General features: G+C 36.9%; 2 protein-coding genes across 2 annotated transcripts; both read left to right on the plus strand.

Moving 5' to 3' along the window:
• Positions 1-27,862: 27,862 nt before the first annotated feature.
• On the plus strand, positions 27,863-30,309 carry LOC113760053. The gene is made up of 3 exons (XM_027302627.1): positions 27,863-27,930; positions 27,978-29,094; positions 29,668-30,309. Exons 1-3 carry the CDS (start codon positions 27,863-27,865, stop codon positions 30,307-30,309), a joined length of 1,827 nt encoding a protein of 608 aa, XP_027158428.1.
• Positions 30,310-47,761: 17,452 nt separating this feature from the next.
• On the plus strand, positions 47,762-48,520 carry LOC113760054. The gene has a single exon (XM_027302628.1). The coding sequence runs from the start codon at positions 47,762-47,764 to the stop codon at positions 48,518-48,520; it is 759 nt and encodes a 252-aa protein (XP_027158429.1).
• The last annotated feature ends 23,569 nt before the right edge of the window (positions 48,521-72,089 follow it).

Consider the following 72,089-nt stretch of genomic DNA (forward strand, 5'->3'; position numbering starts at 1 on the left):
GTTTTTCTTTACCCCTCTCAATTATGTTGATTGAATTTTTCAATTTTTAATGTCAATTCTTTTCTGCCTAAGTTGTTGTGGTTTAATTTTGATTTTAATTAATTTATTTAATTGCAAAATTATTGAAAATCTAGTAATCAGTCAAAAGAATCCGCAATATTAGAAGAACGAAAGGAAAAGATGAGAAATTGTAAAAAAAAAATCTATTTAAGTTTTGCATTATATTCTGTTCAAGCTAATTGTAAGTTTTTTTTTTCTTTTGGCAATCATGATATGCTAAAATATTTCGCTTTTTCGCCTATTGATGGGCAAGCTGAATTTAAGGTTTCCAGAAGCTCGAAAAGTTTCTTTTGCCTTTGCCGTTGTTGTCTTGTTCATTAAATTTTAAATTTTTCGAGTAGTAGATTAAATCAACTTAAACTCTATCTAAAACCGTCGTGACCTGAGCACAAAATTATAAGTGAAGATGCCGAAAGAGAATGAAAATGAGAACTTAAGCTGCATTGCTATCATTTTCAGGATGGTGATGCTGTGCTAGGTTTTCAAAGCCAAATAAGTATTGGGTTGAAAGCTCGCAGAAAAGTAACCATGCAACGGATTTGCAAAGGTCTTTTTGTAGTGTGTACAAGATAAAATACACCGTGTACCAGAATAATAACATGATATCAATACAAAATAACCATTGGAACATGATATGTATAAATGTGTACAACATATATATCAGTTTGTACACATAAAACAACAACATGTAAATGCTATTAAATCAAGAGATTGCTGTAATGTGTATCAACTAAAATATACCGTGTACCAGAATAATAACACGATGTCAAAACTAAACAATGGGTGATAAATAATTGTAATTTGTATGATTTAAAAAATGAATATGAGCAAATAAATCAATAATCTGTAAAAAAATTTTATCCGAAAATGTAATCATGTGTCCAAATGCAATAACGATGTTTCAAAGCAAAGTAACCAGTGGTACATGGTATGTATAAATGCGTACAACATATATATCAGTTTGTACACATAAAACAACAACATGTAAATGCTATTAAATTAAGAGACTGTCGTAATGTGTACCAACTAAAATACACCGTGTACCAGAATAATAACACGATGTCAAAACTAAACAACGGATGATAAATAATTGTAACTTGTATGATTTAAAAAATGAATGTGAACAAATAAATTAATAATTTGTAAAAAATTTTATCCAAAGGTGTAATCATGTGTTCAAATGCAATAACGATATTTCAAAACAAAGTAACCAGTGGTACATGGTATGTATAAATGTGTACAACATATATATTAGTTTGTACACATAAAACAACAACATGTAAATGCTATTAAATCAAGAGATCGCCGTAATGTGTACCAACTAAAATATACCGTGTACCAGAATAATAACACGATGTCAAAACTAAACAATGGGTGATAAATAATTGTAACTTGTACGATTTAAAAAATAAATGTGAGCAAATAAATCAATAATCTGTAAAAAAATGTACAAAATGTGATATTACTATGTCAAAAATAAATAACATGTGATGAACATTCTATCACTAATATGTACACCTTAATAACCAATGTGTACAAGTAAAACATTAATTTGTAACAACTAAATAACGAATAGTGAACTATAATGCACCAGTTCTTCAAAGTATCGTAGCATTGTACCAGTTTCACCATACTTTAATCCCCTCTCTCTTTTTGTTCGTAGATAGCGATCTAAGTCATCACGAGTGTAGCCAATATTGCCTAATCCACCTGCCTCTTTTTCATGGAATTGTTTCAAGAATATTCCTGCATCATTTGCAATCTCAGCTTGGGCTCCTTGAGAAATACTTACTTTTCTTTGCGAACGCATCATATGAACACATTCTGAAATGCGTAGTGTGTGATTATGCTCGATTACTAGATCTCGAACCTGATACTTCATTATTTCTCTGTTCAAAATTATCCCAATTTTAGCTTCACACATCCGGTTTTTGTTTCAGCTCGAGTTCTCTTTGGTTTTACATCTCCTTCTTACCGTCGTTTGAAACCTTCTTTGCAACATGTGTACCTTCTCAATGTAACTACACCGTCTTTATCCTTGTTCAAGTAGTCTTTCCGAACATTAAACCTAACAACTAATCCGTACCTATTGTAGAAGTTGTATGCCTCATCTTCTGATTGAAACTCCATGCCGATCTTAGGACACAATGCTTCCTCCACTGTGCTGTATTCGACAAAAGCATTTTTTGTTATTGTTTTTCAGGACAAACTATTATATTTATTTTTTATTTCCTTATTCACATCATAAGCACTTAATTAATTGTATTCACATATGTACATACTTTATAACAAGGTGTACACGCTTTACAACATTTTGTAAAATAATTTATATGGATATGTATCTTCTCTGTAATAGGTAATCACATAACTCTAATAATTTGCAAAGCATATTTCACTATATAATATATACATTTCAAACAAATAATATAATCAATTTGTGTATAATATCAGTATTTACATACTTTACAATCATATGTACACCCTTTATATCAACTTGTAACATAACAAATTCATGTATGTAAAATACACTTTTACATAGCGTAAGATTTGACAGAATTTTCAAAATCTATACATTGTCATTTATACCGTTTGTGTATTTATTCAAGTTGGTCACATTGTTAAGTTATTTTTACGCTTATGTTATTTTATTTGTACACATCCTCATTTATATTTTGAAATTCTGTACGACATCTTTATTGTACAAGTTAACCAGTTAGATTCAGGGATGCTACACTTTCTAGTTATTGGGAGAACCCAAGTATTCTCTCTAGAAGGATAATGGCATACTTCTTATAATTTTTAAATCATGCTTCACTAAATAACACATTTATTACAATCAAATTACATATAATATTAGCATTTACCTTGGACAGAGTTCACCAAGCAGTGAATTTCAGATGGGCCGCTCACAAGTTTAGGCTATGCATTTGTTACTTGATGAATATCTATCTCAGTCATCCACAAGTTAAATCGACGTGTATTGTTGCTGCAGCGGATTTTCACAATTATCTTGTGCAGACCTCAGACAAGATGTCCGTTTTGATAAGGTTTATTTAAGAGTTGGAAGAGTAGAAGACAAAAATTTATGTCTATGTTATGCGAAATAATTTGTTGAGAGGAGAAGAACAGAAGGAGCTTGTTGAGAGGAGAAGAACAAAATGAGCTACAGCGACAATGTATTGTATTTAGACAAAAGCCACTACCGCCATTTTCTTCCCACATCTTTTAAGTTGAAAGAGTTTTAAAGCCCGCCGATCGTACCAAAAGTTGATTTTCAAATTTTGATTTTGAATTTTTCATACCCTTAACGACCAAACCAAACGGAGTTAAAAGTCAAGTTTGTATTAAAGCAACAATCCTCTATACTCATCTCCATTTTGTTCGGTTTCGTTTTGGCCGTTGATGATGGGCCCACCACATCTTGACCATGAAAAGTTTGGGAGCGGTTGTCAGACAACCGCTCCTGACAACCGCTCCAGCCCCTTGTCCCACTAGACCTAGACAACCTCAATTTTGTAAGAAACACCTGTGAAGCATTGCATCGAGTGTCAGCCTGTTCCAACTTGTCCTTGATAGGGAATTTCCCCCCTCTGGAGGCTTCTGTGTTATTTTATATCATTAGTGTAAACACACATGCTACACACAATACTGACATTATTGAAAGAAATTAAAAGAAAAGGAGAATTAATAAAAGAAAAAAAATTGTACCAATATAATTAAAATCTAAGATTTGTCTAACAATAGTTCAAAGTATGATAAAATGTGTACATCATTCAATAATTGCGGTTTCGTGACAAATAGATCTTGAAATAATAATAGAAATTTATATTAGAAAATGAATGATATGTGAATAGAAATGAATGTAATCATATATATTATTTGATTTCAAAATGAAATACTTACAAACATTATGCATTCAATTTGATAATCTTGTACGAAGGTGCAAACATTTTTCATACTAATCAACCTTCAGTATGAAAACCAATATTACTGATTTAATTGACTCTGTTGAATTTTGTGAAGTTTGTATTACAAAAGAATGTTCAATCAGATTTCTTTTTCTTGAAAGTGAACTTGCTAAATCTTTTGAAGTATTTCAGTAGGATCACTGTGGTGCAAGTTTCATTTTGTGATTAGTTGTTTTCTTCCTTGCAATCTTGCAAATTTGGAATTCAGGCACCATTGAAAATTTGAAATGCTTGTAGGTGAGATTTATCCATGGCGAGAGTATGATATGTAGTCTTTTTTTCCTTACTGTATTTGATTTGTGTGGATTACAACTGAAAATGGATTAGTGATTGTCAGTTTTGTGAATGATTATGAGAATAAAATACATTATAATAATAAAATACATAGACTTGTGGGAATTGTAATTCAAACGAGCTCCTAAATTTTGAATATATGATTTTCATAGTGGTGAGTTTCTTAAATTATCAATTAGTTATTGCTATTAGTCATGTAGTAAGTGTCAGTGGCAAATGTCAGATGTGATATAAAATTTGCAGATGTGATTTTGCAGGGGTAATTATTATCTGTTAGTTAAAATTTTGGAGTTTTAATTTTGTGGGTTAGTGGGTCAAATAAATTGAAAACTGGGAAGGGATAAGGAGAAGCAATAAAGATTATTGAATTAAAATAAATCTAAAATTGTAATAAAAAAGGATTCAGATTTCTAACGCTTCTGGAGACTCCTCATTAAATTCGTCCATGGTGAGAGTATGATACGTAGTCTTTTTTTTTCTCACTACATTTGGTTTGTGTAGATGACAAATGAAAATGGGTTAGTGATCGTCAGTTTTGTGAATAATTATGAGAGTAAAATACGTTATGACAGTAAGCTACATAGAATTATAGGAATTATAATTCAAACAAGCTCCTAAATTTTGGATATGTAATTTTCATAGTAGTGAGTTTCTTCAATTATCAATTAGTTATTACGATCAGACATGATAAATATCCATTATTTTTTAAATTTGTAGAAGCGATTTTGCAAGGATGGTTTTTATCCATTAGTTAAACTTTTGGAGTTTTGATTTTGTAGGTTGGCGAGTCAAGTAAATTGAAAAGTGGGAAAGGATAAGGAGAGGCGATAAAGATTATTGAATTAAAATAAATCCAAAATTATAGTAAAAAGGGATTCAGATTTCTAATGTTTGTGGAAACTCCTCATAAAAAAATGCCATTTAATGCATATAAATATAAATTATATGGAAATTAAGGGATCTATTCGGGTGGCTTGTGAATAGATTCATAATTGACTCAATTACTAAACATACTCCAATTGGATTTGTTTATTATACCATTACGTCTTTTTCGAATTCAAAAAAAGTTTGATCACCAATTTATTTGCAAAGGACACAAATCAAAAGCACCACCTAACGATCGCAACCTCAACTATATGCCATATTTTGTTAAGTGATGGTGACCTCAACTGGTATATGCCATATTTGTTGGGTGGCTATGCTTAGTGCAGATCCCATCATTTATGTGGTAGTTATTCTGCTTATTTAAATTTTGGGTTATTATCATTTTACCTCCTTAAACTATATCACTATTATCAGTTTACCCCCTAACGTTATCTTTCAATCACTTTACCCCCATAATTAGTTCAACTCAACATGTTAAGAAATTTTGGACAAAAATTTCCTTTTATTTTATGGCATTACTACATTATTATTATCACTTTATTCGTTTAGATTATAGTGATACAGTCACTTTAGTTCCTAACATTATTTTCTATACATTTTACTTCATCGTTAATCTAACTAGTATGGTCAAAAAAATTTAAATATATTTACCCTTTTTATATATAATTAAAAATAAAAAAGTTGGAATGGTTATTCCTTCTTGTTTTCACTTTAAGAAATCGAAAAACATAAAAATAAAAGAGTTTTCTCAAATTTTTTTCACACTTATTAATATTAGAAAAAGAAAAAAAGATAGAAAAGAAGAAGAAAGAAAATCAGATTTTGCAAAGAAAAAAAAATAAAGAAAAGTCTAACATTATCGTATTACATTAAAATTGTCGGGATTAGGATTGGAATTTGGTAGTAAACAGGTTAGTGAAATAATTTTAAAATAATAAAATATTTAATTCTTTCTTATTTGTAATTTTAAAAAAAGAATTGAGCTCTCTCCCTCTCCCCCTCCCCCTCTCCATCTTTCTATTCTTTTTTGATATTAATAAGATTGTCAAGAAGAAAGAAATTAATACTTTGACATTTTTCCTTGATACTAAAAAGTAGAAGAGTCACTCTAAATTTTTTATTATTTTTATTATGCAAAGAGGAGGGTATTTTCTTCTAAAGTTTTTTAACTTGCTAAGTTGGTTTAATGGTAGGATAAATTGGCTAAAAAATAACTCTATGGGGTAAATTGATAATGAGACTATAATTTATGGGGGTAAAGTGATAATAATTTTAAGAGTTAAACATGTCTTTTCACTTTAATTAACAAACTCCGTTAAGTTTGACTGTTAGTTTTGGGGGTAAAGTGACTAAAAGATAACATTAAGGGGGAAAATGATAGTGACACCAAATATTAAGGGGGTAAAGTAATAATAACCCTTTAAATTTCCTTGTATGCTTGCCCAAACATTAAGAAAAGTGAAAAGGTCTCCATTATACTACTGTCGGCTTCACATATGAATAGGTGTTTTTGGAAGTATATTTTAAAAATTTTATTACAGCGACGTATATAAAAAAAATTACTGTAAATGTTTAGATATTTTTTAGAGTGTTTTTAAGGATGTATTTTGAGGTATTTTTAAAATTTTAAATTTTAATGGGGCATCTTTTAAAATTTAAAAAAATCTTTCACCACCCACCACCTCCCATCCCTTCCTTCCTTCCTCTCCACTATCATCGCCTCTCCTTTCCCCCTTCCTTCTCCTCTCTTCTCCTATTTCTTCCCCTTGGAGCAGGTGGTGATTCTTCAATTTCCATTTCACTTACTTCTTCTGAATCATTTTCATAAAAATCATCCAAAAACACATTTGCAAAAGTCTGTTCCTCAAAGGACTCAGTTTCAAAGCCTTCCCCCTCTTCCAAATTTTCCTGCTCAAGGTCTCTTGAAAACGTCTAACTCTATTCATGGTCCTCAAGAAAGCTAGAAACCAACATCTCACTTTGCAGATCAATCAGACTCACGAATTTCACTGTACCAATATTATCTACTCCACCAATATTATTAATCAGCAGGGACAGATAGGAAATTGAGTCAAGAGTAAAACACAATGACAAGACTTGGGTCTCGGCCATGGCGGCTTGTATGCCGCTCAAGCCTTTGATGGACGGTGCAACACTGATGCCAACAAAAAGCTTTGCAGCAATTCTGTCTTTGAGCAGCGCTATTAGGGATTTCGATTCAAGTATTGTATCGACTCACAGTGGAGAACCAGCACTTCGGATGTCCAAGCAAGACATCATGCAATTAGCGCAACCGTTTCATAATGTCTTGATTGGTAGATTCTCATTTAGTAGACCCTCTATGGACGTTATTAGGAAATTTTTCCTTTCACTAGGGCATAAGGGGTGGTGCAAGGTAGGACTACTAGATGCAAACCATGTTTTGATTTGTCCATCGGCTGAAGAAGATTCCACTCGTTTATTCGTGCGTAGAACCTGGTATATACAGAGCTCGCCCATGTTAATTTCAAAATGGTCATTGGATTTTCAAGCTTCCAAGAAAGTGTTGATTGCACTTGTTTGGGTGAGTTCCCCTGAATTACTAGTACCATTTTTTTGGGAAGAAGCAACTTACCAAATTGGCTTCAATGCTGGGGAGGCTGTTGAAAAGTGATGCAGCGACTGGAGATCTTCGGTGCCCTTCGATTACAAGGGTGCTCATTGAAATTGATGTGTCTGTACGCGATAAAATTTCAAGTCTGCAAAATGACAAGAAAAATACACGACAAATATGCAATATATAAATTTAAGAAAATATGTGAGTACAATCTCTGGGGTTTTCTTGAACTTGTAGAGAGTTTCCCTCGATTCTCCTCCTCAAACGCCAATCCAAGGGCTTCGCAGCTTATTCTTGGATCCACCACTGATTCCTTCAAATCTTGAGATGGAAGATTTGAAGAACTTGGAAGATATTTGAAGACTCAAGTCTTGATATATGGGAGACTTGGAGAGTTTGAAGATCCAGACCTTTGTAACTTAGAGCTTCAATATTTGAATGTATGAGACGCCTCTTCGTGTGTGTCTCTGTGTGTCCTCCGACTTGGTAAAGAGACCTCTATTTATAGCTGTAGTATGAGGTAGAGATTGAAAACATGTATGCCACTCTACTTGTCTTGCAAGACGTGCAGTCATATTAGGACTGTGGCAATTTAAATATTATATCTTTATTTTGTATTTACTAATAATACTAGTAAATAATTCCTTAATTAGCGAAACTTGTAGGGACACGTGATGTGGCGCCATTTGGTTAGACAAGCTGTTGCAGTATATAAGAAATATATATGGACTAAACGACTCTAAATATTATCTCTTTAATAAGAAATAAATATTTAGATATCTATCCAAAAATTTCCAAGTCATGTAGATATGATTTGGTTGGTGGAGACATCCCCGCAATCACCTCAACTTGACACTTGGCAAAATATAATTGGCCATTTAATAACCAATTTTTCGAGTGTACATAACACATGGCAATATCCAATTGGATAAAATAAGCCGTAAAAATAATTTATAGACCAATGGTAATTTTGAGAATTAATTAGAATTCCATTGTCTACAAATGCCCCCTCGAAACTTGTTCATGAATGCTAAAAATTGAAGCGGGATTTGAGTAAACAAGTTTCGACACTTTTTTTTTTGAGAGCACGGTCGGAATTAATTTTTAAATAAGTCCATAAATAGACTAAACTTGGAGCTTTAGTGGCTTAGTGATCTTCAAATAAAGTCCAATGACTTAGTGGCCCCAAACTCCACGTGACATACCACCAATACATCCCTTAATAACCTCAATTTCCAAGATCACTAGTGCTTTCAATTTCCCGAGAGCCGATTAATCCATACCAAAGCCTTGTGTCTACTGTTGGAATAAAGTCCACGGATGGATTTACTTAAAGCTTTGCATGCCGTGGCTTTTGAATCAATATAAGATGGTCATGCAAGGCATTTTAATTTCCACGGCCACGGTATTAAATGCATGCATCATCTGGTGGTGTCAATTTCCAAGGCCAAATGATATTTTTATATTAACCTGCCAGGTTCTCCTTTGCTCCTTAGGATACACGCGTGACATCTCAAGGCTTGACCGGGATTCTTATCTCCGATAAGGTGCAAACTTTCAATTATAAAAGGAATTTGTATTCCTTCATCCCTCAAAGATATAAGCTATATCAGTACTCGATTCTCTATGCAAGTGAGGAGGACTCCGTGTTGGACTTGAATTCTATTTATTGGAGTTCTAATAAGCCTGTGTAATTCCCGCAGCCAAATCTTCCTGTGCGAACTAAAAGAATTATTTGACCTGCCCGCGACAAACTCTTATCAATAGAGGATTCGGGATTGAAGAAAACCCATGAACAGACCATAACTCTACTTGTGTTTGGACTTGAATTCCTGTCAGCCTTCAGTGAGACCCCCTGCTATAAAAGACTCAAGACTAAGGCCGCGATTTCACAAACACCCAAAATTGTGAAGCTCTAGTTACTGCTTGTCGCCGGTACTTTGTAGTCTATTCAACAAAGGTTTCTGCAGCTTTCTTTGTTCACTGCCGCTTTCTTTGTTCGCTACAGCCACTACTCGTTATCTGCCAGTTCGGCCGCTTTGCTGTCTTTTGATTAATAGAGACAATTTGAAGCTGGTTATCACCTTTGCCGAGCCGCAAGCATCGATCATCATGTATTGGTTGCACTCCAATAATTTTCTTTTCGCTTACCAGGTACTTGAAGCCCCCTTTTTTTTCTCGCAATATTTAATTGTTACAAGGAGCTTCGGTCAATTGAGAAGCTTAGAGCCTCACAACCTTACCAAATAAATTCTCAAAATATTATTTGAGAATGAAGCTTGGGTCTTGGCTGGAAGATTGAAATTGACCGAATGACGATTGGCTCAAAATATAATTTGAGATACCCTTTAAATATTATTCGAAATCATGTATGCCCTTTCAATATTATTTGAGAACAAAGATTGGCTCAAAATATTATTTCTGAGCTATTCCTTATGGTTGGAAATTTGATATCAATTATTGCACCAGTCGTTTTGCGTCCCAAATATTACTATCATGCATGATTTCGATCTCAACTTTATTAACTTGCTTCTTCATAGAAAACCAAAACCGTGTTTAAAGAGGAGCTTGAAACAATTTCAGGGATTTGAGAAAAGTGCAAGCAAATAGGTAATTTAATTATCACAATTTTGCAAGAAGTTCCCTTTATCATCTAATATTTTCTTTTACAAAATTTCAGCAATCATGCAAATTAAGGACTACGTCATGCCATTGCTACATATTTTATTGACGGACGAACGGGGTGGACATCAATTAAAGAGCTTGTCACTACATGTTCATAAACCAGCAATTGGAGCGCTCGCTAAATCTTTTATACCTCTTGAAGGATGCTTTCATCTTGAAGATTGGACTAGCAAGTGGACCAAAGAAGTCGTGGCACCGTCGACTTTCTCCACTACGTCGAGAGAAGAAGAAGTGGTCGCGTTAAACTCGTCACTTCATAATGAAAATCCAGAAATAGCCAAATTCACGCTTCCGTTCGTGGGATTCAATATTGACAAAACTACATGGAAGATCCCTCCGTCCTTCTTTAGCGAGGCGTGCTTCACTTCTCGTTATTGGGAATGGGTCGAAGACATCCTCGGAAGGTATAAAGAGGTGCTCACACGTGCTGGCGTATTTGAAGCCGTTTACTCGTCGAGATGCTCCTAAGACCGCCGTGAAAATATCTTACGAGCCTTCTTCAAATATTGGTGTTCCTCGATAAATACACTCCATACGCCCGTTAGGGAGTTGTCCATCACACTTTGGGACCTTTATCGACTTGGCAGCTTTTCGATCGATGGATCATTTGATGAAGTTGTTCCTTCGGCGCAGGAGCTTCTCACTCGTGACAAAGAAGGGAAGCCACTTCTCCCTGAGAGTTGCAGACATCTCTTTTCCGCTTACTATCACCTTTGGATGAATGACCAAGGGGTATGGATGAAAAACTGGATTCGCTTCTGATTCAAAGGAGAGGCTAGGTATAGAGCTCCTCCGAATAGGGCGAATAGAAGAACGATCACATCTAAACCGAAAATGACTTACAACCCTTCTGGAAGCGTAGAGCCTCACGACCTTGCTGATCGAAGGATTTCAACGTCCCTTTCAACACACTGGATATTCCAGGGTCTTTAAGAAAGGAAACCTATATTGCGGCATTCATAGCGTGTTGGATTTGCAAGTTCCTTTTGCCAAGCAAAAAGATCAATCGTATTCGCCCAAGTGTCTTCAAGGTTGCATGCTTAATGGCTACAGAAAAAAGATCTTGCCTTGCAATTCCCGTTCTTGCGAGCATATTCACAAGTTGAGGGAGATCGTCCACGCCCCTAACCTTGGAGAATGTGGGGTAACTTTTCCAATCCATTATGTCTATGCTTGGATTGGTCAATACTTCGATATATATTATGAAAACAATCAAGTGAGTAGCCACCACGCGCGCATGACAAGATTTAGTGGTGAGAAAATGGCAATATTTTATGACAAATCAGAAGTTGAGGAAATCTTCAAAGAATTGAATCCTTTAATGCTTCCCAAATTGTGTTGGACTGAGAATGAAGAAAAGGTATTGATCGACGATAGATCCTTATCATCAAGGTTTACGAGCAACTTTATCAGTCAACGCTCTTGCCACTTAACTCTACGCAAGGATAATACCATTATTATCGAAAAATATAATCCTTGTAGGTTTAACAGACAATTCGGCTTCTGTCTGAATATTCCAAATAACTTGAAAGAGATCACTCACACTCATACTTTTGGTGAGACTATTCAATTATAGGATTCTTTAGTTCGCACACAGACGCAATCTCGGATGACTATACCTACGCATAGAAAGCATCCATTGATCACAAAAGACTATGATGCTTGGTGGTCGACGCGATCAAATAGCGTCTCTTCAACTTCCTTTAAATTCACGGTTAAGATCCCCCAGCAGTCATCGAAAAAGGGCAAGGTTACTTTTACCAATGAGCTGATACATCACAATGGCGCCATAGAGACTGGAACAGGTTTTACTGTATCTACCTTGCAGGAAGGCAAAATGACAGGCACTCATCTGAAAAGTGTTGTCACAAAAAATAAACTTTCAAAGAATTCTCAACAGCTCCTACAGAGATGAATCTAGCGACTCCAATAAAGAAAGTGCCATCCACCATTCCAAAATCTTTAACCATGACTTCCATGGGAGAAGACGTTAAAATTGAAATGTTGGACGATTACGATTCTATTAAGCCCATTGAAAAAGATGGAGCTCAAACCCAAGGCACCAGATCTACCGAAGGAGAAACCCATTTATTGGCGAGCGGCAGTAGCAGTCAAGATCGTCATTGGAACCGATTAAAGAAGAGGACATTTTCTGATTTAGAGGAGATTTTCTTTACACCACCATCGGTTGGAGTGTCGCCACTTAAGGTAATCATCTCTCCATTTTTTTTCTTTTTCTTTTTTTTTGGTAACCCTTTTTTTTTAACTCTCGTAATATTTTTCCTTTTTCTTTTTTTTTTCGACCCCCATTTCTTGAATTCCACCAAGAAGATGTTGGAACCAATTCACCAATTGAACTTGAAACTGATGCTACAATTTCAAACAAGAAAAGTGACGAAATTATTATCAGCATTCCAAAACAACTTGCCTCCAATAGAGGTACCTCATCAATACATAAGAAAGAGCTGACTAATTCGCACGAAATCCGAAAAAAACCTAAGGTAGCATTGGTCTCAGAATTTCATGGCCAAAAATTGATCTAGGCGCATCGAAGAAAGTACTTACAGAGTTTGTGGATGGATTTTCGCGGACAGATTCTTGACACTCCTGTTGAGCAAATCTCTTCTTTAAAAAAGTGTGCAGAGGAAATTATTGCAAAAATCACAAGGACGGATCCCACCAATGGTCTTCCTTTAAAAAATCACTTGATAGAATTGTTTGTCAAAGCAGAGACGTATGATATTTTGCCATTTTCATCATGGAAAAAGATGAGTAGAGAAACACATGCAAAACTCCGTTCCAAAGTGACTGCCCAACATGGAAAAGCCAAGGCAAAGGAAGAAGAACTAACTTGTCATCTGCAAAATCTGGAAGAAAAGTTACAATTTATTGAAGATAGGAAGAAAGTTCTTCAACAGGAACTTATTGAGTTGGAGAGACAAAACGTGGAAATCAGCTCAACTATCGATCAAAACCATAAAACTTTCAAGGAAATCCAGACTGAGATAAGCCAAGCACATGATGAGCTCTTTTCTCTTGAAAATACTAGCATCTTGACTGATGACGCAGTGAAGGAACTTGAAAACATGAAATCCGCACTTGAATCATGTAAAATAGCTATGGTGGACTACAAATTTGACATTTAGACTTTCCACCATGTCCCTTTTTTTTAATTCCTTTTTCATTTTTTTTATGTAATGAAATTGTTTTATATGAATAATAAAATGTTTTTCGTCCCTTATCTCTTGTTATTATTTTTTTTAAGAGAAAAGAACTTCTAAATTTAGCATTTTATCTTCAAAGAAAAAGAATAGACTTTTTTGCAAGGAAAAAAAAGGTTTGATTTAGGAGGTGTAACTGAACTTAGAAGTTGCTCTCCAAACTGCCTACGTATCCCAACAAGGGAATCAAGTCACACGTAGTTCCTGCTGTTCACATTTTTACCTCTGCGGGGCAGGAGTATCTATTTGTTTACCACCTTAGACTTGATGGAGTGTTTCAGCAGTTTAACCACATACTACACTATTGGTGATTGCCATCCACAGTTTTAGCTCATGCGGGCCAGGAGCAATAAGTTGTTCCGATTATGCATAGTACCTTTTCAGGTATTTGCCGTTATGGGGCCAACCCTTAATCCATCCTCAGCAACCAATTTATATGAACCATTCGTATACACTTCTCGAACAACATATGGACCATCCCACTTAGAAGTAAACTTCTTTTGTCCATCATGAGTAAGAATGATCGATCTCCGAACAACGAGTACTAACTCTCCAATTTGAAGAGAGCGTGGCCGGACATGCTTATTGAATGCTTTTGAAAGGCGGGCTTTATAGCACTCAATACGTTATTGACTTTCCAAATCTTTTTTCGTCGAGTTCTTCTAACTCTTCAAGGCGAAAACGAACATTATCTTCTTCACTGAGCCCTTCTTGAATCGTAATTTTTAGTGAAAGTATTTGACACTCAAGTGGAAGAACAGTTTCAACACTGTAAACAAGCGCGTATGGGGTTACTTGTGTGGAAGTTCGAAAAGTAGTTCTGTATGCCCAAAACGCTTCTCTAATTTGAAGATGTCAATCCCTTTTCGATTTATCCACGATTTTCTTCAATAAATTACATAATGTCTTGTTGAATGCTTCAGCGAGTCCATTTGCAGCAGCATAGTACATGGAAGAGTTGTACTGTTTGAAATGAAACTTTCGCAAAGTTTACTCATTACTATATTGCAAAAAGGTTTACCATTATCAGTGATGATATAATGTGGGACTCCATACCGATAAATGATGTGCAATCGGATGAAATCTACTACGTTCTCCTTTTTGACTTCCCTTAGAGGAACTGCTTCAACCCACTTCGAGAAGTAATCTGTCGCCGCTAAAATGAAAATGTGTCCGCCAGAAGATTTTGGAAGCGGTTCAATTATATCCAAACCCCAAACATCGAATTGCCAAGAAGTCACAGTTGGGTGCAATGGTTCAGGAGATTGATGGATGAAATTGCCATGGAATTGACAAGCTTGACATCTCCAACAAAGTTGATGCAGTCCTTCACTATCGTTAGCCAGTAATATCCCATTCTCTTAATGCGAAAGTGTAATTTTGGACCAGATTGATGAGCACCACATATTCCGGAGTGAGTCTCTTCCATTGCTTGCATAGGCTCATCTTCTCCAAGACATCGTAAAAACACTCCATCGAATGATCTTTGGCAAAACGTCCCTTTGTAGTAAATAAAATGTGGCGCTCGATGACGTATATCGACTCTTTTCTTGGGATCTTCGGGTAAATTTTCATGATTAAGGTAGTCAATGATGAGATGAAGTCAATCCTCCTTTTCAATCTCATGGACAAAAATGTGATAAGCATTTTTTTCTCCACCATTATCTTCTTCATCGAACATCGGAGGTATGACCCAATTTTGGCATATTGAAATTTGATTTCGGTAAGAAGGTAGAGTGATCATGGACGCCACCCTTGCCAAAGAGTCAGCTTGTTGGTTGAAATTTTTAGGGATGTGTTCTATAGTGACATTGTCCAGATATCCCATGAGTTGTCTTGCATACTTATAATATGGGATCAATTCAAGTTTCTTGACACCATGAATACCAAAAAGTTGATTTATCACTAATTTTGAATCACCATAGACTCTAAAATGCAACTGCTTCATATCTACAGCCCTTTCAAAATTGAGAATTAATGCCTGATATTTGGCCACATTATTTGAACACCGACGTGTTAAAGTGAAAGAATACGGCAATATATTTGTTTCAGGAGTATAAAAGACAATTCCCGCTCCAACTCCTTCGCGGTGAGCAGCTCCATCGAAATACATCGATCACGAAGATTCGACCATAAACACTTCTTCATCGAGGAGTTCATCAGTCAACTCCCATTCGACAGGCATGGGATGATCGGCTGGAAAGTCTGCCAATATTTGTCCTTTGACAGCTTTCGCAGGTACATAAATAATTTTGAATTATTGAAACTGAAGGTACCATCTCGCAAGCCGGTCAGACAATACAAGTTTTGCCATGACATACTTAATGGGATTAAACTTGGATATGAGTCGAACAGTGTGTATTTGAAAATAATGTTTCAACTTCTAGATGGCAAATATAAGCGCCAAACACAACTTCTCGACGGGTGAATAATTCAACTCATTAGATGTCATCATCCGACTCAAATAATACAGCGCATTCTCCTTACCTTCATCATTTTCCTGAGCAAATAAGGTCCCAACCGACCGTTCTTGAGTAGAGATATAGAGGATCAATGATTTTCCTGGAATTGGCACAGTTAATACAGGGGGATTCATCAGGTACTTTTTAATGCTTGTAAAAGCACTTCTACAAGTTTCATCCCACTCGAAGGGTACCCCTTTTTTCATCAGTCAACTGAAAGATTGGCATCGCCCAGCCAAATTAGAGATAAACCTCCGAATGTAAGTCAACTTTCCTTGAAGACTCTTCAATTCATAGATATTTCGTGGTTCAGGCATGTTTACAATGGCATCAATTTTAGATCGATCGACCACTATTCCCCATTGATGAACGATGAAACCGAGAAACTTACCAGAAGTGACTCCGAATACACATTTCAGAGGATTCATCTCCAGTTGGTATCTCCGAAGGCGTTGAAAAATTTTTCGAAGGTCTTGAATATGATATTCGCTTTTCTTTGATTTCACCACAAGATCGTCAACGTAACACTCCACATTTCTATGGAGCATATCATCAAAAATTCTTTGCATTGCCCTTTGATATGTCGCTCCAACATTTTTCAAATCGAACGGCATCACTTTATAGCACTAAATTCTCTTGGGAGTGCGAAAGGCAGTGAGCTCCTCGTCTTCAACTGTCATGCGTATTTGATTGTAGCCAGACGATCCATCGAGAAACAATAATGCTTCATGTCCTGTTGTAGCATCTATTATCAATTCTGTGATGAGAAGTGAAAAATCATCTTTGGGACAAGCCTTATTTAAATTTCAAGAATCTACACAAATTCGAATTTGCCCATTCTTCTTTCTCACAGGGACAATGGTTGAAATCCATATTAGATATTTCACTTCCCGTATGAATCCAGTTTCAATCAATCTATTTATCTCATTTTCTATCAGAGGAATCAATTCGGGCCGAAAGCGTCTTTGAGTTTGCTTGACAGGTTTTGTTCCTCGCTTGACAGACAAATTATGAACAGCAATCCTTGGATCCAAACCAAACATTTCTGAATAATTCCAGGCAAAGACATCCTGGAACTCGAGCAGCAAATCAACATACTCTTTCTCTTCCTCAGGAGTCATACAAGAACTTATGTAAATTGGGCGAGGGTCATCACTTGTGTCAAGGTAAATCTCTTTTACCATATCAATTGTATTTTTTACTCCTTGTTCAAGTTCAGGAGGAGCGTCATCCGCATCTTCTTCTTCTTTTTCAGGATCACTGATCGTAATATGATGGCAAGAAGCAATACTTTCTTGACCCAGTTCTTCAAAGATGGTTTCGATTTTTACGTTAAACAAGTTTTCATAATGCATAAAGAAATTGAAAACTCGTTTCCTCGGACCATTCTTCTTCATTGGAGTAAGATTTTCTTCCTTGACGACTTGGTACTCTTGTTTTTTGCTGCCTAATCTCTCATGGACGGGCGGTTTTAAATTCTTCAATTGCGGGCCCAGTCTGTGACGCCCCCACTTCTCCCTAAGGCGAACCAGAGGGTATCCGCGGGACGCCTGCCCAACTCTCGTCAGGACTCAAGACAATATCCATTCAAACTTAACACAATACTAGTCGTTACCACGAAATAAAGTAAGCAAATGCGGAAACGTTTGAACTTAACAATAAATATATCAATCATTCAATCCTTACATCGGATTTTGAAAAGTTACATCAATAACCAAAATATACGACATTCAGATACATCAAATGTCCCAATCATACATTAGATCCCCAAAAGTACAACCAAGAAGAGGTCTGACCCAAAATACATTAGGAACCCTAAACCAAAAGTACAAAAGATGGTTTCTCCAAATTCACTTCAAAACCAATTCTGTTAAGGAAAACAAATCTACAGGGTGAGCAAAAATGCTCGTGAGACCAAGAACACACATGCAAGCACATAATCCAAGTAGCAAGCCCAAATAACAGGTCAATAGATAAAGTACACGTAATTGACAATTCTAATAAAATGTAAACAGAAACAATTCAAGGATATGGTAGCTCTCAGGAGCTAAGTTCCACTTGCTTTGCCACGGTCATTCGTATACCTTCCCGCGATGACTCTCCGTTAACCGGGTCGGTATTTCCATTCCGTAGATCTTCACTTACTTCTCATGTTCGTCCACCGTACATACCACTCCGAACCCATACGACATTTATAAAGCGATATTCAACGAGTATGCCAAGCAAGATCTCTCCAATAAATCAAGTTTATCATGTGATTCTCATGACTCACCGAGGTTCCCGACCAAGAAAATGTCGGCTCGAGTTCCAAGGTCTGCCTATGAGTTTGGGCGTCCCCCATGTACATTTGAGTGTCGAGGAGATTCACTCCAGCGACGTATGCAGCCATAGCATACTATTTCAAGTCAAGCAAGCATGTGATATATTTAAACATTCATGTCATGTCCAGCAGATCATTCATTTCATGTCAAGCAAGTTAATCATGAGTTATTGGTTTCAAATGAGAACGAGTGCGACAAAGTGCACACTCGACTCCATTTTCAAAATTTCAAGTCATGGATACCAAGTAAGCATGTATCAAATTCACAGGAGTTCAAGTAATTATGCACTTGACACTCACCAAGTCAACCAAGGAGAAATGTTATTTGAAGTTTAAGCGTCCACCGTAGGATCCTCTTGAAGGTCCTCGGGCGAGGTTGAGCAATTAATAGTGAACAATCACTTATAAACCCCAATTATCAAGAAAGATTGCACGCTTGTACAATCCTAGAAAATTTCACTAAAATGAGACTAAATTACTCGCGAATTAAGACTCAAAAGAGGGGTTTTAAAGTACAAGAGAAATCGAGTTTTCATCTTCGAAATCAAGTATAAAACGTTCAAATGATATCAAGGGAAAAAGGAGAACTCGAAAAACTCCATTTCCTTAAATTTTGAAAATTTCAGTTTTGATATGAGATTTTTGAAAAATCGTATCTCACTTTTTACAAGTCCATAATTGGAAAACTTGGTACCGTTGGAATCCTTTTCCAAAGTACTAAAAGTTCCTAGAAGACACCTTTCCAGGATTCCAAATGAAAGGTATCCAAAAATTGGCTCAAAGTTGTTGTTTTAACACTAAGGCAGTTTTCGGGGTTGGTTTTTGGCCAAATTTGAAAATTCGGTAGAATTTACACAATGTGAACCAACCTCTAAGATTCGGAACTCAATTAGTATTGCAAACAAGGTTTAAAACACAACAAGCGGATCAAGAATCAGAGTTTTGAGCAACAAGATATGATAGCTCAAAATTGCTGAAAATTTGAACCCGTTTGACCGTTTTCCAGGTTTAAATCATTCGTTTTGGGACTTTGAATGGCACCAAATTTTTTAGGAATACACTACCATATAAGGGTTATTCCTCTATAAAATTTTGTAGAAAAATACGTACGAGAAGATAGTTATCCGAATCACGAAAGTTTCCAAATTTTCAAGACAAATTTGCCTTGTAAGTTCCGTTTTTCCATTTTTAAAACGTTTGGCCAACAAAACACCTCAAACACGGTCCATTTCAGTAGGTAATGTCTAAGAGATGTCCGAGATACATTCGGTAGATGATTAACACCAAGAATTTCAAAACAACAAGTCCCAATAAAGATTAAAGCTTTAAACTAACCAAAAGAGGGTTTGAATTCACCAAGTCAGTTTTGGATTTCGGCCACAAATCACTCAATTCAACTCGGATTTGTGCATGGTCAGTGGCGTTGAAAACTAGATTCATAAGGCTTCAATTTTTTAGAAGAAACTATTTTCAAAATCTGTTCACAACTAGCTCATATTTGAGCATCAATTCGCTGCTCAAAACAGAGCTCTCAGTGTAGACGTGAAACAGGACAGTCATGTTTAAATGATTGGTACAGACTGCTCAGGTGGAATCCGAATGTAATACTGTTGGAAAACTGGGAATGTCTAGTTTCCAGTGCAGCAAAGGACATTCGATTTTGACATCGGGGTAAAAAGTTATAGCCAAAACAAGAACACTGCCAGCGCAGTTATGGGAAAAATTTTCAGTTTTGCTGATTTCCGAAAACACATCATTTGGCCAACCAAATCAAGTTATTTTTTGATAAAAATTTCTACACTACCCACACAACATATATATATCATAACCAAGTCATTAGAACCACGAAAAATCACTCTAAAGGTCACAGACAACACAGGGGCAGAAATGAAAAATTTTCACCTTCACTCCCCTTTGAGTTTCCACTAACAACACAACATTATTCCACTAAATTAAGCACTAAACCAACATTAATATCATCAAAATATAACAAATCATTCCATCCAACAATAGTGGGAGTGCATAGAGCCCACACAACATTTTTCAACATAAATAAGGTTACCCACATGCATGCATAAGCTTAGATGTGCAATAGAACTTCCATAAATCAAGATTACCAAGGTTGATCATCACTTGCTTTGCTAGATGATCAAGACAGAAATTTTCGGCCCTTCTTAGCCCAAGAAAAATCGTGAAAGCAGCCCTCTTTCCTAGCTTGATGTGGTCTCCAAGTGATTAGCTAAGTGTGGTTGAATTTTGGTGTGATTTGGTGGAAGATTGATGAAGAAATGAGGAAGAAATTGGAGCTGTTTTTCTTCCTTGTTGTTCGGCTGTTTGAGTGAGGAGAGAGAGGGCAAAAATCTGATGGAGCTAGCTTCTTAAAGGAAGCTTAATGGTTAAGTATTTTGTGCACAAAAGTCAACCGCGAATAGTGCGCGTACGCGCGCGTTTTATACTCGATTCCTCTTAAGTTTGTTGCACTAGTGCACTAAAACTTTAATGCACTTACATTCATATCATCATTATTCACTCTTACTAGTCCCAAAATAAAATTCTAAAGTCCTTCAATTAATCGCGCGCGTAAAAATGCGTAGTTCCAATTTGTGCGCGATGAAACGAAATTTCTAAAGAATTCTTATAACGATAGCATTACTAACTAATAATTGAGTACTTAAACATAAAAATACCTATTTTGAGACTAATGTACATGTTTCCAATTTTTCAACCTCATTGTACTCTCAAATCGGCTATTGTCTCCAAACGTGTATTCACTATTCTTACTTACCGAGCTTCCAAGAAAATAAATTTTGAAACAAGTCACTTTAAAAATATAATTAAGCTATAGATCCATGTAATTAGGTCTAGAAAGGTTAGAAAATAATATTCGGGGCAATTGGCCAAATAAATAATTAAATGAGCTTGTAATAGGAGTTTAAAATAGGTAAATTTTTGCGAGTCCTCACATGAGTCGAGTATTAATTTCTCAATTAACCTTTCTTAATCTACCATTGATCATTCTTAACTCTCTAATATTAATACACTCCCAATTCAAGTATAGCCTCGAAAGATGTGCATTCATTGTTCCGAACTAAACGAATTTTCGAAAAGTGAATTTTCCAACAAAATGCTTTAAAAATATAAAAGAGGCACGTTCCATATAAATAGATTTTAAATAGTCGAAATAAATAATTTGGAGAAAATGAGTAAATAAATATTTAAGTAAACTAGTAATATTTGATAAATAAGAAAAATTTTCGGGTCCTCACATCCTCCCCTCCTTAAAAGGAATTTCGTCCTCGAAATTCGCACTTGGGACAATATCATTCTCTTAATGGTTAAGTCTACCAGATCAATCACTAATTTACGTTTTTCTAACCCATGCTTCACAATTTCTATTCATTCAACTAGCAATCAAACCTTGATTTTTCTCATTAGATATTTTAATTTCCAGGTCATAGGGCAACATAATCGGCCTTATGTCTACCTCACATAGGTAACGTCTTCACTCTTAATACTACTATTACCGCCACTAATTCCAAATTATGAGTTGGCTACTTTCTCTCGTGATATATTAACTTTCTAGAGACATACACAATCGCCTCATCCTATATCGTTAGTATACATTCTAATCCACCCTTTAAAGCATCTGGATAAATCATAAAGCTACCTTTTCCGCTCGGTAAGACTAACACAAGTGCATCGGTTAAACACCTTTCACTTTTAAAATTCTTCCTCACATTTAAAATCCCAAATAACTTGCCAAGTCTTGCACTCTTGGAAAATTTCTTGATCAAACCAAAGGAAAGGTTCGACTACCTCTAAGAATTCCAAATTTCGGTAGGATTTTCTAGTCGTTTCCTCTTAAACAACGTCCACTGTAGCTGAGTCAATAACAATTCCTTCCTTAGATATTGTATAACCTAGAAAGGCTATTTCCTTCCAATCGAACTCACATTTATTGAATTTAACGAAAGTTGGTGCTTTCTCGGAGTTTGTAAAACTATCATCAAGTGTTTTTCCATGATCTTTTCAAACATTAGAGTATTCCGATATATCATCAATAAATGCCGCCACAGATTAATCCAATTACGATTTAAAACCTTGACGCATTAAGGCCATCATTGCTACTAGTGCATTGGTCAACCCAACGGGCGTAATTGAAAGTTCAAAGTGTCCCCATCTTGAGTTGAGAGTAGTCCTAACACACTAGTTTCTAGGATCCTCAATCGGCAATAGTTCTACTTTAAATTCCTTATTCACTGCTCATGGCCATTGATCAAAATTCTCGTTTATGTGGGGCTACGGAGTATTTGTTCTTAATAGTTACATCGTTCAAGTCTCGATAATCTGTATATATATATAGCCTCAAGCGTCCATTCCAAATATGATATCTGGTCCTTAATCGTTAGTCTCATTCAATCCATCAAATATTTCCTTTCACTAACCCAAATCTCACCACTTTTAATATCTCAAATTGGCGATCAAACACTGGATCCCAACTTCAACACCAAGTTCTCGATTTGGTCATGATCCCTAGTCGCCTCCAAGACCTCAGGGTGGTCTATATTCTCAAGCACAATCTCGACTACGTCTAATACCGTTCGTGTCTTATTATAAATCTAAAAGTGTAAGGCAAGATTTGAACATACATGTAAGTCATAAAACCAATCAAAAGCGGAGTAAAGTTTCATATGTCATAAGAATCATAATAGGTACATCAAGTTGGGATAGGTTTATCAAACCATTTCAAAAGGGAAAGGGAAACAACAAGATTATAGCAAAACGTGCCGAGTTACCAAGATACAAAATAACAAAAGACTTTCACTTATACAAAAGATTAAATCTCCAAAAGTGCCAGTCTAATTTAGAGTAAAGTTACAACCTCTATCCCTCTAGTGGAATTATCTACCCCCATTCAAAAACTTCCAGTACTTAGACCACTATCTGACATTCGATTATTTTGTAGCGAATCTAGTGGGCTGCTGAGTATTTCCTCTTTTTAGATGCACTGGGACAATTTGAAATCTTATGCTCGATACTACCGCACCTCAGACACTTTCCTTGCTTTATCCAGCACTTGTCCTCGGTGTGGTTAATCTTGCCATAATATCCACAATTTGCGTGAGAAGTGACGGCTTAACCAGTTTGAGGATTTTCCTTGTATTCCTTCTCCAGTTCTACATTCTTACATAGCAACTCAGTTTTCTCTGCATATTCCTGTTTCCACCGTCCTTCCCAGTAGTCAGCCAATTTCTTTTGAAATTTTACCTCGTTTCGAAGAATGTTCATCTCTTTACGTATTTCTTTCAAAGTTGTCATATTACCAATTGACTTAAATCAAATGCTAACCTACCAGGCAAATCAAAGGATCAAAATAACTAGCTATTCATAATGGAAGCTCGAGCCGTATTACTCTTGCATTCTTTCACCTATAGGTTACCCCGACATATAAATCTTAACTATTCTTTGTTTAATACGGCAAGTTCTTAGGTTTCCACGAGATTACTATCATCATTTACAAACACAACAAGATACGGGGCCTTATTCCTTAATATGGAGGTTCCATGTCTTAGTTCATTTTCCAATACTTATCTACAAAGTTGTTTGAGAAGAAATCATAATCACTTGCTCTCACTAGTGCCTTATTGTATCCTTTCAAATCAATCTTACTATTTCGAAGTTAGATTCTCCGTGAAGCCTAAATAGACAAACTTCAAGAATCATTCCATTTTCACATCTCGCTGGGTCCCCAGGTTGGTTGATTGGTTTAGAGTTTTAGTGATCCACTAATCGTGCTAGGACATCAATCGTCTGGTTAATAGTAATAACTACGCGATTATTTTCCTTCATTTCTAGGGTTTTGGTTCAGTCCAGCAGTCGCTCTATAATCGCCCCCTTGAGTTGGGAGTTGCTTAACCCCTCGCTCTCGATCCTTTTTCACTCCATTCGCCACCCATAAATTTAACATATTTAAACGCATGATATACCGTGAGTGCACATAAATGGAGTTTGAAAAGTGACACATTTATCACGCCAAACAAATACAAGAATAAAAGGGAAGACACCGAAATAATTGCAAATGTGTACAACCCAATCGTGGATTTGAAATCATGAAGCGGTAAAGTCAAGGATGTCATGAGTAACGTTTAATTGTCTTAAAAGGTAGGAAACATAGTGAAACAAGATACAAAATGCAATGGCCTTTAAGCGAGCGCCACCCCATCTATTTTTGGCAAAAATTATTAAAATAATTTAAATCACTAATTTAGTGATTGGCGGAGCCAAAAATCTTCACTACCTCCATAGGATCATTTTCATTTCCAGCACTAGAATTTTTAGATCTCATGTCCCTTATCGAATATCTTGTCATTCTCCACTTGTTCAACCAAGGTAACACATCCAACCATCGACTTATCCATCCTGTCTTTAATTTCGGGCACTACCCTAACAAGTCGGGTCTTAGCTTTTTTAAAACTCCTCACCGGGTGCCTTTGTCTTCCTCGCTCCTCAGGTACCCCAGTCTCTTCTTCAAGAATTCTAGTAGTCTGGGTATCCACAATTGTCCTTAGTCCTCGATTATCCTCTCAAACTACCCCAGTTTCCTCGAATAGTCACTTTTAATGATCGACCACTATTAACACCCCATTATTTGGGCCCGGGCAAGTCCTTTGAAAATCACATAAAGTCCTAGTTCTGTGAATTGGATTATCTCACCAATGCTCCCTTAGATCTTTCTCGATAATGGACCATCGGAAGGCGTCCCGAGACCATTTAATATCACCCTTACCTCCCATAACTTACCCTTAAAAGTAAAAGCTCATGTAGGTCCAAATATATTCAATAAACTAGATCTGATCATTTTGTACTATCCCACATGTATCACACAAGATCAAGACTCCTTGTCATCCACTAATTCAAACCTAGGTTCAATTTTTTTTTTCATTTTCACAAGTTATCACTTAGCTTCCCAACCAGTTCCACAGTCCGGCATCCTAAACTTTTAAGCTTAGGATACACAATAGAGATATGAAACCTAAGCTCTGATATCAACTGTGACGCTCCCACTTCTCCCTAAGGCGAACCAGATGGTATCCGCGGGACGCCTGCCCAACTCTCGCCAGGACTCAAGACAATATCCATTCAAGCTTAACACAATACTAGTCATTACCACGAAGTAAAGTAAGCAAATGCGGAAACGTTTGAAGTTAACAATACATATATCAATGATTCAATCCTTACATCGGATTTTCAAAAGTTACATCAATACCCAAAATATACAACATCCAAATACATCAAATGTCCCAATCATACATTAGATCCCCAAAAGTACAACCAAGAAGAGGTCTGACCCAAAATACATCGGGAACCCTAAGCCAAAAGTACAAAAGGTGGTTTCTCCAAATTCACTCCAAAACCAATCCTGTTAAGGAAAACAAATCTACAGGGTGAGCAAAAACGCTCGTGAGGCCAAGAACACACATGCAAGCACATAGTCCACGTAGCAAACCCAAATAACAGGTCAATAGATAAAGTACACGTAATTGACAATTCCAATAAAATGTAAATAGAAACAATTCAAGGATATGATAGCTCTCAGGAACTAAGTTCAACTTACTTTGCCAGGGTCATTCGTATACCTTCCCGCGATGACTCTCCGTCAACCGGATCGGTATTTTCATTCCGTAGATCTCCACTTACTTCTCATATCCGTCCACCGTACATACCACTTTAGGCCCACACGACATTTATAAGGCGATACTCAACGAGTATGCCAAGCAAGATCTCTACAATAGATCAAGTTTATCATGTGATTCTCATGGCTCACCGAGGTTTCCGAACAAGCCCATGCCGGCTAGAGTTGCAAGGTCGGCCTACGAGTTTGGGCGTCCCCCATATACATTTGAGTGTCGAGAAGATTCACTCCAGCGGCGTATGCAGCCAAAACATACTATTTCAGGTCAAGCAAGCATGTGATATATTCAAACATTCATGTCATGTCCAGCAGGTCATTCATTTCATGTCAAGCAAGTTAATCATGAGTTATTGGTTTCAAATGAGAACGAGTGCGATAAAGTACACACTCGACTCCATTTTCAAAATCTCAAGTCATGGATACCAAGTAAGCATGTATCAAATTCACAGGAGTTTAAGTAATCATGCACTTGACACTCACCAAGTCAACAAAGGAGAAATGTTACTTGAAATTCAAGCGTCCACCGTAGGATCCTCTTGAAGGTTCTCGTGCGAGCCTAAGCAATTAATAGTGAACAATCACTTATAAACCCCAATTATCAAGAAAGATTGCACGCTTGTACAATCCTAGAAAATTTTACTAAAATGAGCTTAAATTACTCGCGAATTAAGTCTCAAAAGCGAGATTAAAAGCGAGATTTTAAAGTACAAGAGAAATCGAGTTTTCATCTTCGAAATTAAGTATAAAACGTTCAAATGATATCGAGGGAAAAAGGAGAATTCGAAAAACTCCATTTCCTTAAGTTTTGAAAATTTCAGTTTTGATATGAGATCTTTGAAAAATCGCATCTCACTCTTTACAAGTCCAAAATTGGAAAATTAGGTACCGTTGGAATCTTTTTCCAAAGTACTAAAAGTTCCTAGAAGACACCTTTCCAGGATTTCAAATGGAAGGTATCCAAAAATTGGCTCAAAGTTGCTCTTTTAACACTAAGGCAGTTTTCGGGGTTGGTTTTTGGCCAATTTTAAAAATTTGACAGAATTCACACAATGTGAACCAGCCTCTAATAAGACGTTAGGCAGTTTCTCTCTAACCTGAGAGCTATCTCTTTCTAACCTGAGAGCTTTCTCTCCTCTGTGTGGGAGATTGGAATTTTCAAAGTGAAAAGCCCGCCGAAATTGCATTCGCATCCCTTTCAAGAAACGAAAAATGCTGAATACTACACAACACCATTTCTGAACACTGAATATCAAACACCAGATCTCTAACAACAATTCCATAGTGGAAATAGGGAAGCTGGAAGGTCATGAAGGAGCAAAGGTAAATTAAAGGGGTGACATTTATGAACACTCAAAGCAAGCCTTAGAGATCAGAAAGCACTTAAAGCCGGTTTGATGGACTACAATAGCAGCAATTACTCTTAATCTCACAGCATTAACTCCACGAAGCCCTAAAATGCCAGGTTTCACTGCCATTAACTGCTTTTTTAGGTCTTTTATGTCTTCTGCATCTGCATTTGCATAAGTAGGTGGTTTTCTTTTTGTCTTTTTGCCTATCCGGTAGTGCACTTACCTAGAGAAGATAGTAGTCGGACTTTCTCTTCCCACTATTTTTGTCAGGCTCTAGCATTTGCTCTTTTACATAAATAGAGGTATCCCACTAAGATTTACTGGGCACCATGGCTAATGAACTGGAGGAAGTTTTAAAGAAGTTTGCTTTATCTAATCTAGAGCAGAACGGAACATGGTTGGATATGGATGACATAAATTCGGGGATAACTGAGTGTGAAAAAGCATCATTGGGAAGATTAGAGGAGAAAAAGTTGCAAATTTCATAGGAGTAAAGAACTTCGTGACTGCAGCTTGGGGTTACCCAAAGAATCTGGAAGTAGCGGAGCTAGGTCCTAACTTATTTCAGTTCTTCATTCCAGAAGAGGAGAACAAACTGAGAATACTAAACGGGGGACCATGGTTGATAGACAGTCAGATTCTAGTGCTGAATAGATGGGAGGCTGGAATTGAGGAAAATACTGAGGCATTTAGATTTGCCCCTCTATGGGTTCAAGTATGGAATTTGCCAATCCACTGGATCTCGAAAGAGGCTGGGAGAAAGATAGGGAAAATGTTTAAAGAAGTGAAGGAAGTTCTAATTTCCCACACAGGAGGAAAGGAAGGAAAGCACTTGAAGATGCTAGTGTGGGCAAACATGACCCAACCATTACTACTTGGAACAACAGTCAAGATGAATGGAGTGCTAAAATGGATTAATTTTAGGTATGAAAGAGTACCTGATTTCTGCTACAAGTGTGGAATTGTTGGTCACAGTGAGAAGAAATATAAGAACAAAGTGAGCATTAAGAAGGGACAACATGAGAACCAATATGGTCTCTGGCTACGTGCACAAAATGGGAGAGGATCACCACAACAGAAGAGTAATCCCAGTTCATATAATCCGGATAGGCAGGTTTGGGGGTTTCAAAATGGGGAATGGATCAAGAAGAGCAATGGTAAAAAAGAAGAACAGGGAACCAACCCTTCCAGAACAGAGAGTGTTAAAAGCATGGCATTGACCAAGAATGCATTCACAGTAGAGGATCATAATGTAAGGCTGGTAGACAGGGTACAGGAACCAAATGAGGGAGATGAGGAGCTCCTGGATGCTCAGGTGATAGAAATGCACAAAGAAGGGGCCGAAAGGATAAATAAAGTGAGTAATCTGGAATCTGCCTTAACAGAGTGTGAGATGGGGAGAATGGTTCAAGCAGTAGGGTCTCTGGTAGCATTAGGAGAGCTTGGTAATAGGAACCTGGATAGGAGAATGGGAGAAAGGGAAGATAAAACAATGGACATGCTGGTGGATGAGGAAGAACATAGCCAGAATAAGGAAAATAGAGTCAGCAGGGTGAGGAAAGTAAGACTTTGGAATAAATGAGTGACAGAGGTAGGCAACCTCTAAGTGATATTCAGAATAGGGAAACCAAAAAAGGGGGTAATACTAAAAGGAAGCTGCAAATAATTGATGAGGAAATGCTGGATATGGAGCATAATGAGCAGACTGTAAAATGAAACAAAGTGTCTGGTGAGATGGAACACATAGATCAGATATTGAGGGGGGAAGAGACCAGCCCATCTTGGTCTCTCAACCCTCAATGAGAGTTCTGGTGTGGAACTGTCAAGGTGCAGGGAGCCCCTTGACAGTTCCCCATCTGAAGGAGGAAAATAGACTCCTCTCCCCTAGTAACATTTTCCTATGTGAAACAAAAAACAGGAAGAGTTATATGGAAAAAGTAAAAAAAAAATTGAACTTTGATAATAGTTTTGTAATAGAGGCTATGAATAGGAGTGGTGGGATGGCTCTCCTATGGAATAATAAAGCCAATATTTTGAAAGTACAAGGTACGGCCTTTACAATTGAGGTGAAGGTGGAAGATGAATAGAAAAAGGAAAGTTAGTGGTTGATTGGAATCTACGCAAGCTGTGATAGTCAAGTGAGGCGAGGTCAGTGGGAAGTCTTGATAGAAGGAAAGTTGGGTGGGGGGATAAATGGATTATTATAGGTGACTTCAATGATATCACCTCAAATGATGAAAAATGGTGTGGAAGGAGGAGAGATAATAGAAGTTTTCATGACTTTCGAAAGTTCATAAATGAGAATCAGCTGCTGGATGTTGGGTATATAGGAAAGCCGTGGACATGGAGCAACAACTGGTATGGGAATGGAGAAATCAAAGAGCGACTGGACAGAGGCCTATGTTCCATGAAATGGTCTCAATGCTATGAGGATGCAAGGTGCACACACATTGATTCGATTGCCTCTGACCATAGCATGTTGTTACTTGAAACTGAGAAGAAAAGAAAGAGATGGAAAAAAAGATTCCAGTTTGATAAAAGATGGTTACAACATGATGATATTGTGGAGGTGGTAAAGAAGGCTTGGGATGTCCAGTGCGAGGGAACTAAATGGTTCAAGGTGAAGGAGAAAATCAAGAACTGTAGGATTGAGCTTCTTAAATGGAGCAACAAAAAGAAAGGGAACTCACTAGAAAGAATTAATTGGTGCAAAGACCAGATTGAGGCAATTAAGGCATCAGAGACTGAAAACAAAAGGCCAAGGATTAGGAAATGAAAGAACAATTGAAAGTGGCTTATGATAATGAAGAGGCCTATTGGAATCAGAAATCCAGATTAAGATGGCTAAAAGAGGGGGATAAAAACACCCAATTTTTTCATGCAACAGTCAAAGGAAGGAGAAGAAGAAATAGAATCCAGAAGTTGAAAAAATCTAGTGGGGATTGGACTGTTACTGATGAAGAGTTGGGAAAGGAAGTTGCTGACTATTATGGAGAGTTGTTTAAGAGTTCAGGGTCGGAGGAGCTTGATGACATCTTAGAGGGGATCTCTGTATCTATAACTGAGCAAATGAATAGAGATCTGATCAAAGAAGTTGAGGAAGATGAAATCAAGACTGCCTTCTTCTCTATGGAACCTAATAAGGCTCCTGGAAGTGATGGCATGTCTCCGCTATTCTTTCAAAAATTCTGAAGCATAATTAAGAAGGACTTGGTAAGTGCAATTCAAGGATTCTTTCATAATAATGTTATTCTTAAAGCCATTAACCACACAGTCATCTCCTTGATTCCAAAAGTAGATTGCCCTATAGAGATCAAACAGTTCAGGCCTATAAGTTTATGCCAAGTGTCGCGCCCCATTTTTTTATAAAATAAATGAATGGTTTAAAAAGTGAATTTCAATTTGATTTGAAAAATGATTTTTTTTATTTAAAAGAAAATGAGTAAAGAAAATGAAATGGGCCTAAATGGGACTTTGAAATGCGACGATTTTGACCCAAAATAAGTTTAAAAAGGGTTTTGAAATAAAAATCGGAGTCGCCACTTGGTATTGAGTTAAGGTGTACTAAGTCACCAAAAATGAGTTTTCAAAGGAAAAAGTAGAAAAAACCCCTTTTAAACGACTCCAAATCTACGTAAATCAAAGAAAAAAGTTCGGGAGTCACATTTGAAGAAAGGGAAGGCAAGGATAAAAATCTGAGGCACCCTTTCGACCTAGCCAAGGCTAGTTGTGTGATTTAGTCAAGGATTTTCTTATTTTAACCAAAAGATTTATCACATTTGGACGTACTATATGAATGCAACCCTAGACCTAGGAGGGTATCGGGGGGTCAAAATATCCCTTCGAAGTTAATTGGTACCAATCACATTAATTGTGACGCCCAATAGCGACTCTTTGCAGAGGTCACGAATAATGCAAAAATACGAGACTCTAAGAAAAGAAAAAGGAATAAAATAATTATATAAATATACATGTCTTAAAGGAGTGCATCATGTCGGGTACGGGGGACTAATGTTCGTGACTCAATTTTCCCTTTAATAGAGGGAATACGAGCGTGCTAAAGCTAGAAAAGCCAAACTCGTCCATATCCCATATCCAAGGGGTTATTCCCTAATCTAATCAAGCAAATGCACTATCCAAATTCTAATTCTTAAATGAAATGCAAATCTAATGTTATGTATCACACATAGGGGTAAGGAATATACATATAAGGAAAAATATGGGATAGGGGATATACGTATAAGGGGAATATCATACAAAATGATAAAAGACCCTAAAAAACGAAAAATATGCATGAGATGACGTGATTTTATCATACAATCATGATCTAACGTGCGAAGGGGTCCTAAGGGTCTAGCGTTGGACTAGCCCTTATTTCTACTTCCTCACTAGCATTGGACTAGTGAGGAATCGGAAAAGAGGGTCTCAACTAGCGTTGGACTAGTGAGAATTTGAGAAAAGGTACCACAACTAGCATTGGACTAGTGTGGCGACGACACGTATTTATTATGGTCTAATAAATCAGATAAAGCATAATAAAGCAAATAAACACATAAATCACATGAAGCACATAGCACATAGGCATGATATCTAGATGCAAGACCCTAAGAAAGCGATTAAACACATAGGCAGACAAACATGCAAGCAAAATGAAACAAACAAACAAATAAAAGCCCTATCTATTACATTGGGGAGGCCCTACTACAATCTAAGAGGGGGAAAAGGAATAAAATAAATACCTAACTATTACAAATTTGGCATTCAAGTGCCTCCAAATAATTACATTAGAAAAAATGAAGTTAAAGAACAACCAATAAAAATAAAGTAAACAAGCACGCAATAACGCATGCAAAATTCACGATAAAGCACATAGGAGCACGTTGGAAAATAAAATCAAGGAGATAGAGATTACCTCCCTTAAAGTTGGAGCTCTAATGAAATGAAATCACTTATTTACCCTCCAAAAACAAAGAAAGGGTCAAGGCATCACTTTAATTAACAAATAATCGTGAAGTTGAATCCATTAAAATCATTTAAACAACCTATATTCAAGAAATTAAATCAATGAAGAACTTGATTACAAAAATTAATAAAGCTTTGGGGTCAAATTATAAGGAAAATAAAGTTTAGGGGCCTATTTGCAATTAAACCAGGGACCCAATTGAAAGAGATCAAATGTTTTTAGGGCCATAATATAATTAATGAAAATCTAGGGACTGATTTGCTAATTCAGTTACCAGATTCTTAGGAAAACAGGCCATTGGGCCATTTTATTTATTTGTTTGGGCCAAAACCTTCCCTAGCCCAATCGAAACCCAAGCAAAACAGACGGCTAGCCTAATTGTTCTTACCAATTGAATCCAACTAAATTAATCACAAACTCAATCCTAAAAACCCAACCAAAAATGTTGGGCTCTATCTTCCTAAGCCCAAGTCAAAAATTCAGCAAAATAAACTAAACCACTTCCTTAAACCCAAACAAAATAACCTCTTAATCCAAAACACTTGTTTCACTAAACCCAACAAGATAAACAAATCAACTAAAATTATTAAGCCACAATCATGACCCAAAATCAAGAAATAATCAAGCTAAAAGACTACGTAAAATCAAAAAATTTGGTGTCTACAGTTTGCCCCTTTTTGTCTGAGTTTTGGAAAAACTTGAGACAAAGAAGTAGACACCAAATACTCACCTGCGTTATTCGGCTGCGAACTAGTCGGACGACTGCCGTTTTTGAAATGAGGACTGACCCCTTTTAATGAGACTAACTCGGACGAGAAATTTAAAATGGACTGACCCAAACAGGAAATTTAAACGGGACTAACCCGAACAAAAAATTTAAAACGGGACTGACCCGAACAAGAAATTAAAAATGGGACTGACCTGAACAAGAAACTTAAAACGAGACTGACCCGAACAGGAAATTTAAACGGAACTGACCCGAACTGAAATTTAAAACGGGACTGACCCGAACAGGAAATTTAAACGGGACTGACCCAAACGGAAATTTAAAATCGAGACTGACCCGAACAGGGAATTTAAAATCGGGACTGGCCCGAAACAGGAGTTTAAAATCGGGACTGACCCGAAATAGGAAATTTAAAATTGGGACTGACTCGAACAGAAATTTAAAATCGGGACTGACCCGAAACAGGAAACTTAAATTAGGGACAGACCCGAAACAGGAAATTTAAAATCGGGACTGACCCGAGACAGGAATTTGAAATCGGAACTGACCCAAGGCAGGAAACTTAAAATCGGGACTAGGGCTGCAAACGAATCGAGCCGTTCGCGATTCGAGCCGGCTCGAGCTCAAACTCGAGCTCAGAATATTAAGCTCGTTAGCTCGCGAGTCGGTTCGCGAGCTTGAGTATATATATATATATATTTTTTTTATTTTTATTTAATAATAAAGTTACGTATATTATATTTATTTTTTTATTTTTTATTTTCATAGTAAAATTACGTATATATTCTTAATATTTTATTATTTATTAAGAAAAAAATATTATTTTATTTATTTTTTAAAAAATAAAATAATTATTTTTTATTTTTTTCGAGCTCGAGCTTGAAAATTGCCGGCTCATCGAGCTCGAGCTCGAGCTCGAGCTTGCTAAAATTTAGTCGAGGCTCGACTCGATTAGCTCAAAGTTCGACTCGACTCGACTCGTTTGCAACCCTAATCGGGACTGACCCGAAATAGAAAATTTAAAATTGGGACTGGTCCGAGCAAATTTTAATCGTAGGACTGACCCGAACGAGAGTTTAAAGATGGGACTGACCCGAACGACAATTTAAATCATGGGACTGACCCGAACAAAAAATTTAATCATGGGACTGACCCGAATAAAATTTAAACCATGGGACTGACCCGAACAAAAATTTAAATCATGGGACTGACCCGAACAGAATTTAAAATCATGGGACTGACCCGAACAGAATTTAAAATCATGGGACTGACCCGAACAAAATTTAAAATCATAGAACTGACTCGAACAAGAAATTAATCATGGGACCGACCCGAATGAGAAATTGAACATGGGACTGACCCGAACAAAAATTTAAATCATGGGACTGACCCGAACAAAATTTAAAATCATGGGACTAACCCGACACAAAATTTAAACGGAACATTCCAATGTACTTACCTGAAAAAGATCTCAAAGTTTTGCCCCAGTAGAGGTTAAGTCTTTGCATCTGAGCCTATAGTTGATTCTGCATTGCCATGTTGTTGCACCTTTTGAGTAAATTTGCTTGCAACAATTCGATCCGCCTTTGTTCTGCTAGAAAATTCTCTCCGATACCGGCTCCAGTACGAGGTGTTATTGTTTTCATCCATGCACGAAATTTTCCTGCAAAAGAGAAAGAACAGAGAAAGTGCCATCATCATTTGATCCGTTTCCGTTTGAGAATCGTGTAAACATGAGTTTTTTGATGCCTTCGTCAACTTTTGCTGCGGCATCTGACTTAGTTGGATTTGTCACTCCAAAACTTTTCTGCTTTTCCCAGACTGACCAGGTATACATTTTGCCATATTACGAAACCTGCGTAGCCGGCCTTGCTGAATCTCAACCATTTTCAAGAGACGACTGAATCGAAGTATGTTTCGAATAAACCACGGGGATTGTTATTCACCAAAATTCAAGACCAAAAATGATGTATGCAAGGTAACTTCACATGTCACGCAGGAATGAATATGCAAAAGAATGCAAACACAACCAACTGTATCTAATCCTACAAAATGCCATGAATACAGGCAATTGAGAAAAAATGAGTTTCATAAGAATGTATTTGCAAAAGAATATATTTTTTTTTTTTACAAAGTGACACAGTTTTTGGCCAACAGATGTCATATTCGAATCCCTGGACATCTTTGTTCCGGAATTAAACACTGGTAGAAGTATTACGAAACGAAGAGAAATGCAAAATGAACCAAATCACCAGCTATTCCTCCTCGCACTTGCTTGTTGCAGAACCCTATCTCGGCGCCCTTTCGAGTTTTCACCAAGGTTGCCCCCATCCTTTTGTTTTTGTTTTGCCTTTCTTTCTTTTTCTCTTTTTCCTTTTTCTTTTCTTTTCTTTTCGAGGTGCTCTTTCGGATTGACTCGTGTGTTGAAGATTGCTGGCATCAGTAAAATGCGTTTCCCTTATAAACTTAGGCGAAGGCATTATGGACATCACTTGCCAGTTGATTAACAAACTTCCCAATAGAAATACAGCAAGTGACGAAAGCCAGGACATTGGCCTTTTGTAATGAGGTCAGGTGGGGTGTTTTCCAAGAAAAGTTAAGGCTTGAAAAAAAAAAATTTTGATGAGAGGTATGAAATAACCTGAGATTGCATCATTTTGAAATTATCTCAAATTTTGAACGAAACCGAGGAAAATTTGCCCCAATTTGATTGGATTTCTCTCTTTGCATTTTGCATTGCATTTCCTCACTTTTGCATTTTCCTTTAAAACTAAATTTGCCCCAGTGTGAGATTTTTTATTTTCCTTTTGATCATCTCTTTTTTCAAATAAATTTGTCCCAATGTGGAGTTTTCCTTCTTCTTTTCCTCTTGATCATCTCTCTTCTCAGAATAAATTTGCCCCCAATGTGGGGTTTGCAATTCTCAGGGGCTGCCAAACAAAAATTATTGTTTTGATAGCTCAAAGGGGATGACTAGGGGTGAAATATTCTGATTGGAAAGGAAGATGGCCTGACTTTTGTCTCGTCCCTTGCATGATTTCCAAAAGAAAATCGCATAATCAAAAATAAAGAACTTCTTACACATGTCTGAGTTGATAGGTTGAGGGAATGTCTGCCCATCCATCTCTGTCAAAATGAGTGCCCCGCCAGGTAATACTTTTTGAACAACGAATGGCCCTTGTTAATTTACTCTTGGCTTCATCTTGCATTGGGAACATTTGCTTTAGCACTTTGTCCCTTTCTTCAAAAGATTGCCAGTGGACCTTTCTTGTTGTAGGCTCGGGCCATGCGTTTCTGATAACATTGGCCATAGCATTCAGACGCTTTTCATCAATCAGGGCCAATTGTTCATGACGCTGCTTTAACTGATCAGCTTCTTTCAACTTGGTTCCCATTAGAATACGCAATGAAGGGATTTCTCAATGAAGGGCTTTCTTAATAAAGGAATTTTTCAATGAAGGGATTTCTTAATGAAGGGATTTTTCAATGAAGAGCTTTCTCAATGAAGAGATTTTTCAATGAAGAGCTTTCTCAATGAAGAGATTTTTCAATGAAGAGATTTCTTAATGAAGGGATTTTTCAATGTATGGCATCATCGGAATCCAGAACAGTGATATTCAAAGGGTCAAATAATTTCATCTTTGGCCATCTAAAAGAATTAAAAAAAAATCAGGACAATAATCAAATAAACAAATAAAACAAATTGTGCATTTCATGAAACTCCAAATCAAAGTGGAAACAAGACAAAAACTCAATTGCAAAAGATGCTTTCATTTAGCTATTCACATATGCAAGAAATAGTTTTCGTGAACTTTAATAAATGACAACCCATAGATTTACCGAAATTCCCTTCGAGAGGGAAGATACTCGGCCATCCAAATTGTGCAAAACTCCTTCAGGATTTTCAAATTTCGCCTTTGGAGGTGGATGCCTCAAAGGTGTCCTTGTGTTTGGGAAAGAAGTTTGTACTTATACTCAGTCCTTGTTCACCATTTCCCCTTAACACTATTTCCCCTGCCTCAATCATGTCTTGGACTTTGTGCGTAAGTGCTTTACAATCGGCGGTTGGGTGGCCAGGTGCTCCCGAGTGATAGGCACAAATAGCCTGTGGATCATATCCAGCAGGCATGCCATAAGGGTAAGTTGGAGGGGGAATCACACCTATTTTACCGGCAGCCTTTAGTTGCTCATACAATTGGTCCAACGGTCTGCCTATGTTAGTGAATGTTCGGGTACGATTTTGGCTGTAGGTTTCAGCGGGTTGGGGATAGTTATATGTGGGCCTATTTGGTGGGAGAAATCTTTGATGGTAAGGAGGTCGAGGACGAGTTTGTTGAAAATTTGGTTGAAATGTTTGGAAAGGGGTTGTAGGCAGATTGGCGTAATTTGGGCGAGGTCGGGGGTGGTTGATATTGGTGTTGTAAACAGGGTGAGGATTTGGATAGTAGGGATAAGGTGATGAATATGTTGGGCTGTGTTGAAATCTAGGTCTCGGTGTGGGGTTTCGGTCCCAAATAAAGGTGATTTCCCCCTCTTTCTTTTTGAATTGCAGTTTTTTCCCATTACTCCCTTGTCCTTGCAAAGCATCAAACTGCCATTTGAGGGCGGAGACATTAACAATCTTTCCAACTCTTACAAAGTCATCGTACTCCTCAAGCTTATTGACAATAGCGGCGAACGAGCATCCAGTCATGCGGAAAATTTCTTCAAAGTACGGCGGATCATGTGCTTTAATGAAAGTTTGTATGATTTCGTCCTCGGTCATTGGTGGCTCGACTTTTGTAGCTATTTTCCTCCATCTCTTGGCATAAGTCTTGTGGTCCTCAGAGGATTTTCTCTTTGTTCGCTCCAACGTGGCTCGTGTCTGGGCCAGCTCGCAGTTATACTCGTACTATCTCACAAAAGCATTGGACAAGTCAAGCCAGGTCTGTACTTCATCGGGTTTTAAGTTGGAATACCAATCGAGTGCATCCCCCTCTAGACTTTCTGGGAACAGCCTTAGAGGTAGATTCTCGTCATCTATGGGCCTTCCCAACTTGTTAGCAAACAGACGGAGGTGCGTTTTGGGATTGCCAGTTCCATCGTACTTGTTAAACTGTGTGGTCTTGAACCCCACAGGCAATTGCACATTTGGGAAGAGACAAAGTTCATCATAGTCCAGCACTCCTTACTTGTTCAATCCTTGACTTTTCCTCATAAAATCGTCGAAACGGTCTAGGCGCTTGAGCAGCTTCATATCAATGGGAGCAGAAGATTCTCCCATCTCTGGTTTGGTTTGAACAGTATGGTCTGACAGGAATGGCTCAGCAGCAGTGTGATAAAAGGTATGTGACTCAAGTGGTATATTTGAAGTGACTTGGGGTGGTGGAATTTGCGTGTGAATAGGAAGAAATGAAAGATTAGGAGGGTAAGTGTATGTCAAATTCGCGGTGGTATCGGTGAAAGTTGCTTCGGGTGGAATAGCGAAAGATGGAGTAAAGGTAGCCGGAGTCAAAAGTATGACAAATGGTTCTTGCTCAGGTTGTCTGACGGGTACGGGCTCGGGTTGAACTCCGCTGCTGATAAGTTCATCAATCAATTTTTTTTGGGCCGCCATCTTAGTAGCCATCTCATCAAACTTAGTAAGCATCTCGATTAGCTGAACCCCTAAACTCGTAGTCTCAGGTTGAGCGGTAGTAACAGACCTATCCGATGGTTCCGGTTGTGAACTCATGTTTACACGACTCCTCTGGGCTTGACTACGGGATCGTATTATGATGAGGTTTCGACGAGAAGCAATGTTTAAATATTACCTGAAAATTTTTGAAAGGAATTGCCTTTAGATTTAGCCCTCGCTTAGCTATTCCAATAAAGAAAAGGAAAAGAAAAAAAACAAGAGTTAGTAAATATCCAAAAAATTCGGATGCATGTCCTATGGGAGGAACCCTTTTTGTGCCAAGGGTAAGTCTAATATAATGTAATCCTCTGAGATAGGCACTATACCATACCTGATGGATCCGACCAACTTAGTAATGTTTGATTAGAAAGTAATTTGGAAATTTTGGACCAATTGAACAGCGGGAGATCTCCAACAAAATGAAGACAAATCCGAATGAATGATTGGTTTTGGTTGGCACAAGAATTTATATAAATTAATTTAACTTTGACGGGCTTGTTATTGAAAAAAATTTGAAATTTCCTAACACAGATCAAAACCCTAATTTATCCAAATCAAATAAAATGTAATGGGTGATCTTCTTAAAAACAACTAGGTTTCTCAATCTGAAATTTGACATTAAAACCCTAATTAGTCGACTGGGTTGGATGAAATTGATGATTTATTCAAAAATTGACCGGATCACCTTAAAAAGGGTAAAATGGTCAAATGCATTGAATGAAATTTGATTATTTATTCAAAATTGAATGGATAACCCTAAAAATGAATTAAACTAATCAAATGAATTGAATAAAATTAGTGATCTATTCAAAATCGACTAGATTGCCCTAAAATGGGTAAACTAGTCAAATGAATTCAAAATCGACTAGGTTGCCCTAAAAATGAACAAATTGATAAAATGGACTGGATGAAATTGATGAATAAAATGGTCCAATGGATTGAATGGAATTGACATCTTATTTTAAAAAAATCAATCTATCCATTGGTAGTTCAAAAAATTATTGCGATGCATTAGTCTATGAACCTTCTAAAATCAAATTTTGGCCTCAATAAGTTTACCATCTCAATAATGAGAAATTATTTGCGAATTTCTTCAAGTTAATGTCCTTTAAGCAAGGGATTTTTACCAATTATGTTAAAAATGGCCAAAGAATGATTGTTAGATGCTCATATTCTAATGTACCAAAGATCGCCCCAGGGTCATGGAAAGGATTGGATCCTACCTTACCTTGTGCATTACCCCTTTGGATGGTACAAAAATATAAATGTACAAGTCTCCTTGGATTAAATATCCGAGACACAGGGCGGTTTATTCCTAACACGAGATCCCCTAAATGGCATTCCCTTTCTATGGTTTATGCGTGATGCCAGTTTATTAAAGCAGTAAAATATGCAATTTGAAATGAAACATGACCTAAGGGACCCTTTATTTGCCAGGGTGAAACTAAAATGAAATGTGTTCATGTTACAAATGCGAAGCATTGAATTTAAACGTGTCACATCAAACGGGGTAGGCTCCTAGAGAGTGCCATCCCAAGACTCTTATTTCCTAGGGCTGATGAATGCAATAGAGACAAAAATCAAGAAAAGTTAGCTCAATGAGATAAATACACATAACACATTGTAGCAAAATAACATAAAGAGATAAAGCAAAAAAAAAAAAAAAAAAAAAAGGGGTTGGATCCCTCCCCTCGTGAATAGTGTCCCTAATAGGGTAAGGCAGACTCTACCCTAGGTAAACTATCATGGATGCATGAGGCTGGGGCTCACTAATACATCTAGACTTGATAGGTTTTTAGGTCCCCGAGCCTTCAAACTTGGAAACCAAGGGTCATCAATCCCAAGGTCCTTTTGTCGGTGGTTCGAGCGATTCCCCAGATATTGCTACGCACACATCGTGTCACGGCTACATGTCATGAGTGAATCTATCGAAAATTCTTAACCTTCAACTAAAAGCTAAAGGCTATGAACCCAAAGCTTAAAATGGAAGATTGAGTGACCCCTCGGATCGAGCTACGCACACATCGTGTCGCGATCACAAGTCCAAGTGAGTCGCCTACAATCCTAATAGAGTGGAGTGGCATGACAAGCCACTAAAAGAAAAATAAATGAAGGGTAAAAAATTAAAGCGTATGCACGTATGCTAGTGCTCGTTTAGAGGGGAGGGATCAAGAACCAACGCGAGACTCTAGGGTAATATCCCCCACCCAAATGCAATGCAAAGCACGGAATCACATACATAAACCATCCATCCATCAAAACAATCGTACGCCAAATGGGTGAGTGAGTGAGTTGATACGCGCGAAATGCAAAATCCTAAAAAAGAAAAATGCAACCCTAAACATCCAAATGCGATATATGAGAAGGTTAAAAGAAGAAAAAGATTGACTAAATCAAATTTGCTTGGACTCTCTGAGTCCTCAGTGGAGTCGCCAACTATCGCGCCCCATTCTTTATAAGAAAAATAAATGGTTTAAAAAGTGAATTTTTGATTGAAAATATTTTTAAAAGCAAAATGGGCCTAAATGAGGGTTTTAAAGTGCGACGATTTGGGCCCAAATTATAGTTTAAAAAGGGTTTTTGAATGAAAATCGGAGTCGCCACTTGGTATAGAGTTAAGGTGTACCAAGTCATCTAAAATGAATTTTTTAAAGAAACAAGAAGTAGGAAAAACCCCTTTTAAACGACTCCTAATCTACGTAAAACAAAGCAAAAGATTCGGGAGTCACATTTGAAAAAAGGGAAGGCAAGGATAAGAATTCAAGACACTTTTTCGACCTAACCAAGGCTAGTTGGGCGATTTAGTCAAAAAAATTTCTTATTTTAACCTAAAAATTTATCACATTTGGACGTACTATATGAATGCAAACTCTAGACCTAGGAGGGTATCGGGGGGTCAAAATTTCTCTTCAAAACTCAATTGGTGCCAATCACATTAATTGTGATGTTCAATGCGGACTCTTTAGAGAGGTCACGAATAATGCAAAAATATGAGACTCTAAAAAAGAAAAGGAAAATAAAAATAAAAATAAAAATAATTGTATAAATATACGTGACCTAAAGGAATGCATCATATCGGGTGCGGGAGACTAATGTTCGTGTCTCAATGTTCCCTTTAATAGAGGGAATACGAGCGTGCTAAGGTTAGAAAGCCAAACTCGTCCATATCCCATACCCAAGGGGGGAATTTCCTTAATCTAAACATGCAAATGTACTAGCCTAGTTCTAATACCTAAATGGGAATGCAAGTCTAATATCATGTTTTCATACAAAAGGGGCAAGTAATATACATATAAGGGAAAATATGGGGGAAGGGGTATACATATATAAGGAAAGTGTCATGCAACATGGTGAAAGAGACCCTAGAAAGTAAAGATATGCATGAGATGAAGTGGTTTTATCACACAATCATGATCTAACGCGCGAAGGACTCCTAAGGGTCTAGCGTTGACTAACCCATGTTTTTACTTTCTCACTAGCGTTGGACTAGTGAGAAATTGAATAAAGAAAACCACAACTAGCGTTGGACTAGTGTGGTATCGAAAAATGAATCACAACTAGCGTTGGACTAGTGTGATAACATCACTCATTAATTATAATCAAATAAATCATGTAAGACCTAATAAAAGCATGTAAACACATAAATCACATATAGCACATAACACGTAGGCATGATATCTAGATGCAAGACCCTAAGAAAGCGGTAACACATAGCATGGAGGCATGCAAAACACACAAGCAAAAGAGAAAGCAAATAAAACCCTATCTATTACATTTTGAGGGGGCCCTACTACAATCTAACGGGGGAAATGAAAATAAATAAAATAAACCTGACTATTACAACTTGGCATTTAAATGCCTTTTAAATAATCAAAATGAACTAAAATAAATATACGAAATTAAGACGACTAAAGCAAATAAATAAATAAATAAAATAAAAATATTCAAAAGGCATGCAATCAAACACATAAATCACATAAGTACACATAGGGTCAAATAAAATTGAAATAAGAGATAGAGTGTACCTCCCTTGAGTAGTAATCAAACGAAAGAAAGATTAGCTTCAAAACAATAAAAGGGTCAAGGCACCAATTAAACAGTAAAATATAAACAAAATCACCAAATCCCTCCCAATTGCAACTTAAATGAAATCAAATAATGCATAATTTCCAAGAAGGTAAATTATTAATCAAATTTCTAAAAATAGAAAAAACTACTAAGGACCCAATTGCAAATATTAACCAAGCACTCAAGCCCAAGTGAAACATTTCTAGGAACTTCAAGGGTCCAAGAGCAACGAAAGGGTCAAATAATGATTGAAATTGCAATTACTCTAGGACCTAATTGCAAGAAATTGGAACATAATTGGGCTTTTGTAGTATTGCTAGAAATTAAGGGGGAGTAAAATGCAATTTTAAAAGCTATTTTTGCATGCAAAAACATGCAAAAGCCACGAAAAAACAAGTTTTCTGCAATAGAAGGTGTTCAGCAGCTTAGGAAGCTTTCTTCTGCAATTTCAAGCTTTCAAACACAGACTTCATGCAAGACTTCAAACAAGAGTCAGTGAAAAACATCACTCAACATCCTTGAACAACTAAACACCTTGATTAACACAAACCAATCATGAACAACAAACCATTAAAATCAAATAAATAACCAAATGGGAAGCACATGCTGCGGCAGAAAAAGAAAAACCAACTTTCTAAGTTTCCTGGTATAGCTTCCCTTTAGCATATAATCTCAAGCAGACGTCAAAACCTCGGCCTTAAACAATAAAACATCAAACTCATCCAAACAAGTCAAAACTTAGAATGAAAATATGCAATTCTGGAAAAACTTTCAGACAGAGTTTATGCAAAGTTACGAAGAAGCTTATGTTTCTGCAATTCCACTTCCCCAAGCAACATTATTTCTGCAACTTATCTTCATTTAGCTGAAACAAAATCCCAACTCACTCAAGCATTGAATGCGAGGACTTAAAACAAAGGGGAGAGGAAAGATCTAATGAACCTTTGAACACAAAATGCAATCAAATGGTCTGGATACTTGCTAAACTTCGACTATTCAAACTTTCCAAGAAAGGAAGACAAAGAAAACTGATTGGCCTTTGCTCCTATGTTCCCAAACACGCACACGACATCCCATTCAAAGGGCAAGCAGATCAAACACTCCAAACAGACAAAACACCGGCAACCAAAAAGGAAGGAAAGGCTGTCTGCATTCAGAATGAAACTACACCTAGGCCACTGTCTAAGAACACAAAACTTCAGCTAAGGTGTCAAAATACAACGACAGGCATGAAGCAAATGACATGTTGTGGTCTACTGCTATGCCGCACCATATTGCTTCAAATTACCGCCAACAAATGTATGGGATTACCACCAAACAACCAGCAAACCAAAAGAAAATTCAAGCCATTCCATGAACTTCAGCAAACCAAAAAAAGGAAAAGAAGGTTATTTGTTCTTCTGCTGCAACAAGCTAAGAACTTCAGGCCTATTGCAGCAGATTTTTATGCCCACAGTTCAGCCACATGCAATCTAAAAACCAAACAAGAGGATCATCAAACGTTTTAATGGCCCATAACCATCTACTGAGAACTCCAAGCCAGATTTCCAAGACAAGCAAAACCAAACAAGATAAAAGCAACTGATGGCTTTCGTTTCTAAGTTCCTAATCACGCGCATTGCATCTTAATCAAACAACGACAAAATTCAACCTTTCCAGCAAGATAAGACTTTAGTTACCCAGCAAATCCAATTTATCAACATTATTTCACAGATTGCGGAGCTTTCTTTCTCCTTACCTAGATAAAGTTCTGGCTTCTAGACATAAAAATTTCACATAAGAGCATAACAACGTAAGGAATCGATGCAGCTACTTTAGTTTTTCCCTTAACATATCAGATTATCTGGACAAAAATTCCACATGTTATCGTTATCCTACCCTAAAAACAGCGAGGAAACAAACATTGTTTGACACAAAACGATAAACATCGGAATCTGATTTCCTTCCCTATCCCGTGCAAACATCAGACCCTGGTTCCCTCTTTACATGAAACCCATGCAATCCAGATAAACATCGTACCACGAAACCCACGTAAACATCATACCACAAACTGATTTCAATAAAAAACCTAAGACTTTCGTCGGCCCAACAAACTTCCTTACCTAAACCAGAAATCATGCATAAACTTCAAGAAAGATAAAAACTTTTTTTTACTACCGACAAGGGAAAGACACAAACAGGTTGCACTTTTCTCATTTCAAAGGTTAAGGGGGAGAAAAGGGTAAGGATCCGTTACCGTGCTCTTCCGATGACGGTTATTGGCGATGCTGGTGGATTGTGGTGCGGTGGTGGCGATCGTTTGCCCCTCTACTCCTCAGCCTTGCCTTCCCCGAAGCTCGGTTTCCTCTCCTTCCTTCCGCTGTTTCTGAAACCCTCAGTTCTTCCCTCTTTCTTTTCCAGTCCCTCACCCTCTTTCCTTTCTATCTTTTCTCATCTCTTTTTTTCTTTCTCAGCCATCGACTAGCTTCCCTTTTCTCTCCAAATTTTCAGCCGCCAAATCCTTTTTCAGCCATCACTCAACTTCCTTTCCTCAGCCCTTCCCTTTTCTTTCCTGCTCTCTCTTCCCTTTATATGAAACCATAACCCCTAAACCCTCACTTTAAAGGTGAGGATGAAGGGTTGGTTTCTACCAAAAACCTCAGCCATCCGATCCATTGGGAGCCAAGAAAAACTAGAAAAATCTCCCGTGAAAATGATATCATTTTATGTGCAGCTGTTTTTTTTTTTTTTACATAACAATTTAATACAAAAATGAAAAATAATATTAAGTAAAGAAAAACAACAATTCAAACAAACTCGGATGAACAAAACTAGGAATAAAAGATAAAACAAAAGGCTCAGATTTTCCTGTGTTTGATTAATGATTTTTCCTCTCTTTTTCAATTAATAAACAGTAAAAAAAACATATTTTTTATGAATAATTTTCTCTTTTGACAAATTTTTATGCTAAAAGTCTTACAATAAAAATAAACAGCTAAAAGGGCAAAAACGAATGCAAAATAAAAACTAAAATAAAACAATAGATAATAATAATAATCTAAAATGCTATACAAATGTTAAAAGTCTAAAAATCAAAATCATGAAATTAACAAATAAAAATAGATAAGAATTATTACTAAAAACAAAAATAAAAATAGGATGAAAATTATTTAAAAATTTGGTGTCTACACCAAGTGGTCTACAAAGCTCTTGCAAAAATTCTAGTCAATAGACTAAAACCTTTCCTTTCTAAATGCATTAGCAAAAACCAATCTGTATTTGTTCCAGGTAGGCAAATCATAGATAATGTCATCATTTCTCATGAATTTCTGTATTTCTTGAAAAACAAAAGACAAGGGAGAGTTGGGATGATGGCAGTGAAACTAGACATGTCAAAGGCCTACGATAGGGTGGAGTGGGACTTCTTGAAAGCGATAATGGAAAGAATGGGATTCTGCACCAAGTGGATAAGATGGATTACAGCCTGTATCAGCTCAGTTACCTACTCTTTCAACATAAATGGTGAACAGAAGGAGTTCATAACCCCAACCAGAGGAATATGGCAAGGTGACCCTCTCTCCCCATACCTGTTTCTAATGTGCTCAGAAGGGTTGTCTAATCTGTTACAGAAAGCTAAGATGGGGAAGCAGCTAACAGGTGTTAAAATCAGTAGAGGGGCACCAGCAATAACTCATTTGTTTTTTGCTGATGACTCTCTAGTATTCTGCAGAGCTAATAGGCAGGAAGCTGGGAAGTTAATGAACATTCTCAAGGTGTATGAAAAGGCAACTGGTCAGCTTATCAACATGGATAAATCTTCGGTGTTCTTTAGTAAAAATACAACCCAAGCTATAAGAGAGGAAGTCTGTCACTCAATGGGATCCATTCAGCAGATAGGACAAGGTCAATACCTCGGCCTCCCTATGATTATAACAAGCTCTAAAGAGCAGGTGTTTGGTTACATACGGAATGCTATTGATAAGAAGCTGCAGAGCTGGAAAAATAAGCTGTTAAGCCAGGCAGGGAAAGAAGTCATGCTTAAAGCAGTAGCTATGGCTATGCCAACCTACACCATGTTATGCTTCAAAACTGAGCTCTAAGATGTGTAGAGACATTAGTGCTAAAATGGCAGACTATTGGTGGGGGGGACATAAGGAAAGAAAAGGATGCATTGGATTGGCTGGAGAAAGATGACAGAAAAAAGAAGTAAGGGCGACATGGGATTCAAAGACTTGCAAGGGTTCAATAAAGCTTTACTGGGTAAACAAGTTTCGAAGTTTTTAACACAACCAAACCTGTTAGTCAGTAGAGTCCTGAAGGAAAAATACTACCCCAAGCAATCATTATTCACCAGTAAAGTCCCTCAAAATGCCTCCTGGATTTGGCAAAGCTTAGCTGATATGAGAAAAGAAGTACAGAATGGTGTTAAGAGGAAGATAGGAAATGGCAAGGCAACGCGAATCTGGGAAGACTGTTGGATTCCAGATAGCAAAAGTGGGAAACCAACAACACCAAAGCCACCGGGGTGTCAACTACAGCATGTGTCAGATCTTATCATCAACAACAGATGGAATGCTGTCTTGATATTCAGAATTTTCAGCCAACAAGATGCTGAAAGGATACTGAGGATACCTATAAGCTTTACAGGGAAGGAAGATGGTCACTACTGGGAACACTCTCAAAATGGTCAATATACTACACAATCTGGATATAAGAAATGGATGAAGGAAAAAGAGCTGGAGAGTATAAGAAAGAGGGATAATGCTGGGCCAAGCTATGAAGGATCTATCAAGAGAGTTTGGAAATCACTATAGAAGCAGAAAGTGTGCCAAAAAATGAAAGTATTTATATGGAAGTGTCTGCATGGAGGTCTCCCAGTGAGAGGTGACATTCATAGACGAACAAGGCAAGGAGATCCTAAATGTGCAGGGTGTGGAGAAGAGGAAGAAACAATAGAACATCTGCTGCTCCAATGCAACAAAGTAAAGGAAGTATGGAAGCTATCGCCAGTACAATGGGATGGAATACAACATACATCGAACTGTTTCATCAAATGGTGGACTGCAATCATGGAAGCTCAAGAAGAGAGAGGAGGGGAGGACCAAGTGAACCTCACCATAAATATTCTCTGGCAGATTTGGAAGGCCAGAAATGAGAGGGAGTTTGAACATAAGGAAAAGGAACCTCATAAGGTAATACAGAAAGCCGTGAAGGAATGGATGGAATTTGATGAGGCCAACAGAGGGAAAGAGACAAGGAAGAACACCCAGGAAACAGAAATACTACAATGTGTTGAGCAAGATCAAAGCCAAAGAGAGAACCAAGCCAGACTGATGATCAAGGTCCACACTCATCAAGACAGAAGGCAACAAATGGTGGGGATTGGAATCACTGCTACTGACTCGATAGGTAGTCTACAAGCAATCTGGGCATTAAGGGAAAAAATGTCTGGAGACACAAAGCAAGACCAAGCTGGTGCGGTGAGGCTAGCCCTACTGAATGCAATCAGTCAAGATTGGACGGGTATTAAAATGGAGCTGGAAGATAGGGAGCTGGTAGAGTGCATAAAACACACAAGGACCAGCAACCAATAGATGGTTCCTCTTGTGAAGGATATACAGTACATAAGTAAATTGTTCCAAAAGTGTTCTTTCTCTTTTGTTGAATCAGGATTTGTAGGCAGTATCAAGTTGAGCATGCATGCTCTAAACATCCTTGTAGATGAGGAATGGGTGAATCCCAACTTGAGGTGCTAGGCACTAATGTTTTGGTAGGACTATTGTCCTGATGACTGGACCTTTGTCCAAATATTATAAATCCTTGAGTATTTCTATAAAGCTAACGTTTCGACAAAAAGAAAGAACCAGCCTCTGAGATTCGGAACTCAATTAGTGTTGCAAACAAGGTTTAAAACACAATAAGCGGATCAAAAATCGGAGTTTTGAGCACTAAGATATGATAGCTCAAAGTTGCTGAAAATTTGAACCCGTTTGACTGTTTTCCAGGTGTAAATCGTTCGTTTTGGGACTTTGATTGAGTAACAAAATGGACTCGGAATGGCACCAAATTTGGTAGAAATACACCACCATATAAGGGCTATTCCTCTGCGAAATTTTGTAGAACAATACGTACGGGAAGATAGTTATCCGAATCACTAAAGTTTCCAAATTTCTAAGGCAAATCTGTCTTGTACGTTCCGTTTTTTCATTTTTAAAATGTTTGGCCAACAAAACTAACCAAAAGAGGGTTTGAATTCACCAAGTCAGTTTTGGATTTCGGCCACAAATCACTCAATTCAACTCGAAATTGAGCGTGGTTGGTGGCGTTAAAAACTAGATTCATAAGGCTTCAATTTCTTAGAAAAAATCGTTTTCAAAATCTGTCCACAACTATCTCACATTTGAGCATCAATTCGCTGCTCAAAACAGAGCTCTCAGTGTAGACGTGAAACAGGACAGTCATGTTTAAATGATTGGTACGGATTGCTCAGGTGGAATTAGAATGTAATACCGTTGGAAAACTGGGAATATCTAGTTTCCAGTGCAGCAAACGACACTCGATTTTGACATCGGGGTAAAAAGTTATAGCCAAAACAAGAACACTGCCAGCGCAGTTATGGGAAAGATTTTCAGTTTTGCTGATTTCCGAAAACACATCATTTGGCCAACCAAATCAAGTTATTTTTTGATAAAACTTTTACATTACCCACATAACATATATACATCATAACCAAGTCATTAGAACCACGAAAAATCACTCTAAAGGTCACGGACAACACAGGGGCAGAAATGGAAAATTTTCACCTTCACTCCCGTTTGAGTTTCCACTAACAACACAACATTATTTCACTAAATTAAGTACTAAACCAGCATTAATATCATCAAAATATAACAAATCTGTCCATCCAACAATAGTGGGAGTGCATAGAGCCCACACAACATTTTTCAACATAAATAAGGTTACCCACATGCATGCATAAGCTTAGATGTGCAATAGAACTTCCATAAATCAAGATTACCAAGGTTGATCATCACTTGCTTTGCTAGATGATCAAGACAGAAATTTTCGGCCCTCCTTAGTCCAAGAAAAATCGTGAAAGCAACCCTCTTTCCTAGCTTGATGTGGTCTCTAAGTGATTAGCTAAGTGTGGTTGAATTTTGGTGTGATTTGGTGGAAGATTGATGAAGAAATGAGGAAGAAATTGGAGCTGTTTTTCTTCCTTGTTGTTCGGCTGTTTGAGTGAGGAGAGAGAGGGCAAAAATCTGATGGAGCTAGCTTCTTAAAGGAAGCTTAATGGTTAAGTATTTTGTGCACAAAAGTCAACCGCGAATAGTACGTGTACGCGCGCATTTTGTGCTTAATTCCTTTTAAGTTTGTTGCACTAGTGCACTAAACCTCTAATACACTTACATTCATATCATCATTATTTACTCTTAGTAGTCCCAAAATAAAAGTTTAAGGTCCTTCAATTAATTGCGCTCGTAAAAATGCGTACTTCCAATTTGTGCGCGATGAAGCGAAATTTCTAAGGAATTCTTATAACGATAGTATTACTAACTAATAATTGAGCACTTAAACATAAAAATATCTATTTTGAGACTAATGTACATGTCTCCAATTTTCCAAACTCATTGTACTCTCAGATCGGCTATTGTCTCCAAACGCATATACACTATTCTCACTTACCGAGCTTCCAAGAAAATAAATTTTGAAACAAGTTATTTTAAAAATATAATTAAACTATAGATCCATGTAATTAGATCTAGAGAGGTTAGAAAATAATATTCGGGGCAATTGGCCAAATAAATAATTAAATGAGTTAGTAATAGGAGTTTAAAATAGGTAAATTTTTGCGAGTCCTCACATGAGTCGAGTATTAATTCCTCAATTAACCTTTCTTAATTTACCATTGATCATTCTTAACTCTCCAATATTAATACACTCCCGATTCAAGTATAGTCTCGAAAGATATGCACTCGTTGTTCCGAACTAAACGAATTTTTGAAAAGTGAATTTTCCAACAAAACGTTTTAAAAATATAAAAGAGGTGTCGTTCTATATAAATAGATTTTAAATAGTCAAAATAAATAATTTGGAGAAAATGAATAAATAAATATTTAAATAAACTAATAATATTCGATAAATAAGAAAATTTTCGGGTCCTCACACAATCTGTCAAATACAGAAGTGCGTTTTGACTTATTTCCCAATCTATCGAAAACGGATCTCTTTCGGCTTGTGACCTCCATTTCTTCGTTCACATAGTTACAACTTGCCCTTTTGATCATTATACTCATAGGAGAGAGCGGTTGATAACCAAGACCCATCGATGAATTTTCAACGTTATAGTCTCTTTCTTTCAACATTTTTTCCGTAGGCGTCAATCCGTAAGTCTTCTCGCCAGTCACTTCAGGAGGGAGTTTGCCTAATGCATTCTTCTCATTTGAGTTATAACCTGTCTTAGTAAGAAGTCTATATGCATTGGATCAAAACCTTCTTAAATCCGATTAGTTGGTAGTGAGTAATGTTCCACTGCCGGTTCTTTTTTGGGACGAACAAACCCTTGCAAGCTCGCTTTCTCACTTTTAACAAGTTCTTATTTGGTGAGCGAAACATTTAATGTGTCATTCCTGATAAAAGAAGACTGATTTTCTTCTCTCTTTGATCTTGGAATATAACGCAAAATGGGTACTTTGGAATCTTGACCTTCTTCCCTTGCTGACTCTTTTGTTTTTGCTTCTTTTTGAAGATAAAATTTGGCGTCAGCAAAGTGAGTTTCGGTCTCAGTGAAAGGTTTATCATCGGCAGCAACTTTCTCAACTATACCGTTTCGACAATACTTGAAATATTAATGTAGAATAGACGGTATAATTTCATTCTCATGAATCCAGGATCTTCCTAAGAGTATGTTATAAAATGTTTTGGCGTCAATAATATGGAATAACGCACTTGAAGACAACTCACCAATGAACAATTCAAGCTTTATGAGGCCAATTGCTCTTTGCCCCCCTTGATTAAATCCTTGGATCATGAGGCGGCTTTGGGAGAGCTCATCGCTTGAGATTCCTAGTTCTTTCATAGCACGTACGGACATGATATTGACAGTAGATCCCCCATCAATGAGTATCCGATTCATCTTCTGTTCTCGGACACATGCACTAACAAACAAATGCCGATTATGAGTTTTGAACTCAATAGTTAAATCGTCATTATAAAAAATGATAGTCGTTGCACAATCCACAGGTGGTTTATCATCGATTTTGAGTATTTTCTCAAATTCAGTGCCAATTTGTGTGACTTGAGAATTTTCAACTTTGATGACATGACAAGAAGTAGAATTATCACCATCATCACTTAAATACCCCTTGGGCATAAATTCTCTCAGTGTCACAGGTTGTCGAATCTCTTGAAAGGGCGGATGATTTGAAGAGACTGGTGTTACGACCACTCCTTTTTGTTTCTTTGTTGCATTTCGTTGTTTCATTGTTACTTTAGCCTTTGTCGAACGAATGCTTTTCAAAAAGATGTACTCCTTTATCTTTGGTTTGCGAGTCCCCTTTCGAGTGATTAAAGTCCATCCTTCATTGTCATCTTCAATAACATCTTTAATTGAAGATTTTTCAAGTTCCTTTTTTACAAACAGAGCATTGGTTGGTGTGAATAGAACTTATATCAGACAACACACAGACTCAAATATTATTGTTATTTGGTTTGCCGATACTTTATCCTCCTCGAGAAGGATTTTTTCTTGACGGGCTAATTCCATAATTTTGTCCTTAAAGACAAAGCATTTTGTGAGAAGGTGACCAATCAGGCGATAATAACAGCAATAATTTGGATCATTGACTTGACCGACTTCCTCTGGGCGCTTCATTTCGGGAAGTTCAAGAAGTTTCTCCTTGAAAAGATCATCAAACATCTCTTGTAAATTAGATTCAAGGAATGGGTATTCTTTTTCTTGCATCTCTTTTAAAGTGGGTCTTCTTATCGACTTGTTTTGGGAAGAGTCTAACCTTTCGATGACCTTTTGGCTCACCTTTGTAGCAATCTTCATAGGAGCTGTATTTATTGCCATGGACTCTTTATTACTGAGTCTTGAAGGAAGTTTGCCCTCTTTTTTATTTTCTTGTCTTTCATTACTTTGACGAGACTGTTGTACTCGCAGAACTTGAATAGGAAGCCCATCAGTTGCATTGGCTGTGATACTCAATTCCATGTCGTGAGCGCGAGTAGCTAATTTTTCAAATGTGTTTGGACGTATGCCTTGTAGATTGTAACTTAAGCTCCAATGCATCCCTTGGATGCACATTTCCATGACAAAGGGTTCAAACCGTCTATCTTTGCAGTTAAAACTCAGAATTCTCCACCTATCGATGTAGTTGACCACAGGTTCACCATTCTATTGGCGAGTGTTAGTCAACTCTGGCATACTAACAGTTCTTCTAGTGCTGTAGAAGCGATTCAAGAACTCTTACTCCAGCTGTTCCCAATTGTCGATGGACCCCGGTGTGAGATCGGTGTACCAATCAAATGCGTTGCCTTTCAAGGACCGAACAAACTGTTTGACTAACAGGTCACCATAGGTTCCAGCATTATTGCAGGTCTCGATGAAATGGGCCACATGTTGTTTTAGACTACCTTTTCCATCGAACTGTTGAAACTTAGGTGGTTGATATCCAGCAGACATTTCTAGGTTGTCAATTCTAGCAGTGTAAGATTTGGAGTAGGTAAAACTTGACTTTGAGCCACCCTCATTTTTGTCTTTAATCACGTCTTTAACAAGTTCCTTCAGTTGTTCTATAGGGATAGTTCTCTCGGCGGTCACATATACTTCGTTCACCTTATCCTTGCCTTTGGATGAGGTAATTTCACGCTCTTGGTGCTCCTTAGAGTTCGCATGGTTTCTTTCAGGAGCATGATCTTTCTAGGTCAGCAGTTGAGCGATAAGAGCATCTTGGTCCTTGATGTGTTTCATCATGGTTTCCATCATCTTGGACATGTTCGAAACTTGTTTTTTGAGACTTAAAGTGTTTGTCATCATAGCAGGCATTACAGCAGAGGAAGCAGCAGAATCTTCCATGAAAAATTTTGATTGAAGAGTTTCATGGGAAAAGGCTAATCCGGTGCTTGATGAATCAACATTATGCTTAGAAAATTTGGATTCAGATCCAAGTTTGAGTATGGGAAGAGCCTTCTCAATCGAAGTAGGAACGTTTTCGATCCCCACCATGGAAGAATAACTCATTGGTGATGTTGAACCAAAGACAGGAGTTGACGCCGATGGAGCTTCCATGCTACTTTGGGTGGACGCTCTTGTCATACTCCTTGTCACAGGATCAATAGCGCGAGTATTGGTGGTAACATGTGCAGTTTCCTGAACAGGCTTAGCATCAGTAGCCTTGGAACGTGCAATCATGGCTCTTTGATGCTATTGATGATGTATGTAGTTGAATATTCGAAGAGAAGAGATGGAAGGTAGAGATAGTCCCACTGTGCCAAAAATTTGCACACGATAAAATTTCAAGTCTGCAAAATGACAAGAAAAATACACGACAAATATGCAATATATAAATTAAAGAAAATATGTGAGTACAATCTCTGGGATTTTCTCGAACTTATAGACAGTTTCCCTCGATTCTCCTCCTCGAACGCCAATCCAAGGGTTTCGTAGTTTATTCTTGGATCCACCATCGATTCCTTCAAATCTTGAGATGGAAGATTTGAAGAACTTGGAAGATATTTGAAGACTCAAGTCTTGATATATGAGAGACTTGGAGAGTTTGAAGATCCAGACCTTTGTAGCTTGGAGTTTCAATATTTGAATGTATGAGACGCCTCTTCGTGTCTGTCTCTGTGTGTCCTCTGACTTGGTAGAGAGACCCCTATTTATAACTGTAATATGAGGTAGAGGTTGAAAACATGTATGCCACTCTATTTGTCTTGCAAGACGTGCAGTAATATTGGAACTGTGGCAATTTAAATATTATCTCTTCATTTTGTATTTACTAATAAAGAGATAATTCTAGTAAATAATTCCTTGATTACCAAAACTTGTAGGGACACGTGACGTGACGCCATTTGGTTGGACAAGTTGTTACAGTATATAAGAAATATATATGGACTAAACGACTCTAAATATTATCTCTTTAATAAGAAATAATTATTTAGATATCTATCAAAAAATTTCCTTGTCATGTAGATATGATTTGGTTGGTGGAGACATCCCCGCAATTTCAATTGATTGGAACATCTCAACTTGACACGTGGCAAAATATAATTGGCCATTTAATAACCAATTTTTTGAGTGTACATGACATATGAAAATATCCAATTGGATAAAAATAAGCCGTAAAAATAATTTATAGACCAATGGTAATTTTGAGAATTAATTAAAATTCCATTGTCTATAGTGTCTAACCCTCCGGTGAAAAGAATCTGGATTGGGGATGATGAATATGATTTTTGGCAAAATGTGGAATATCAAAATTGGCCAAAATTTTGTTATTTTTGCGAACGGTTTGGGCATGAGCAAAGTGCATGAGCAAGTACGGGATAACAAGGGGAAAGCAGAATCAAGTGTATGTGCCAAAAGAATGGTTGGATAAAGTGAAGGCTAAGGTGATGGAAGAGGACAATACGAGCAGAGAGGTATTTCGAGCAGTGAATTCTGGAGGATCAGGTATAATAATTCGGGAACCAGAAGTCCAACTTTGACGTATAGGGACAGCAAATGTGGTGAAAGTGAGCAAGAATTCAGAAGCATCTATACGGTTACCATTGGAAGTAGGAGAGAAACCAGAAACAATTCTAGTAGCTTGTGTGGAGATATCGAATGTAGTCTCAGAAAAGGATAGCGATGGCCTGGGGGCAGAACCAAATCTAGAAGATAAGGTGTATCAAAAGAGCATAGGAAGTACGTAGTGGTATCATAAATTGGTAGTGAGGGTCAACAGCTACAGGTTTCAAATTCTTTTGACAATCTTGTAGGGTTTGGGGAGGATGCGGCTGAACCGAAATGCAAGCTTTAGAGAAGAGTGATTTCACTGAGCCCTATATGTGCAGATGTGGCCACCAGATTACATCATCAGGAGTTGTGCAAAGTGAAAGATCAGTTAACAAGTAGGTTGGAGAGGGCTGGAAGGCTGGAGAAATAGTTTGTGGCTTCATTAGTAATTGACACTGTGGATATGCAACTGATTAGTCAATTGGACAGCAAAGGATTGAAGAGGAAGTCGGGTAGGCCTTCAAAGGCAAGTAAGAAATCCCTGCAAGGTGAAGCTCAAAGTCGATATGGTCTTCGTTCTAATGTTAAGCCCAATTAATTATTTAGTTTGGAATATACGGGGAGCATCTCGAATGGATTCACTTCGATACTTAAAAAATATGGTTCTAGACTTTAATGTTAAAATACTAGTGTTACTAGAACCGAAGTCAGAGGTGGGACAGTTCGAGGTTGTTCAAAACTTTCTAAAATTTTAGTCGGCATCGTCTTTTGTTAACGAGAAAATATGGATTCTTTGGGATTTGAACTTGAATGTTACTTTTAATGTTTTACGATGCAACTAGTTGACATGGAAATTAGTACACCTAATGGGCTGCTATTTTTCTCAGCAGTCTATGTGTGGTGTGCAAGAGCTGTAAGGAGGCCACTTTGGAGTGCTATGGAAAGGTTGGCAGATTCAAGGCAAGGGCCGTGGATGTTGGCTAGGGATTTTAACATTATTGCTGAAGCTTCTAAGTGGTTGGGGGGTCTCCATTTATTGTCAGGAACATGGATGAGTTTAACATGGCTTTATTTAATAGTGGTTTACTGTCAATGGATTTTGAAGGATTGCCATACACTTCAACGAATGGTATAGTTTGGCAGCAATTGGATAGGGTATTGATTAATCAGGACTGGGGCAGTGTTTATGCAATATCAAAAGTATCACACCTTGCAGGGGACAGTTAGACCATGAGCCATTGTTGATTAAGTGTGGGACATGAAGGCAAAGGGTTTCATCCTTTAGATATCTAAATGTATGGGCGAGACATCCAAATTTTCTACAAATGGTGGAGGAGGTATGGGGAGAGGCTACTGTGGTGTGCACTATGTATGATTTTTTTTAAAAATTACTGCCTGTAAGCAAGGAGTTGAGGATATGGAATAAGGAGGTTTTTGGCCATATAAAGTGCAGGGCAAATGAACTGGAAGACATTATGCACGAGAAGGAGCAGAAATATGATACCAATAGAGATGTAGTATCCAAGGTGGAGTATCATGAAGCCAGGGCTACTTATATGAATCAGTTGGCTATAGAATGTAGTTATTGGCGCCAAAAGGCACAAATTAAATAGATTCAAGCAGGTGATACGAATACCGCTTTTTCCATTCCATTATTAGGTAGCAAAGGTGTTCGAATTATATTTCTAGAATATGGAATTCGAAGGGGCAATGGTTGGATGGTATTGAGGAGATCAAAGGCTTGGCAGTGGATTTCTTTTGAAAATCTATTTAGATCTGATAGAGACATTGATAGACACCCAGTGATGAATTTTAGGTTACGCAGGTTTCCCAGGAGGACAATGAGAGTTTGATGGTTGTACCCACTCTGGAGGAGCTCCGTGAAGCCGTTTTCTTAGTTAGTGCTGACAGTGCTCCTGGGCTAGATGGGTTTGGGTCCAGTTTTTATCAGGATTGTTGGGAAATCATCAAAGGGGATTTGCTAGTGGCAGTACAAGATTATTTTAAAGGAGGATGGTTGCCTAAGGGCATTACTAGTACGTTAATTGTATTGATACCGAAAGTAGAGAGGGCAACTCAATGGAGGGAATTTAGGCTAATTAGCTTATGCAACATAAGCTCAAAAATTATATCTAAGATTATGACAAGTAGGTTGAATAAATTTTTGCCCAACATAATTTCTCCATGGCAGTCAGGTTTTATTCCAGGGCGACAAATTATTGATAATATTTTATAGGCCCAAGAACATGTGAATGAAATTGAGAGGAGATTAGAAGTGCCGAACCTACTGTTAAAACTCGATATGGAGAAAGCATATGATAGGGTTATGTTGAGGGCTTTCGAATTCCAAGAAAATGCAGTAGATTTGATTTTTCGCCTAATGGGAAAGCAGCAAGTTTCTTTCGATCATCCCATGGGGTTCAGCAGGGGGATCTTATTTTCCCGGTCTTGTTTGTGTTGGTAGTAGAATTTTTTGGGCGGGGGCTGCATTGGTTGTTTCAATAGATGCTCAGAGATTTTTTCAGGTCGGTGCTGATAAAATTCCATATTTAGCTTTTGCAGACGATGTGGTCATTTTCACGTGATTGTCAAAAGCAAATTTAGAGGCCATTAAAGATTTTTTTGATCAAAATCAGCGGTATTTTGGACAGAAACTTAATATCATGAAGAGTGGATATGTGTGTTCATCGAGGACACCTGCAAAATAGGAAGAGATGGTGTCAGTAATACTTGGGTTTCATCATCAATCTTTGCTGCTGGTTTACTTGGGTGTTCCAATCTCAAGAGGCCGCATTCCCCCAATCCTTTTTGATGGGATAATTGCAAAGGTACGGGCAAGGATCTATCATTGGAGCGTAAAGCTATTTTCCATGGGGGAAAATTAATTCTTATTCGTCACGTGTTGAACTCAATGCCATTGTACCTATTACAAGTAATTAAGCCACCTAAGAATGTCTTAGAGACCTTAGGAAGGATCTTTAATTCTTTCCTTTGGGACAAAAGGCAGGATGTCAAAAGAATACATTGGGCGGCATGGGAGAAGATTTGTTTCCCTACAGAGGAGGGGGGATTAGGAGTCAGAGCTTTGGGTGACATGGATATGGCATTTGCTTGCAAGTTATGGTGGTAGTTGAGGCAGCAGGAGTCCATCTGGGCAAAATTCATGTACTCCAAATATATGAGGGACCAACACCTGTTAGTCGTTGAGACATTCCGACTGAGGGGCATGTGGAAATGGTTGTTGGACACTTGAGAGGTGGCAGAGAAGCAAATTAGGTGGAGCCTAGGAGCGGGTATAGTAGATTTCTAGTTGGACATTTGGTGTGGAATTGTGTCGCTAATTGATATGGTTCCAGCAGAAGCGGAAAAACCTCACTTCCTAGTGGCAGAGTTCTTTGGACGGGGAGGTTGGAATGTGGGAAGGTTGAAACAGTGGGTACTGGGGACACTAGTTGAGAGCATATTCTGTTGATACCGTTTGATCCGCAGAGCAAGGATGAGATCAGTTGGGGTCTATTAGCAACGGGGAAATTTTCCTTGGAGTCAGCATGGGAACTGTTTAGGCAACAAAAAAGGGCAAATAAAATAATGTGGAGTAGTCCTATTCCTTTGAAAATTTCTATCTCTGCATGCGTCTATTACGTCAGTTTCTTCCTTTGCATTCAAATATTTGTAAGAGAGGTATCCCTATGGTGTCTCGGTGTTCCTATTGCTTGGAGGCAGGATAAACCCTGGTACATCTCTTTGTCAATGGCTCAATTGCAAGGGAGGTTTGGAATTACCTTGCGAATATGTTTGGTGTCCTTTCATTGTCTTTTGAGAAACTATTAATGTTATGGATGGAGTGGTATGCATCAATAGAGCAGATTCCCAAAAATCATATAAGGTGCATAATTCCAATAGTAGTTTGCTGGTTTATGTGGAAAGAAAGGAATAAGGTGCACAATTGTTGCTTAAACCATGTCAGGTGCAAGTGATGGTTGTTGCTTGGAAAAGACCCTCAAGAGGACTATATAAATTAAACACCGATGCTAGTGTGACAATTGATGGGGCAAGGGGGTAGGGTGTTGCGAGATTTGAAGAGTAGACTCATTTTTGTGTTTTATAAGGAATTTGAGGTAGCTGATGTTTTAGTGGCAAAGGGATTGGCGTTGTTGGAAGGGCTTCAAATATGTGTAATAAGGCAGACACAAGGGATTCAAGTGGAGGTCGACTCTATGTTGAAGTCTAGGAAAACAGAGGGTTTGAGGTATTGTCAGTTGTTACGAAATGTTGGAAGATTACTGAAAGTGGTATCAATCTCCTTTATTCACATTTTTCGGGAAGCAAATACGGTTGCAGATAGGTTGGCAGCGCTAAGAGGGCAAGCAACTAAGGTTTTTGAATCTTATCAACAACTACCTAGGGAAGTTCGAGCATGTTTAGCCCTAGATGCTCGGGAGTTCCCGTCAATTAGACGAGTTAGGGACATTGAAATTAGATAGGGTAAACCAGGCATGGGTGAGAATACCTAAAAAACATTGTAAGATTTATGACATGGAATAAATAAGGGAGTGTCGCCCCTCCCCGAATTTGGGGTCTTTTGGCAAAAAAAAAAATCCTAATGCCAACGTTACCGTCAACTAGTCAACCCCATATATTTTCATTGATTTTGTTGGGCCCATTAAAAAAAATTGAGTCAAATGAAAGCTGCTTGAACCTCTCACCAAGCCTATTTAAACCGACTTTTGCTGAAACTACTAGTTGTGATGGTTCAATAAGCTTTGAGAATTTCAAAATGCAAGAGTCTGGTGATGAATCCATGAAAGGAGAATCAATATTCCAAATTGACATACAAGCAATCATGAATACCAGTAGCAGGGAAATAGACATCAATTTTAAGAGGGAGGGAAAGGAAGAGGGTGGAGAAAGGAAGGGGGAGACGGAAGGGGAGGAGCGGTGGAGATGGATGACGAGAAGGGAGAAGGGGAGAGGTAGAGGTGGTGGTGGTGGGTGGAAGAATAAAACGTTTTAAAATTTGGTAGTTTTTGTTATTTTTTATTTTTATTTTATAAGTTAGTGTTCTAGATTGTATATGTTTTTATAATTGTTACTGTAGACTTTACAAACAATAATAGTTTTTGAAAAAAAAAAGAGCTCATGGACGCGAATAGTTAGTTTGGGAGTTTAGAATAGAAAAGAGAAGAAGAGAAAGAAGTTAGAAAAGAAAAGAAATGATAGAAAAGGATCCAAATTTCTATCTAAGTTGTTTAGGAGTTTTAAAAAAGAAAAGAAGGTAAGTAGTTTGCTTTTGTTTGGGAATTGAAAACAAATGAAAAGAAAAGATACTCAAATAAGTTACTTTACAAATTTGCTCTTTTTGTAACAAATGTGAATTAAATAAGTTAAGAGACTCATCGGGAATAAAAAAATGTTGTGTCATGATTTTAAGGGCAATATTGTCATATTAAAAAATTCACCTAAAGCTCCGTGCCTTCCTTCCTTTTCCACCCAACTTTGGGAAGAAAGTTTTACAAGTCATAAAGGAAAGTGAAATCTTTCCATCTTTTCTTTTTCTTCTCATTTTTGCACTCAAACGATGGAAAAAATTTATAATCCTTTCAAAACTTTTCTTTTCTATTCATTTCCTTCCTCCCAAACTAGCTAGAAGTGTTGATTAGTCATTAAGTTTCTCTTAAGCTATCTACTAATAGTGTAGCAACCATTTCTTTAAGCAATAATTTTAGAAACCTCCCTTAAAACTTCTAACAATATCACCTAACATTCTTGAGGTTTCAAAAATTTTACTTAACTTTCTTATTTTCAAATTTTTGTAACATTTAAACTCAATTTAAAATATACTATTAAAATACTCATCTTAAAAGAGAGAACATAGTTTCTTTCCAACATTGCCCCTTTGGTTGCCTCACTATTACAAAATTAAAAGTATATTAATCAAAAGTTAAAAACAAAGACAAAACTATGAAGATGTAAATGCGAAAAAAAATTATTTAAAATGTTTTCAAACTAGCAAAAGAATTTTTTTTGTCTTCCTTAGGGTTCAATTATTTGGTGCTATAATAGGAAGACGATTATTTTGGCGGAAGGGTAGATTTCTTGTATTAAAGTGTTGCAATTTAGAGTGTTGATTATGATTTTAAAACTCACCTTTGTTTGTTTGATATGCTAATTAGGTGGCTTTTAGGTTACCAAATAAAGAAATCTTTCCTTTTACATAAGTTGTTTTGAGTGAATTTATGAAATTAATAAATTATTTAGCATTTTCATTTTTTATTCATATCGATGGCTTGGAAATTTTTTAAAAAAAAAAAGAAGTGTTTGAAATTGTATTTATAAATTATTTGAGATGGCTAACAAAAATTAAAGTTATTTTGAGTGAATTTAAGAAAATTTACAAGTTATTTAGCAGTTTCATTTTTTTATTCATATTGATGGCTTGGAAATTTAAAAAAAAAAAAAGAGAAAGTGTTTAAAATTGTATTTATAAATTATTTGAGATGGCTAAAAAAATTAATTTGAAATGCTCTCAAGATGCAGAAAAAAAGTTATTTCATTTATATGGTATGGATTATTTTTCACGTGTTTTGTAAATTTTTAACATCGTTTGTCCTAATTATCAAATAAATTTTCTTAAAGGATACCAATAAAAACTTACAACTTTCCATTAAAGAAATGAATTCTTAAATTTTCAAAATTTGAGGGATTTCAAATTAGTTTGTCACAATAATTAAGGAGCACAACAAAAGGACAATTTTGGAATGAAATTATCGATACACTTCAAACCAATTTTTAAAGTGGATTTGATACACTTTCAAATCCTATATCAAATTAACATTAGTTTTATACAATTTGAGTTTGAAATTAGTTTTATCAAATTACAATTTCAATAATTAAAGAGCACAACAAAAGGACAATTTTGGAATGAAATTATCGATACACTTCAAATATGGGTTTGAAATTGTTTATGGATTTGATACAATTCAAACAACTCAAATCCTATATCAAATTAACATTAGTTTTATAACATGTTATCAGCACGAGCCTCTACTTCTGAGTAAAAATGAAACACGAGACTCTGCCAGGATTCTACCCGTGTCAAATCAACTATTGGTGTTTCCTCGGGTAACCCTTGACAAACCATTGAGGTAAATATCTTTTCCACAAACTTATTTCATTTTCTTATGGTTAATTTCTGAGTAATCATGAAGTACAAGTGCCTACAACTAAGCAACCAATACGCATAAACTAATAATTTTTTACATCTTTGAGGTTATATTTCTCCTTTTAATTCTACTTATTTATCTTTATTATCATAAGAATTAAAGAATTGTTTATTATGAATACTTACCTCCTGTTGCGAAAGGATCCACTTGTCCTTTGAAATACTTAAAAGAAAGGATTCGACCACCAAAGATGGTCGTTCTTTAAAGAAAAAGCTTTGCCCACTTAAAGGTGGTCATTTTTTCAAAACTCTAGTATGATAAATTTGCAGAAACATAATTCTGCAATATTCAAAATTACTTCTCAGTTAAAATTGTGTAGAGAAAATTTTACTCATGAGATACATTGAAAATGATATTCTCCACAAATTATTCCTCAAATATGCTCTTGTAGTAGCAATATCGAGAGAAAAATTTGAGAAGTATTATGTACTTATTGCATGTTAATTCTAGTCCATTCCTAGGAGTGTGTCGCGCCCCTTTTTTTTGAAAAACAAAACAAATCTATAGGATTTAGGTGTTAGAAAAATGAATTTTTCATTTGGAAAATGAGTTTTTTATTTTAGAGAATAAACAAAAGAAAAAGGGCCTAAAATGGGACTTAAAAAGTGCGACGGTTTTGGCTCAAAATAATAATCTGAAAAGGATTTTTAAGAAAAATAAGAGTCGCCACTTGGTATTGAATTAAGGTGTACCAAGACACCCAAAATATGTTTTTAAATAAAAAATAAACAAAATCCTTTTTAGACGACTCCAGATCTTCGAAAAACAAGAGAAAAGAATTCGGGAGTCACGGTTGAAAAAAGGGAAGACAAAGATTTGATCTAAGGCACTCTTTCAACCTAACCAAGGTTAGTTGCGTGATTTAGTCAAAAATTTTCTTAATCTAACTTATAACACTTATCACATTTGGATGTTTCTACATGAATGCAAATCTAGACCTAAAGGACATCGAGAGAGTCGAAATATCTTTTCAAAATTTAATCGGTGCAAATCACATTAATTGTGATACCCAAAAGTGATTCTTAGAAGAGGTCACGAATATGCAAAAATGAGACTCAAAGAAAAGAAAAATTATAATATATAAATATACGTGGGCTAAAGGGGAGGAATGCAACATAACGGGTATAAGGGGTTAAAATTCGTGATTTTAATTTTCCTTTTTATAGAAAAGATACGAGCGTGCTAAGGCTAAGAAGTCATACTCGTCCATTTCCAATATTTGAAGGGTGACTCTCCTAATTCTAATCAAGCAAATGAACTAACTTATGTCTAATTTCCTAAATGGAATGCAAGTCTAAATGTCATGTTTTGCACACATAGGGGTTAGGGGGATAATATATATATGAAATATCATGCAAGATGAGAAAAATACCCTAAGAATGAAAAATATGTATGAAATGCGACGAATGTCATGCAAAAGTGTGAATTTAGCGTGAAAGCGGTTTAAAGGGTCTAGCATTGGACTAACCTATTTCTACAAGTTTTCACTAGCGTTGGACTAGTGAGAAGTTGGGGAGAAAGGTTACAACTAGCGCTGGACTAGTGTGGTGACGTCATGCATTTATTATAACTAAATAAATCATATAAAATATAATTAAAGCAAGGAAACACATAAAACACATAAAGCACATAACACATAGGCATGATATCTAAATGCAAAAATCCTAAAAAAGTGAGTAAACACATAAGCACATAAGCATGCAAGCACCCAAGCAAATAAACGCAAATAAGAGCCTAACTATTACATTCGAAGCCCTAACTACAATTTAAAGGGGGAATTCTAAAAATAATAACTTAACTATTACCTTTATCTAACTAAATACATTTTTAACAAAAATTAAAACCCATCTATTACATAGGCTAGCTAAATACATGTCTTGATCATCTATCCATTACAACTTTGCATTTTAATGCCTCTCAAATAATCATCAAAATTAAATAAAACAAATGAAACTTAAAATGAATAAGAACGATTAATTAAGAAAAATACTCAAAACATGCATTTACACATAAAAACACGTTAGAGCACATAAAAGAGGTTGAAATAATAAAAGAGGTTACCTCCCTTAAAGTGGTGATTAAATGGGGTGAAATTTGCCCTACTTATGCTCCAAAATGAACAAAATGATTAAGGCACCAATTTAATTAAAAAGAAAGGGAAATAATCATGAATCTACCAATTAAAACACTTAAATGAAGTATAATTAATAATTAAAGAAGATAAACAACTTTTATTTTAAAAATCATAACTATTGGGGATTTAATTGCAAAAATTAAGAAAGTTTGGGGGTCAAATTATAATTATTACAAAAATTAGGGGTCAAACTGAAATAAAAATAAAGTTTAGGGACCTATTTGTAATTAAATTAGAAAACTAATTTAAAAAGAACCAAAGTTTTTAGGGTCACAGTAAAATAACTTGAAATCTAGGGATCGTCCTGCAATTAAATGCTACCAGATTTCTTAACAAAACAAACCTGGCCATTTTTGCTTTTTGTTTGGGCCAAAGGCCATCTGACCCATCGAAAACCGAAGGTTAAAAGAGACGGGCCAGCCCAGCTTTTGACGAAGCAAAAATCCAACTAAAATGTATGGGTTTTGGCCTCCAAGCCCAAGACAAACCCAATAAAAATACCCAACCCAACTCCAAATAACCCAAACAAATTACCAAAATCAATTCCCCTTTATTTTACCAAAACCCAACAAATAGGTAAACTAAAAAAATGTTAAAGTCTAATTTCATCCCAAAATCCAGAATTAATTAACTAAAAAGCACACTTAAAACCTAGAAAGGAAGATTAAAGCTTAAAAGAGGTAAAAATGATTTATTTGCAGAAGTTTCTGGGTTACAACAGAATTATCTAAACTTTAGGGGTTAAAGTGAAATTTTTAGAGATTTGCATATGCATCTTCTTCGTTAGCTTTCTCTGCAACTTTCCTGGGTTTCATTTCCAGCAAACGCACGAAGCAAGTTCCAAACAAGCGAGCTCTTATAATTTATGTACTTTAATTTCACAACCCAACACTAAACACAAACAGAAAAAGGGTAATAATCAAGAAAAATCATCTAAAAAAAACAAGTGGCAAGCTCATCAACCCAACAGCAAAAAGGTTCCAAATTCACGTCCAAAAGGTCTTGTTCTTCATAAAATGTGTTGAACCAAACAAAAAAAAATGATATGGTTACCTGAGGATGATGTTGAGTTCGAGTAGGAGCCCAGAAATTGTGAAAAACGTGTGCAAATCCCTAGAAACGAAGGCAAGAAACTCCTCTGCAGTAAAATGCAGCGTTGATGAACCAAAAATTTGAAGCCTTGATTCAATTGACTTGGAGACGCTTTTCCTGAATATTTTCTGAACGAAAGCCGTCAGATTACAACCCAAGAGAGTGGAAAAATCAAAATTTCGACCTAAAAATATGAAATAAAGTCGGGATTTGGTGATGAAATGGGCTGATCAATCAGCCTGGTACCAGTTTTTCTAAAAAATTTTGCTGTCATTTTTCTTTTCTTTTTCTTCGTTTTCTCTCCTTTTTCCTCTGCTTTTTCTTTATTTCTCGCCCCCTCTACTCTCTCCGCCGGTTCTCTTAATCTCTCTTGTCCTCTCCTCTTTTCCAGCCTTTCTTTTTACTTTTATATCAAATCAAAAAATATCAAACCCTCCCTTCAAAGGTGAGAATGAGCTGAGGTTTTTCATAGCAAATTAGATCCACTAGATGGTTGTTATTCTAGAAGATTCTTGATGTTTGGATCAAGGCCAGGTGGCCACGTACTGAAGTGATCAAATGGAGGGAAAAAATGGAAGAAAATGAGTGAAAAATGGGGAGGAATTTTTTGCAGCTGTATGAAAAGAGGAGAAACCCTGCAAGCGCGCGTGGGTTTTCTCTTTTTTTTTTTTTTTTTTTTTTTTTTTACAAAAATTGCACTTTTCATTTCTCTTTGTACGAAGAAGAGAAGAAACCCAACGCGTGCAATGGTTTTACTTTTTTTTTTTTACAAATACCACACTTTTCATTTCTCTTCTTTTTTTTTCTTGCTTTTTAATTTCCTTTCAATCTAATTTTCTAAAAGGAGTTGAAGGTGATAAATAGTATAAAATTTAAACAAAGTAAAATAATAATAATAATAATAATAAAATGGACAAAAGGGAATAAAATAAATTATTAAAATTTTGGTGTCTACAACTTGCTCCTCTTTGTCTGAATTTTGCAAAAATTCAAAACAAAAACGTAGACACCAACTTATTTATCTGTCTAACTTAATTATAACTGATACTACTAGTAAAATCTAATGAATTGAAAAAATCTAAACCTAGAAAATAAAAGGGTTGGTAGGACAAAACCCAAACTCAACAAAATAAAACGGTCAGTGGGATAAAATCCAAACCCAACAAAATAAAAATGATCGGTAGGATAAAACCTAAACCCACCGTGGTTGGTGGGATAAAATCCGAACCCAACAAAATAAAAAAGATCAGTGGAATAAAATTCAAACCCTCCAAGGTTAGTGGGATAAAATTCAAATCCAACAAAATAAAAACGGTCGGTAGGATAAAATCCAAAACCACCGTGGTTGGTGGGATAAAACCCAAACCCAACAAAATAAAGGGCCTGTTTGGAACCTGAGTTTTTTGGGAGTTTGTCTAAAACTTTATTGTAGTGCACTGTAAAAGTTTTTGAAAAAATTTTGTAGAAGTTTTTGTAAGGTAAAAACATTTTTTTCGCTTTCTCTTTCTTTTTCTTCTTCTTCCTTCCCCCTCCCCCTTCCCCGTTACCTCTGCTGCTTGAACAGGCCACATCTTTGCAATCCACTCTCTTTCTTCATTTCCCCCAAGCCCACCGGCCTCCGCATTTCGCCAACCGCCTTCACATCCACTGCACCATCACCGCTATCATCAGCGTACCATTCACGGACAACAGAGACAGCACCCACCACACAGTAGGCTTTAGAGCCGAAATGGTAGAAAAAACAGAGATCTTCAGTTCTCATGGACTTCATATTGTTCTGGGCTTGCTTGTTCTTGACGCCGTCCCATTTGGATACACCACCATTGGCTGCTTGGTCCTCCCATGACCACTCCCCTGGCTCCGTTTTTTATGGGCAATTTTCCTTCTCCCCTTCTCCTCCGCTTTCCCCGTCACCCTCACCCTCCCCCGGTGCGATCTGGTCGGCCAGAGGGGAAGGGGAAGGGGAAGGGTGGTGGGGGAGGAGTGGGAGAGACGCAGAGAGAAAAAAAAAAGACAGAGGGGAGGATGGTAGGGGAGGAAGAGAGGGAGAGGGAAAAAAGGGAAAAAAAAAAAAGACCGGAAGAGGCGGCGGAGATGGTGGCCAGCGACGGAGGTGGTGGGAGGGGAGGAAGAAGAAGAAAAGGGGAAGAGAATTTTTTTTTGTTTTGGATATTTTAAGTGTGTAGGTTAAAAACTTTGATAAGCTTTTGAGGTTCCTGTAGCACAAGTTGTTAAAAAACTAGTATAATAAAAACATTGTAAAAAACAGGCCTTCCAAACAGCCCCAAAATCGATCGAATAAAATTCAATCCTAACAAAGTGGGATAAAACTCAAATCCGCCGAGATTGGTGGGATAAAATCTAAACCCGTTGAAATTGGTGAGATAAAACCCAAATCCAAACACAACAAAATAAAAACGGTCGGTGGGATAAAATCCAAATTCGTCGAGATTGGTGAGATAAAATTCAAACCCAACAAAATAAAATGGTCGGTGGGATAAAATCCAAACCCATCGAGATTGGTGGGATAAAATCCAAATCCAACAAAATAAAAGGTCGATGGGATAAAACCTAAACCCGCCAAAATAAACGTTCACATGAAAATGAATTTGAATCAAAAGATGTGGAGTGATTTTTGTCATTGTTCTAAACCAATATTAGACTCACTTAAGTGATCAGATATCACCTTTGTAATAAAATTGCCCCAGTGTAGGTCAGACCTGACTGAATAATTGCTCTGTTCCTCTAAGAAAATGTATGTAGTTCAATTCTGCAAAAGAGAATAAAATGGTCGCGACGAAATATAGTGCCTCCACCGTGCGGTCCCTTAAGCCCTGAGAAACATGAGTCTTTTAATATCAAGTAACTGTTCGATTCAAAAATCTTGTGTAATCCTCCTTCGGCCTGCTAGTAACTGTTCCCAGCCAACTATGCTTAGACCATAAGAAATATGTTTATGCACCAATTACGATAAATTACAGGATTTGTCTCTTGGCCGAGTTTGAACAAAAGTAAATAAGAATTTTAAACAAATTATCTCATGCAAGAACACCAAATAGAGTAAAAATAATTTTTCAACTAGAAAAAAATGACTCTTATTAAGTTTACGAAAACAATTTGTAGACAAATTTTGATGGTCCTTCTAAGATGAGCAAACGTTACATTTAACCTCTTCGAATATCACATTCTTGAATATTCAGTGCTGCCAAAAAACCTCAATACAAGAATAATTCCAAACGAACATAATCACCAGTTTTTTAACAGTCGACCCTTAGTTTTTCATTTTTGACTCAGTCGGTGATTTCAAACCCTATCTTAGCATTCATTCGGATTTTCATCAAGGTTGCCCCCGCCCATTTATTTTTCTTCTTCTTCTTCTTCTTTCTTCTCTCTCTTTTATTTTTTTTCTTTTCTTTTGCTTTTTTTTTTATTTTTTAAAAGGCGCCCTTTTGGATTTTCACCTAATGAACAATTTTAACAGCAGCCTAATTGATTCAGAAATATGCTCCAAAATTAATGATATCAGTGTGACAATTCTTCCCATGCAAAATCGGTGAAGGTGTGTTAACATCATTTGCCATTTGATTAAGCAATTTTCATTTCAAATATTGCTAAAACGGAGGCCTAGACTTCATGGATTTTGTAACGGAGTTAGGTGTAGTGTTAAAAAATGTTAAAACTTGAAGACAAATTTTGAAGGGGTTTCAAAAATCATAAAACCGCATCCTAGAAGCTCTTGCCCTAATTTAGAACTATTAAAACTATAAAATTGCCCCAGTTTGGCTCTTTTCTTCTTCTTTCTTTTTTTGTTTTTTTTTTGTTTGTTTTTTTTGTAAATGAAAGATAAAATTTGCCCCAATGTGGGGTTTGCGATTTTTAGGAGGCTATCAAACAAAGGAATAGATTATTCTGGAGGTTCAAAGGGGAGAACTAGAGATAAAATGTTTAAAGGGAAAAGAAGAAGGCCCACCTTTTAGTCCACGTTAGACCGTATTTCAAAAAGACAATTCACATAATCAAATAAAAAATTTCTTCCACATGTCTGAATTGATTGGCTGAGGAAAAATCTGTCGGTCCATCTCTATGAGAATAAGTGCTCCTCCGGACAATACCTTCTTAACAATAAAAGGTTCTTGCCAATTTGGGGCAAATTTTCCTTTAGCTTCATTTGGATGGAAAGAATTCGTTTCAAGACTTTGTCCCCTTCTTGGAATATGCGAGGTTTGATTTTTTTATTGTAAGTGCGGGCCATTCGCCTTTGATAGCACCATCCGTGGCAAACAGCATATAATCCCTTCTCATCAATCAAAAATAGTTGCTCGTGTCGTTGTTTAATCCATTCAGCTTCCTCCAACTGAGATTCTATTAAGATACGCAAAGAGGGGATCTTGACCTCTGCGGGTAATACTGCTTCTATGTCATACATGAGAGAATAAGGCGTTGCCCCAGTAGAAGTTCTAATTGCCGTCTGATAAGTCATTAATGCATATGGCAACTTCTCATGCCAATCTCGGTGTCTTTTCGTCATTTTGCGAATAATTTTCTTCAGATTTTTGTTTGCAGCCTCTACCGCTCTATTCATCTGAGGCTTGTAGATAGTCTTATTCTATTGTTTGATCTTGAATTGTTCATATAATTCATTTACCATGTCATTATTGAGGTTTTTGGCGTTGTCATTGATCAGTGTCTCTAGCACCCAAAACGACAGATAATGTGATCCCTTAGAAAATTAGATACCACTTTCTTGGTCACGCTATTGTAAGATGCTGTTTCAACCCATTTGGTGAAATATTCGATCGCCACCAAGTTGAATCGATGCCCATTCGAAGTTGGGGGATCAATAGTTCTAATCACGTCCATTCCCCACATTGAGCAGGGTCAAGGAGCAGCTATACTATGTAATTCCATAGGAGGAGCATGTATAATATCAGCATGCATTTGATACTTAATATATTTCCCGACAAAATCTACACAGTCGTGCTCCACGGTAAGCCAAAAATATCTTGTTCTCATGATTTTTTTAACCAGTAAGTGCCCATTCATATGGGGTCCGCATACGCCACTGTGCACTTCTTTCATCATATATTCAGCTTCTTCTCTATCGATGCATCTTAGAAGACCCAAATATGATGTTCTCTTATACAACACCTTTCCATTCAGGAAAAATTTTGACTACATTCTTCACAAGAAACTTTTGGCAGTTGAATCAACCCCTGGAGGGTAAGATTCTATCTTTATGAATTTCTTGATGGCGCTATACCATGGGTGATTGTTAGATGTCTCTCCCACAGCCAGACAATGTGCCAATTTATCTTGGAACTGAATCTGAATAGGTTCGATTACCAGCTCGTCTGGGTGTCGAATCATTGAAGACAAAGTGGCCAGAGCATCAGCGAAAACATTGCAAGTGTGAGAGATATGCCTGTATTCCAAACTTCTGAATTTATTGGCCAAACTGAGCAGACTACAATGATACAGCATGATCTTCGAGTCTCGAGTCACCCATTGTTTGAGCATTTGATGCACCAATAAATCGGAATTACTGAATACGATCAAATTCTTTATCTCCATCTCTATTGCTATTTTTAATCAAAAAATACAAGTTTCATACTCAACCATATTGTTAATACAAGGAAATCGTAATTTAGCAGCGACGGGGTAATGATTTCCCTCAGGTGACACTAAAATAGCTCTGATTCCGGCTCCAAAAGAATTTTAAGTCCATTAAAGAATAATCTCCACCTAGAGTATTGCTCGTTCATGTCTTCTGATACGCCAATAAATAAGAACTCCTCGTCAGGAAAATAGGTATGCAATGGTTGGTAATCATTTTTTGTTGGATTCTTGGCCAAATGATCTACTATAGCTTGACCCTTAATTGCCTTCTGCGTAGTGAAAATGATATCGAATTCTGAAAGAATCATTTGCCACTTCGCCATACGTCCCGTCGATATAGGCTTTCCTAACAAATATTTCAGAGGGTCGGAACG

Source organism: Coffea eugenioides, chromosome 2, assembly GCF_003713205.1.
Source record: "Coffea eugenioides isolate CCC68of chromosome 2, Ceug_1.0, whole genome shotgun sequence".
NCBI classification, from domain to species: Eukaryota; Viridiplantae; Streptophyta; class Magnoliopsida; order Gentianales; family Rubiaceae; genus Coffea; species Coffea eugenioides.

Excerpts from the sequence above, each read along its gene's own strand:
- LOC113760053 (XM_027302627.1), top strand. The coding sequence starts at position 27,863 with ATGGCTAATGAACTGGAGGAAGTTTTAAAGAAGTTTGCTTTATCTAAT. Across the intron at positions 27,931-27,977 it reads CTAGAGCAGAACGGAACATG|CATCATTGGGAAGATTAGAG; the intron begins GTTGGATATGGA and ends AGTGTGAAAAAG. Across the intron at positions 29,095-29,667 it reads GAGTCAGCAGGGTGAGGAAA|TCAAGTGAGGCGAGGTCAGT; the intron begins GTAAGACTTTGG and ends AAGCTGTGATAG.
- LOC113760054 (XM_027302628.1), top strand. The coding sequence starts at position 47,762 with ATGAAAGTATTTATATGGAAGTGTCTGCATGGAGGTCTCCCAGTGAGA.